Genomic DNA, 72,089 nt, shown 5'->3' on the forward strand with positions numbered 1-72,089 from the left:
CAATGTGATTCTGAGATACTGTTAAATTATATTATTTTTAGCCATAACCTGGAGACTTGATTTCTGTTCAGATCAAAATAAGAGTTAGAAATAGAAGAGCATGTTACCTGTCAAAAGATAATAGAATGGGATTATTTTGGAAAATTGTATTATACATACATCTGCCCCATTAACCCAGAATATTTTAAACCAGTTATCGTATGGTATTCTAGTACAAAATTGCCCTTTGACTTTTGAGAAATATGTAAGACTTAGCTTCCTTTCTTGAACATGCTTTCTATTATCATTTTCTTAATGTTGATCTTTCTTCTCACCCCTCATTATTTTTATTTTTGATGTTGTTGTTGTTTGTTTTGTTTTGTTTCCATTTCTTGGTGCTTTGACATCTGGCAGTACCAATCTTCCTTTCTTTACCACACTCATTGCTTCTAATTTTATGTTTTCTCATAACAATAAATGAATACCAGGGAAAATCATAAAGCCAAACTGGTAAGTAATATAAGGCTCTGATTTAGCAATACAAAATTCATATCCTTTTGTTCCCAAGTCATAAAGTGGCTCTATATTTTTACCTATAGTATAAAGCACAGTGATATGAGAGTCTAAGCAGGGAACACGTTCATGTACATCTAGGACAGGAACTATGACCCATATGGTTGAAGGAGAGTGCAGAAGTGAAGAAAGCACTAGAATTAAGGTCAAAGACCTTGATTTTCATTTTGAGTCTCATTTACCATCTATAAGCATCTTCTACAAGATGCTTAATGATATTGAAACTCATTTCTTCATTACATTAGGAATGATTATTTTCAGCTTACAAAGCTTTAGTGAGAATGTATTTATCCTCTGCAAAGGGAGGATAAGTTCATAGGCATTGGACTAGTGGTGGGAATAAGTTATTAAATGAAAGAACATATGTGAGTCTAAGGTCATGGAAGGCATTCAATACAATACAAAAGCAAAGTTTGTTGGAAAGCCAGAGGAAGGAGTGGTTAATTCCAGTTGAAGACACTTGGAAAGTCTTTAGGAAAAAGGTAATTATATAAGCATGACCTTGAAAGATGAGGTAGGACTTTGATTTCTAAAAGGAGTAGAATGGCACGTATTTATTCAAGGTTTATTTATTGAACAATTATTATGTTTCAGTATTCTAGGTGCCATGGATACAGTCATTAATGAAAAAGTGTAACCCCTGATGAAATTTACATTCTAATGGTAGAAATAGACTATAAAAAACTAAGTTTATGCATTGTCTTAGTCCATTTGAGCTGCTATAACAAAACACCACAGACTAGATAACTTATAAAGAACAGACATTTATTTCTCACAATTCTAGATGCCAGAAAGTCCAAAATCAAGGTGTTGGCAGATCTGGTGTCTTGTGAGAACTTGTTTCCTAGAAGATTCCTTGTAGCTGAAGCCTCATATAGCAGAAGAGATGGGCTAGTCCTCTTGAGTGTCTTTTATATGGACACCAATAACCATCATAAGGGCTCTGCTCTCATGACCCAGTTACCTCACAAAGGCCCACATCCTAATGCCATACCTTGGGCATTAATATTTCAGTATATGAATTTTAAGGGGATTCAAACCATAGATCTCACACACACACATATTTATATGTAGTATGTATATAATATACTAGTTAGTGATAAGTGGAACAGGGAAAAATACAGTAAAGCAGGGGATAGGGATTTTCATCACTTGGTTTTCAGGGAATAAAAAATTGAAATTATAAATACAGTAGCAGAGAGACCTCACTAAGAAAGTAATAGTTGATTAAAAATCTGGAAAAGTTAGGTGAGTCAGGCTGTAAACAATGGAAGTGGTGAGAAGTGTTCAGATATCTGATACATTCTGAAGTTAGAGCAGATAGGCAACTCTGATGAAATCAAAATGGGGTATCAACAGAAGAATCTTCAGAAAAAGATGGAGAGCTTATATTTAAACATATTTAATTTGAGATCAACTAAACATTAAGTGACTAGAACTTGAGTTCAAGAAAGAAGTGATGGCACCAACTTTGGAGTCATCGAGATATGGATAGAATTTAAAACCACTGCAGTGCATGAGATCCCCTCAGGAATGGGAGACAGATGAGGAGACCGTGGACTGACCCCTTGGAATCAACAAAGAAGATCAAGAAAGGACAGCCAGCAAGTAAGAAAGACAAATAGGAAAGGATTGGAAGCCAACGGGAGACAAGAGAAATCAAATGTGTCAAATGCCAGTGAAAAGTCTGGAAAGGATTATTTATTAATTTAACAAATAATAATTGAAGACCTACTACATACTAGTCACTGTCCTGAGACAAAAATATAACAACAAACAAAACAGATTAAGTACCTTGCCTTTAATGGAGTTTTCCTCCTAGTCAACAAAGATCTGACCACAAGATTCAGTATGTGGAGGCCATCAGTCCTTGATCATCCCCTGAGTAAGAGAATTCTTCCTGTCTGCCAGCCTTGAACTGGGATACTGTCTTTTCCTTCCTTGGAACTTAAACTGAAAGATTGTCTCTTCCTGGGCCTGGAGGCTGCTGGTCTTTGGAATAAAATCTATAGCATTGGTTCTCCTGGGTCTCTAGCTTACCAACTCATTCTGCAAATGTTGGTATTTTCAGCCTCCATAATCACATGAGCCAGTTCCTTTTAATAAATCCCACTCTATCTATCTATCTATCTATCATCTTACTAGTGGTTCTGTTTCTCTGGAGAATCCTGATATGCAAAGGTCAAGAGAGATTTATGTTTTGGGTTTGTTTATTAAAATCTGTAAAAAAAAAAAAATAACCACATGTTGAATTCTGATGAACAAGGAAGGACCTGTGGAAAGGAGAGAGAATAGATGATGTAGGATGAAAAGGAGAAGATTTGCCATGATATTCTTGGGAAAAAGGGAAGGGATTTGATCTCACATACAATTAGAGATACCAGCTGTATTGAGTTGAATTGCATCCCTCAAGAAATGCATGTTCAAGTCCTAACTCCCAGTACTTTTGAGTAACCTCACTCGGAAATAGGGTCTATTCAGATGTAATCAAGTTAAGATGTGATCCTACTAGATTAAGGTGGGCCCTAAAAACCCAGTGACTGGTGTTCTTTTAAGAAGGTCATGTGAAGACACAGAGACACAAAGGGGAGAATACCATGTGTCAATGAAGGCAAATATTGGAATGATGCATTTATAAACCAAGGAGTACCATTGATTCTCAGCAACCACCAGAAGGTAACAAGAGGCAAGGATGGATTCTTCTTAGAGGCTTCAGAGGGAGCACATCCTTGCCACCATTTGATCTCAGTCTTGAGGTCTTCAGACAAAAGAATAAGTGTCTGGGTTTTGTTTTGTTTTGTTTTTTTAAGACATCCAATTAGTGGTATTGTGTTTTGGCATACCTAGGAAACTAATAAATTTGCCATAGTGGCATCCATAGCCATTTTTTTAAAGATTTTATTTATTTATTTGCCAGAGAGAGATTACAAGTAGGCAGAGAGGCAGGCAGAGAGAGAGAGGAGGAAGCAGGCTCCTGCTGAGCAGAGAGCCCGATGTGGGACTCGATCCCAGGACCCTGAGATCATGACCTGAGCTGAAGGCAGCAGCTTAACCCACTGAGCCACCCAGGTGCCCCATAGCCATTTTGAGAAAGGGAGCAAGTTATTGGGAACATAAAATCCACATTGTGCTTAAGAATGGCAAGTTATTTTATGGGCTGGATGACAAAGCACAGTGATGGATATCTTAGAGGAGCTGTATGGGCTTCAAGGTACCAATCTTTTTACCATTCCTTCTCTCCAAGTTTTTGACCTATAAAGCCAATGTACATAAAAAGTTAGCAATAAGGGAGTAAGTATCAATTTTACATATTTTTGCAAGTTCTCTACAACTTCCCATTCAGTTGTTTCTGGTAAATGTTGCAACAGAGGCAAAAGGAAAGGTTTCTTCCTCCTGATACTTCTGAACTTTTGAGTCTGGATATGGCTGCATTATCATGCCTGTAGGGCCCATAAGGATGTCAGGATAGGCAGTCTGATCTGGAACACATACATGCTTCTGGAAGGCAGACCTAGAAGGCTCTCTCCAGGTGGTATAAGGAAGAAAGTGGAAATAGAGAAACCAGAAATGCCCCCCCCACACACACACACACATACACACAATTTCTCTGGAAGTTCCATTCTCTGTGAAAGCCTGGAGAGAGGAGTCAAGGACTTCTGGTCTAGTAGTAACAGGCCTTAAGTATCAGGCTAAGAGATTTTACTTCAACTCAGTAGCAAAGATTACTTCCAGCTATGGAAATTTGCATTTCCATAATGCTGTACAGCTCTTAATAGTACCCCAGTGGGCAAAGATAGTTATGGTGCTTCTTCAGTCTAATTACAATGAAGCCTAAGCCAAAAAGCTATATATGAAAAAGTGTTTGAATTCTAGCCAATGCAATATTTAATACAGCAAAATTCCAACAAAACAAAGAATGCAGACATTCCCATAATCCTTTTTTTTTATTTTTTTAAGATTTTATTTATTTATTTGACAGAAAGGGACCACAAGTAGGCAAAGAGACAGCCAGAGAGAGGGGAGGGGGTGAAGCAGGCTCCCTGCTGAGTAGAGAGCCAGATGCAGGGCTCAATCCCAGGACACTGGGATCATGACCTGAGTTGAAGGCAGACGCTTTAACCCACTGAGCCACCCAGGCACACCTCCCATAATCCTTTTTAGAACAAATTTTATTCTCCTAGAGAAATCACAGGTTTCAGCTTCAGAACAACTGCATTTACCTTCTGACTCTGTACTTACTAATCAGATGATCTTGAGGAATACATGTCACCTTCCTGACCCTCAGTTTCATCATCTGATAAAGAGGATTGATACTTGAACTAAATAGATCTCAGCCCATGTGTAATCCTAAATCCAGTGTGTCCAGGTCAATCCCAGACTGCTGTCTCATCTCAAACATTATGCCTTTTTACTCTCAGAAATGTCCCGATTTGTTCCACAGAAGTATATGATCATCCAATTTATATGTGACCCCATGAAAGCAACCTGAGAGTTGTTGTTTTTTTTTATTTCTTTTCAGCATAACAGAATTCATTGTTTTTGCACCACACCCAGTGCACCATGCAATACGTGCCCTCCGTAATACCCACCACTTGGCTCCCCCAACCTCCCACCCCCCACCCCTTCAAAATCCTCAGGTTGTTTTTCAGAATCCATAGTCTCTCATGGTTCACCTCCCCTTCCAATTTCCCTCAACTCCCTTCTCCTCTCCATCTCCCCATGTCCTCCATGTTATTTGTTATGCTCCACAAATAAGTGAAACCATATGATAAATGACTCTCTCTGCTTGACTTATTTCACTCAGCATAATCTCTTCCAGTCCTGTCCATGTTGCTACAAAAGTTGGGTATTCATCCTTTCTGATGGAGGCACAATACTCCATAGTGTATATGGACCACATCTTCCCTATCCATTCGTCCATTGAAGGTCATCTTGGTTCTTTCCACAGTTTGGCGACCGTGGCCAGTGCTGCCATAAACATTGGGGTACAGATGGCCCTTCTTTTCACTACATCTGTATCTTTGGGGTAAATACCCAGTAGTGCAATTGCAGGGTCATAGGGAAGCTCTATTTTTAATTTCTTAAGGAATCTCCACACTGTTCTCCAAAGTGGCTGCACCAACTTGCATTCCCACCAACAGTGTAAGAGGGTTCCCTTTCTCCACATCCTCTCTAACACACATTGTTTCCTGTCTTGCTAATTTTGGCCATTCTAAGTGGTGTAAGGTGATATCTCAATGTGGTTTTAATTTGAATCTCCCTGATGGCTAGTGAAGATGCAACCTGAGAGTTTTAAAATGATACACTAATGTAGATTGCAGTAATGAGAATGATAGTCCCTAAGCAGTTTCTGTAATGAAGGTTTTTGTTGTTGTTGTTGTTGTTGTTCACTTCCTGCCTGGGAATGTGTAGCATGAATTAGTTAAGGGCTGAAATGTATCAGTGAGTACATGAACTTGTGATTTGGAAGAGTGAGGAGACATTCTTGAAATCAAGCAAATCTTTTCAGTCACTAAACATACCACCAATGGATTTTTCTGCAGAAAAAACCAAGAGGGGGAAAGAAGGGGAGAGAGAAAGAGAGAGAAAAAACGAAGAGGCACATAAGTGCTAAGGTGGATAGAACAACAATATCTGAGGGTTTTGAAGGGGGGTGGGTAGGAGGTTGGGGGAACCAGGTGGTGGGTATTAGAGAGGGCACAGATTGCGAGCACGGGGTGTGGTGCAAAAAACAATGAATACTGTTACGCTGAAAAGAAATTTAAAAATATATATTTAATAAATAGATTACCCTAGATTAAAAAAAAAATCAACAATATGCCAGGTACCATCATTTGAGCCAGTTTGCTACTCATATCTATGTATAAATTCAAATATAATTAAATTCTACCACAACCTTTTGATGTAAGCATCAGGATGTCTGCTGGACAATTGTGAAAGCAGGTGTTGGTAACATTGATTAGACAGTTCTGGAGAGAGTTGAACAATTGATAAAATAACTTGTCCAACCTAGCAATTGAACCGGATTTTGGATCCATGTCTTCCCAAAGCTTTGCTTTTTCTCATACTTATTGATCCTTGATACAATCCATCATTTCAGTCAGAAAAATGCCTGAGAAAATAATGGGAGCCAAAAATAAAACTCAAATCCTAATCTCTACTCCATGGAGGCCATCAGATCTATGTCACTTCAGGGGGTAAGGAAAGAGTTCTTGATGATGTTATCAGAGAAAACCAAGCCCCAGAAGACTGCAGGGGAGCTGGATTGGGAAAATGAGCAACTGAAGCTCAACACAACTGGAATCCAGGAAAGGAGCAGCCTCCCAACAGACACCAAGTATACAAAAGATAGCATTTCAGGGCTGTCAGTGGCTCCAACTGGAGGACACAGGGTCCATGTTCAACAGTGCTAAGGAAATAGTAATCCTCATCTGCTCCCATTTAAATAACAAGTCCAGGAACTAGCATAAGACTTCTGCTCATGACAAGTGAAGATTTCAGGCTGTTTCCTTATAATTCCACACCCTCCCTTGCCCATCTCCTACTGAACTAAGGGTCTCTGCATTTCTGCTAAAGTCTCTCAAAAGAGAGAGGGTGATGAGGAATATTGCATTTCAACTTTTTACCTTCTCTGCCTCCCCCTCCCAGGTGCCTCCTATTGTGGATTCATATAGGAAAAGCAACAGGAAGGGAAAGCCCCACTAACTGTCACACTACATGATGGTGGAATTGTTCTCTTCCTTTTCGCAGTATCTGTCCTGTTTTTAATTTTTTAAGCAAGCTCTGCACCCAACATAGGGCTCAAACTCACAACCCTGAGACCAAGAGTCACATGCTCTACCAACTGAGCCAGCCAGGTGTCCCTCCTAGTATGTGTTCTGCAAGGCATTTAGCATAGCTCTGGTTATCAGCCAGCACATGACAGGTATTCTGGTTGAAAACTCACCCATGCTTTACCTAGTTGTCAAGCTTGTATAAATAATTGTGGAAAGTTAGCCATAATAAAAGAATCTCTGATTCTCCACAGATGGGGAAGGGAAGTGAAATTTTCTAAACTCATACCAACATCATTGAATATGACTCCTGGCTTCTTTTTATTTGCTTATCATTTACTAGTGTGTATATACATAGGTATGCATGTGTATATATGTATGTATGTATGTATATGCATGCATATATGTGTATGTGTGTATATACATATATATACATATGTTTGTGTGTATATACATATGAATATATGAATGTGTGTAAATATATATGTTTAAATATATATGTAATTGCTTTTCACAAGATCTAAGTAAATATTTTGTCTTTCAAGCTTTTATTTAAGAGCAATGATACATGATGGATTTTAGATCTTATTAAAAGCAATTATAAACAGGGGTACCTGGGTGGCTAAGTCGGTTGAGCCACTGCCTTCTGCTCAGGTCATGATCTCAGGGTCCTGGGATTGAGCCCTGCATTGGGCTCTCTGTTCAGCAGATAGTCTGCTTCTTCCTCTCCCTCTGCTCATTTCTTCTGCTCACTCTCTCTCTCTCTCAAATAGATTAAAAAGAAAATTAAAAATAAATTATAAATAATAAAATATTGTTATATATTCTATTATAAGGAATTAATGTTATCAATAAAATGCATGGATCTTAAAGTATAGAGTTTGATACATCTCCATAGATGCTTACACTCCTGTAAACCACAATGACAGTCCAGATACACAATAGTTCCATACTGCAACATTTCCATTGTCCCAGAGAGTCATGACTCTTTCCATTAAAACCCACCAGCCACCCAGCACCCTTTCCTCAGCCCAACTCCAGATCAATCACTTTCTTGATTTATATCACTGCAGATAATGTTCACCTGTTCTTGAACTTCATGAAGTGGTGGGGGAGTGGGGGCAGGTTGGGGTACCGGGTTGTGGGTATTATGGAGGGCAAGGATTGCATGGAGCACTGGGTGTGGTGAAAAAATAATGAATACTGTTTTTCTGAAAATAAATAAATTAATTTATTAAAAAAAACTGTTTAATGACAAAAGAAAAAACGAGACATATGGTATAACTCTTTTTTTGTCTGCCTTTCTTGCCATTCATCTACCTAGTATGCATTGCTATTTTAGACTTATCCATTCTTCTTCTAATGGTCATTTGGGTTCTTTCCAGTTTGTTTGCTTTTGCTTGTGTTCTGTTTTTACAAATAAAGCTGTAATCAATATTCTTGTATGTATCTCTTTTGTAGACATATGTTTTCATTTCTTTGGGGTGAATATCTATGGAAGGAATTTATGTTCATATTGTATATATTTAGCATTCTAGGAAATTGCTGCACAGTTTTTCAAAGGGTGCCATTTTACACTCCCTCTGGCAGTGGGTCGGAGTTGAAATTGCTCTGCATTTTGTCCAAAATTTGGAAATTATGATTATTATTGATGTTCCCCTGTCTTTGATGTATCACCCCCTCCAATGGCTGATTTCAGGAATTTTTCTTTATCTTGGCTTTCAGTCATTTGACAATGATAGGTATTAGTGTTGTTTTTTTATTTATATTGATTTCCTTGGGACTCACTGAGATTCTAGAGGATTTGCACCACTCCTGGCACTTATCCCTCTGGACCAAGATTATAAATTGTAGCTACAAGAGATAGAAATAATCAGGTACAAGAAGGGATGGTGTACCTAGTTGTGTTCATTGCCAAGTATCTGAGCAAGGATCCAGACCTCCTGTGACTGGGGTCACTATAATGACTCTCTGACCTAGAAAGCCATGTTATAGTTCTAGGCTCAAAGACCCTTACCACCACTTCTGTCCTCATTTCCATAAGAATCCCCTTTCATTGATCTATCTTAAATAGTCTTAAACCCTGCAACACAAAGAGTTAACATTTATCCATGATATTTGTTACTAGAGGCATGAAGCATAAAGTGTGTTAGCCCATCTCTCTTCCCTTCAGAGCATTCCGATTCTTGTTCTGCCCTGGGATCATGGTAATATCCCCACAGAGTACTCTTCCCCCTAGCAATACTTATCTATTCTACTTATCCCATCATATTTCTGAAGGATAAAAACATATATTTTTTTCTTTAATTTTTTAACTTAATTCCAAAGGAGCTGCTAGTTACTGGTACTGGTTTAGGACATTTGATCCCTAAGCCAGATGAAGCAGAAACTAATGAGCTGTCCGTATCCCCTTGATTCTTACCACTCAAGTCAATTCTATATCATTTCCAACTGTCAACATCTCCATTTCTTTACCTAAGGCTCCCTCTGTCCTCCAGAACCCATTCTGCCCATACACATAATGGTGTTAATGTGCCAGAAATGTATGTACCCCTCTTCCTCTGCAAGCAAAACTCAACAAAATGACTTAAAGGAATAGGTATATGACCATAGCACCTCCTAGGACAACACTGAGGTATGCATTCTGTTCTGGCTCCCAGAGTTTTCCAGAGGGATTAGGCTCCAACTGCCATATTGGTCGCTTGTTCAATAATGCGCTCTTCGATGCCACATTGGAATTCTTTCTGTCTTACCAGGGATCAATCCCAAATAACAACTTGCCCTTGAATCCTTGCCTCTGAAGGTGCTTCTAAGGGAAACCAGGTAGCGTAGTCACATGTTAAGAAAAGTCTTCAATGCCTCAATCCCAAAGACAGTCTTGCAAATGTCTGTGTTCTTTCCTGGACACTAGAATGCATGTGCACATTTATGCCTTAGAACAAGAAGAATTCGTATTTTCCCAGCCATCAGTTTGCATCTAAGTAACAGTAACTCTTGATTCCCTAGAGACAACTCACTACTGTCTCTTGATTTGCAGCCCACTGTGAAATGGCTCCTGATGCTCCTCACCATCTGGGTATGAATTTTTCACATCTGCAAGAAGTACTCCTGTGCCTTGGCTCTGGTGCCTATGCCTGCCCGCAGAGCACATCTGCAGAGGTAAAATGCTTCATGCTTGTGTTAGCCATGCATGTGGATCCTCAACCCAACCATACTGCTCATGGCACGTCATCTGGTTAAGCTGCCTTAAAGGTGGAAACAGGAATGAGCTGCTGGGATGGGTCCTCCTACCTGCCAGGCTAAATGTCTTGATTATTTCCTTTTGCAACACCCTAGTAGAAGTCCTCTGTTCAGAGTTAAACTGAGCCAGATCAGCCCAGATCAGACCACATGCTGGTCAGTCTTAAAAGGTGTTTGATAAATCCTTTGTGTTACTCCTTTGTACTGCCTCCCAGAGGAAAAAGGTGTTTTTCTTCTTTCTCTCTCCTTATAAAGAAGAAAAGACAGCTTCTCTCATGGAACACGCCCTGTAAGCCCTACTTCCTTCAATAATCTTCTTTTTCTCCTTCCCTCTCCCACCCCAGAAATCTCTTTTTTAAATTGGGTCACTTGATTTAAGTCTTTGGTCCCCTCATAATAATTTAACCATATGAAAATCAAAGAATCACGCACTCAGGATAGGAAGAGGCTACAGAAGTAGACACCTCTGTTCTAGGAATGAGGAGATAGACAAGAAGACTTCTGAGTAATTTTCCAGAAGTCAAAAAGAAAGTTAGCAGAAGCACAGGAAATAGAATCTAGGTTTCAACATCTGTCCAGTGCTCTTGATGGACAGCAAACAGAATTTTTGTATGAAAGTGGCTTGTAGTCTATGAAATATAATAAAAATATGATTAGAGAAGCTGAAGACATGTTACACATTCAAGTAATAAATATCATGTCCTAGGCACTGTTCTAGATGCAACAGGGAATGAAATGGAAAAATATCTCTGCTTTTGGGAACTTACATTTTAATGGGTGAGACAGATAATAAATAAGCCCATAAATAAATAAGGTACATAACGGGTTAGACGTTTTAAGCACCACAGTGAAAAACCATGCACAGAAAGGGAGTACAGAACCCAAGAAGAGGTAATGTGAATTAGAGTTTAAGATGGTTATTTGGGAAAATCCTCACTTATGCAGTAACATCTGAGCAACGGTGATTTGTTTCAGTCTGCTTTCCTTGCATGGAAGTTTCTCCCCTCATTATTCTCCTGACCAACTTGTACTCATTCTTGGGGACCCTCTCTCAAAGAGAACTTTTGTGAATCATCATCATTCCAAATAAGGTCTGCCAGGCTTGTATGTGTTTTGATCAAATATATGTATCATGCTTTGAAGCAGCACATATATTTGATTATTTGTTAGTGTCTCTGTCTCCACCACTAACCTATCATTCTTATAAGTTCCTGGGACAGAAATACTTGTCTTTTTGGCATTATATCGCCAGCACCCCAGGATTGTGATGGGCTCATACTAGGCTTAAAAACTTATTTAATGCACAGACAGTCAAGTGGGTAGATGGATGGATGAATGGATGGATAGAGTAGAAATCAGGAAAAAGAAACAGAATAGGCGTGGTTGTTAGCCTCCAAATACGATGCCATCAAATCCTCCCCTCTCTCTATATATATATGCATGCTGCCACTGACATAAAGGTAGGATACAATTCCCATCCTCTCTATTCTGGATGGGACAATATGACTTACTTAATCAATGTACCATGGCAGAAGTGACATTTGGGGATTTCTGAGGCTATGACTAAGGAAGTTTGCAACATCTTCCTGCATCTCTGGAAACACCCACTCTAGAAGCTGGCTGCCATGTTGGAAGTCTGACTCTGCTGAGACCTCCAGGTTGTGGGAAAGACTAAGGTAGGTACATGGAGATGGAATGTGACAGGAGAGAACCGAACAGCCTAGTTGCTATCTGTTTGTGACACCATAAGAAAATTCAAGCAAAATAGTTCAGCTGACCTCAGGGATCTATAGAACTATGGAGTATCATAATAAATTGTTGTTTTAAGCCACTGAATTTTGGAACATTTTGTCATACAGTAGTGGATAAATAGAACACCTAGAAAAATAACATATTGAGATGCTTAGAAAGCCATTTGAAACATCCAACAGCCATAAAAAACAGAAAAGGTAGGTATGAATGGACTCATTTTAGAGATGACAAAATATGAAGGGTACAGAAGTTAATTGACAGCTAGTAAGTGGCATACTGAGAATTCCTCTCTAGCATAAAAAGGGAGCCAGTAGATAGAAAGAAGAGGACATGTAAACAAAAGAGTTCCCGCCTCCAGAACATGTATAATCTTTCCCAAAACCTGAACTGACTTTAATTGAAGACAAAAATATATAATCCATGTTGTCTTCTTTACCCACCCATCATGAGTGGCTGACACATTAGTTAAAATTGAATAAAAAAAAAAACAAAAAAACGAAGTCTTTTTTTCCTGGAATAACAATAGTCTCTGCCCTCCCACTCTCCAGAGCACATACACCTGGAAAATATGTCCTCATACTCCTGGGTCCTTCTAGCTACTCCCAGACTTAATCCAATCATTTATTGACTACCAAGAAACCCAACAGAGCAAAAAGTTCAAAGCTACTTCCTGTTAATTAGCCCAGGCAGTTTGGAGGTTCCCAGCTGTGCAATTCATTTTCATGTGTGGTGTCCCCAATTAGGCCAACCCTGTCTGGAATTTCTGGAGCTGCAACTTGGTAATCAGTGGGGGATGCACCAAGTTAATATAAGGTCAAGGTAGATTTTCTTTAGAGGCTCCTCCAGGACAACACTTCAAAGTCACTTACCAGAGTAAAATCTGTATTTCATATACATTATGAAAAATAAATGCTCAGTCGCTAAAAGGAATATATCAATGTTAAAAACCTGGCCTTTCCCTTAATGCTATCATCCAAAGGAAAGGCCACTAGGTTCTTTCCTTCACTTGTCCAACCCTGTTCTTGTGTTTCAAAATACACTGTCCATTAATAACAAATTGTCCTTTCCTTTCCTTCTGGCCAAAAGATCTACATGTTGGATGACAGACCAAGGACTCCATTTAGCTCTAAGCACCTGCCATGTAAATGTTATTTTTTTTTCCATTTTTTTTCTTTTCTTTTCTTTTCTTTTCTTTTTTTTTTTTGTTCAGTTAGCCAACATGGAGTACATCATTTATTTTTGATCTAGTGTTCAATAATTCATTAGTTGTATATAACACCCAGTGTTCATCACAACACATGCCCTCTTTAATACCCATCACCCTGTTACCCCAACTCCCCCATGCCCCTCCCCTCTGTAACCCTCAGTTTCTTTCCCAGAGTCTCTCATGGTTTGTCTCTCTGATTTCCTCCCATTCAGTTTCCCCTATGGTCCTCTGTGCTACTCCTTATGTTCCACATATGAGTGAAACCATATGATAATTGTCTTTTTCTGCTTGACTTACTTCACTTAGCATAATCCCCTCCAGTTCTACCCATGTCAATGCAGAAGATAGGTCTTGAGAAAACGGGTCTTCTTTTCTTGCATAAACCGTATGGAAGATATATTGACCACAGTGCCTCCCATGCCAACAACTCCTTTGAAAAGAAATTGCCCACCCACAGGACCCACAGAAGTGGGCAGTGCCAAGAGACATGGCTGGCTGACCAGCACAGCCAATCCATGGCCCAAAGAGTGTCTCGTCATCATGCATTTAAGTGAAAATTCAGGCTGAGCCAATCAAATCTTTCCACTCTCTGCAATTCACACAATTCCTGAGCAAAAGTAACATCAGCAACAGAAGCAGCTGCTCACAACCATAGCAGAGGGAGAGGTTTGATGGGACACACAGAGCCTGGAGTGAGCCAGAGTGATGAGTAGTTGATGAAATCAGAAATGAATCAAGGATGTAAACAGTGGGCTGGCAGCAAGAGGAAATTGGAGCAGATGTGACATGTAGGGTCAACCTGAGAAGGTGAAAGAAACCATTCAGGTCCTTTGCACAGCATTGGCTTCCAAAGGCTCTCTGGCTTTTTAGATCCTGAGTGAGTCCTGGTTTGTGTGCATCTTCACACTTTCCTATTCACTTAAGCTGGAGTGAGCACATATCCTTCACCAGAATGTTGGCAATGCACTTTGGAGTAGAGGCTGCCCTGGATTTTGCCGTTAAGTGTTGGTAGGGAAGCTGCTGCATGGTCTTGAGTGACCTCCTGAGGGCTGCGATGAGCAATCATGCCCCTCCGAGGGGGCTGGTGTAAATGGTCCCCAGTAAGCCCATATCGCTGAAAAGATGGGTCCCTGGCCCATTCAATGTTCCCATCTGGAATACAAAAATTTTTTGTGAGAAAAATTAAGCTTAGACTATTGGCCCACAAAACACCGGGCCATCTTCCTGGCCTCTCTGAAACCCATTTTACATTTCAACTGGAAAACATTGACATGCTGATTACTGGGAGGCTTCTAAGGGTCCTGGGTGGTTTGTGGCATGTGTCCCTCCCTCCCCACATGCATTTGCCACCTCTGAATACCCTTTTATGACTCCATCTAACCAATGTCCTTCAGAATTGGATGTTTCTCCTCCTTATGCTCCTCCACAGGCCCATGGATGACGACTTTGTTGTTGTCTTTTATTTTTATCTACCAGTTCCTAAGACCAATTCAAATTCTTAATTTTTTTTTGCCCCAAATTAATAACAGCTTTGGTTTTACCTTACCATAAAAGCAATATATGTGTATTGTACGTAATCTGAAAAATACAAGAGAAATGACAGATGAAACAAAATTTCCAACCCAAAGGCAACTAAGAGTAGTATTTTGGAGTTCTTTTTGACTTATTTTTCCATGAATATATTTATTTGTAAATATGCAATCTGATGTTTTTGAATTATATATATTCTGATATTTTCTCTTAACATTGTTTCATGAATATTTTAGATTATCATTAAATATCTTCAAAAACATTCATTTAAATTCATTGCAAAATATCTTACCAGAAGAAAAGACAATATTTTACTCAACTGTTTCTCTAATCTTGTACATTTAGTTCAATACTTCAATGATCATGTTCTTAAAAAGCAGTTGGTATTATAACATTGGGTCTCATTATAGTACAGACAGCAGGTGCAACAGATGACATAGGGACTCACAGTGAGCACTGCAACTAGTGCACCTACATTTGCTTGTACATGACTTCAGGCAAGGTGTTTACAATCTTGCACTTCAGCTTCCTCCTCTCTGAAATGGGATCATGAAAGTCCTTTCCTCTTAGGGTTGTTGGGAGGAGTAAATGAGTTAACACCTGCAAATAGCTTTTGACTAAGCTGCTGTGAATACAGGAAGGAGTTTATCCCCACTCCTGATGTTGGCTCTGCAGTGGATGCATATCTGTGGTTAAAATGTGGCTTCCTTTATTCTCCCCCTCTCTCCAGAGGAAGAGGATGGACCTTCCTTGGTGGGAGTTTAGAAGAAGAGATTGGTATGTGCTGTATAATAGGTCGTATACTGGCACCTCAAAAAGATATGTCCAAGTCCTAATCCCAGAAACCTATGGGTGTTATCTTATTTAGCAAAAGGTCTTTTACTGAGGTAACCAAGACAAGACTCAAGAGATGAGATCATCCTGGATTGAAGGTGGTCCCCAAAGCCAATGACTGGTGTCCATTAAGAGAAAAGCACCCAGATATTTGACAGAGACACAAAGAAGAGGTGGTAGGAAGCCCCCTGGGAAGACAGAAGCAGAAATTGGGATGATGTGACCACAAGTCAAAAAATATCAGCAGCTACCTGAGGTAAGAAGGAGCACCTAGAGACACCTGCTGACACCTTAATTTTGGATTTCTGGCCTCCAGAATTGCGAGAGAATGGATTCTATTGTTTTAAGCCTCGCAGGTTGTTCTGGCAGCCAGAGGAGAACCGATACAGTTAGCCTAGTCCCGTTTGCTGGGTGGTAAAGAACCCACTGAGACCAGTGGAATTCTTCACATCTAGTGCATACATGGGCAGCATGCCACAGGCAGGGCTGGAGCACCTGTACTTCCTACACCAGGGTGGACAAATTTGTCCAACAAAAAGGAACAACAAGAAAGAAAGGCTGCTTGCTGATAGACACTTGTCTCTTTCTTCCATTTCAGCTTAATCAGAATTAAAATAAATCCTTTCATCTCTGGGTCTCCCTCCTTCTTGTCCCTTTCACAGTATTAGGAATCAGGAGGGTAGCTACAATCCAGCAGCTATAGTGAACTTTATTATTTTTATCTTTGAATTCATCTCTATCTGCCCTTAGGGTAAAAGTGAAATTCTTTTATACAAGGACCGCCTTTATACATACTTCATTTTGAGCCACTATGCATTTTTCACCTTATATGTGTATGATATCTCAAAGTGTCTGCCCTGTCTCAGGCCACTGTGATCTCAGCACTGAGTGTAGGATGCTCACCTGTGGCTGGTTTTTTGAATTAATTCTTTCTTAATCTCTTCATGCTAATCTAATACTGTGTTAGATTTGCTCAGAACTCTATGGACTTGAGCCAGCATCATCTCTCTGCATCTTGTGCCTCTGCATCATGCCCTTTTCATGCCAGGTTCCTCCTCCCCATCACTGGCTGAGAGCCTCATAATAGAGCATTAATAACCTGGTAATGGCCAGCAAAGTTGAAGTCCTTATATGGTTGCTCATCCCATAGAATCACAAACACATGAAAACATGCCATGATGTTTTCACTGGAACTTTATGCATAGTCATTTTTATGCTCTGCTTCTCCAATTTAATCCAATTTTTTTCCACGTACAAAATTTGGTCTTTCCTAAGTGACCCATGCCCACAACTCCACACTCGAAAAATCCAGAACTCCTACCACACATGTTTAGGAGTACAGAGGCAGGATTGATTTAAAAAAAAAAAAAAAAAAAGCTATTGTCCTTGCCACCACTTGTTAACTAAGTTATATGATAATTCATAATGATTCTACATTCCTTCTTTTTTCATTTTTTTATTCTTTTTTAAAATTTTTATTTATTTTTTTTAATTTATTTTCAGTGTTCCAGAATTCATTGTTTATGCACCACACCAGTGCTCTATGCAATATGTGCCCTCCGTAATACCCACCACCAGGCTCACCCACTCTCCTACCCCTCCCCTCCAAAACCCTCAGATTGTTTTTTCAGAGTCCACAGTCTCTCATGGTTCATCTCCTCCTCCAATTTCCCCCAACTCCCTTCTCCTCTCCATCTCCCCATGTCCTCCATGTTATTTCTTATGCTACACAAATAAGCGAAACCAAATGATAATGAACTCTCCCTGCTTGATTTATTTCACTCAGCATAATCTCTTCCAGTCCTGTCCATGTTGCTACAAAAGTTGGGTATTCATCCTTTCTGATGGAGGCATAATACTCCATAGTATATATGGACCATATCTTCCTTATTCATTCATCTATTGAAGGTCATCTTGGTTCTTTCCACAGTTTGGCAACTGTGGCCATTGATGCTATGAACATTGTGGTACAGATGGCCCTTCTTTTCACTACATCTGTATCTTTGGGATAAATACCCAGTAGTGCAGTTGCAGGGTCATAGGGAAGCTCTATTTTTAATTTCTTAAGGAATCTCCACACTGTTTTCCAAAGTGACTGCACCAACTTGCATTCCCACCAACAGTGTAAGAGGGTTCCCCTTTCTCCATATCCTCTCCAACATATGTTTACCGTCTTGTTAATTTTGGCCATTCTAACTGGTGTAAAGTGGTATCTCAATGTGGTTTTGATTTGAATCTCCCTGATGGCTAGTGATGATGAATGAACATTTTTTCATGTGTCTGTTAGCCATTTATATGTCTTCTTTGGAGAAATGTCTGTTCATGTCTTCTGCCCATTTTTTGACATGATTATCTGTTTTGTGTGCGTAGAGTTTAAGGAGTTCTTTATAGATCTTGAATATCAGCCCTTTGTCTGTATTGTCATTTGCGAATATCTTCTTCCATTCCGTGGGTTGCCTCTTTGTTTTGTTGACTGTTTCCTTTGCTGTGCAGAAGCTTTTGATCTCGATTAAGTTCCAAATATTCATTTTTGCTTTTGTTTCCTTTGCCTTTGGAGACATGTCTTGAAAGAAGTTGCTGTGGCCGATGTCGAAGAGGTTACTGCCTATGTTCTCCTTTGTGATTCTGATGGATTCCTGCGTCACGTTGAGGTCTTTTATCCATTTTGAGTTTATATTTCTGTATGGTGTAAGAGAATGGTCGGGTTTCATTCTTCTACACATAGCTGTCCAATTTTCCCAGCACCATTTATTGAAGAGACTATCTTTTTCCCACTGTATATTTTTTCATGCTTTGCCAGAGATTATTTGCCCATAGACTTGAGGGTCCATATCTGGGCTCTCTACTCTGTTCCACTGGTCTATGTGTCTGTTTTTATGCCAGTACCATGCTGTCTTGGTGATCACAGCTTTGCAGTAAAGCTTGAAATCAGACAACCTGATGCCCCCAGTTTTGTTTTTCTTTTTCAACATTTCCTTAGCAGTTTGGGGTTTCTTCAGATTCCACACAAATTTTAGGATTGTTTGCTCCAGCTTTTTGAAAAATGCTGGTGAAATTTTGATTGAAATGGCATTGAAAGTATAGATTGCTCTAGGCAGTATGGACATTTTAACAATGTTTATTCTTCTGATCCATGAGGATGGAATGGTCTTCCATCTTTTTGTTTCTTCTTCAATTTCTTTCACAAGTGTTCTGTAGTTCCCCAAGCACAGATCCTTTACCTTTTTGGTTTGGTTTATTCCTAGGTATCTTATGGTTCTTGGTGCTATAGTAAATGGAATTGATTCTATATTCCTAATTCTTATTTGTTCAATTGGATTATAAAAACCTTGTATGGTATGGTCCTCAAGCCTTAGTAGTGTTTAGAATAAGGGCTGCCCAGACCTCTATGCTTTAATGGATCCCTTAAATCACACACACACACATGATATTCAAGGAAATGGGAAATGTCTCTTTTCCTTTCAGTCAGGTGCTTCATGCTAACATAGAGAAGCCTTAAAAACAATAAACATCCTCTCAAGATTCACACTATTCAGACCCCAGGGAATGCTATCCATATCTCTTGCTCTATGTCAGACCCCAGGGAATGCTATCCATATCTCTTGCTCTATGTCCTTGAAGCAGAGATGACTGCATCCTAATGACTTGAAGGTTTGTAGGTTATACCATCTGCTGACTTTGAACATGGATGCTTCTTTAGAATCCAAGGAGGATTTGAGAGGAGGAAGTAGTAAGAAAAGATAGATTAATTAGTTTACCACATCTTCCCTTTCAGATGGCATGAATGCATTAAATTATTGCATAATAAGGAGAAGTTTTGTGGTAATGACAAGAGTCCATTTTGTTCTAATTCATGGTACTAGTGATATGAAAGAAATAGGTAAGAAATACATTTAAGTAGTGTGTATTTTGATTTATAACTTTAAAATATTTAAACTTGGTATGTGACACGTGAGCGTGCATTTATTCTTCTAGTGCGGACCCTGCAAATGAAAGGAGTGGGACTTTCTGGATGGAGGTACCATGACTAGTACTCCTAAACTTGCCCTCTATTTAGCTCAGGACTGCTCTACATTTAGGAAGTATCAGTGAATATTTGTCAGACATATCAAAGCTAAATAATGGGGGTTGAATCTTCTTGAGGGTATGAGAAAGCAACCTATTTTGAGATCCACATCTAAGGAAACTGAATAGGTTTATCAGGGGAGCCCCAGGCGGAAACCAATGTAACTCAGCTTGAGGGTAGGATTTGTAGAGTGCCTCTGCAAGCAGAGACAGGAAATGAGAGCAGGAAAAGTGCTTTTGAGAACTGAATGGAGTTTTGAAGATAGGACTTACCCCAAAAGGTGTCATTTTCTTTTCTCATAAATGAGGATGCAAAGAAGTTCCTCTCACAGAAAAAGGAAACAGAGACCATGGAAGTAATCACAGAAAGAAGACTGTGCAGGGAAATGGGCCACCTTGTGCAATTTCCACATGTTGGGATTTTCGCATGTCATGTAGGCACACCACCACACGAAGGCCATATTTTGGGCACCTGCACCTCATAGAAAAGCCCATGATCTTCAGGTCTGTGAAGATATAAGGAATGAAGTAACCAGTATTCCCAAGATGACTGTGTGGTTGGGATGACACAGAAACAGAACACTGGGGCCTGAGGAAGGAGAGAAGGAGAGTTTAGTGGTTGTATACATCTGTCACACCACAATTGCAGTAGAAATTACAAACTGGTTGAATTCATCATCTAGGTATGATTTTTCTCAACTAATCTTTTTTTACCTTTATGAAATTAAATCCTATGCTAAGAATTTGTTCAGGCATAACTAAGGAAGGGGTCATGCTATTGAGAATGTTAGCAAAAATTCCGGTGCCTAGAGAGAATAATCTAGAAAAAAAAAAAAATACTTCTTACTGAATGACAAAGGAAAAGAAGGTGAAATGAGAATAAGGCAAATGCATAATGCAAACTCTGTGCATTTAGAACCTTTACTATTCTCTATTATACAATCACAATCACACTAGATGAAAGCTGGTATGAACCCTGAGATATAAATGAGTATTGTAGGATGCATAGAATGTAATTAATATGTCCGAGACCATGGAGTCAGTGAATGGTCATGCCGGGATTCAAATTCAAGACATGCCACCTTGAAGTCCTGATTTATGGCATTTAGCACTCTGCTTCTGACCTCAGTACTAACACATATGATTGACTTAACACTGCAGGCAAGTGACATTTATCATTTGTGTTTTCATTTCCTATTGTTGCTATAGCAGATTACTGTGCATTGGATGGATTACACCAACACACACTTGCTATGTTCAAATCCAAAATGGGGCAACAAGACTGCACTGTTTCTGGAGTCTGTAAGGGAAAATATGTTTCATTGACTAATCCAGTTTTTAGAAGCCACTTTCACGCTTATGTCTCCTTCTTCCATTTTCAAAGCTTTCACTTTGCTGCTATTATCATATTTTTTTTTCCTGACTTTGACCCTCCCAATTCCCCTTCTAAGGACCCTTTTGACAATATTAAGTCAACCTGGACCATCCCCCCATTCAAATTTATTAACGTAATTGCATCTTACAAGGTCTTTTTCACTTTAAAGGTAATATATTCACAAGGTCCAGAGATTAGGAAATGGACATAATGGTGGGGGCCATTATTGAACCTACCAATTGTCCCTTATAGATTGATAATGACAGGAAGTTTTGCCTTTATTGAATGCTGATAGAGCTCAGAAGCCTCCTACAGACAATGAGGGGTCAGAGTGTCTCCCTGACCCACTGCCCATCTACATTACACAGAACCTGTAATTCTATGATTGCAGAACAAAATGTAGAGTGGTAACAGGGGAATCAACATAGGTGACAACAAGAGACAATGGTCTTTGGTTGATAGACTCCTACTTCTAGATAGTTGGAGGCCCTGTCCCAAAAACCCTGCCTTGGCAGAATCTAAACAGCCAAGTGTCCACAAGCTCCCTGGGATGGGGTTAGTCTGGAGAAAGCACTTGATCAAGAAGACAGGACATCCACCCTGGAAGAAAAGGTAAAATCATTTTGCTTCAAAATTATGCACAAAATTACATGATCCATAAAAACGAAAGGGCCAAAGAAGTTAAACTGAGCAAGTTCTCTTTCCTTTTCTCACTGTCAGGTACGCATCGTGCATCAGCTCTGGAGACTTCACCATCTTGGGTTTCAGTTTCCTCATTGGCAAAGTGGCAATGATAATGTCCTAGTAATGTTGGGAATGTTGGAAGGATAGACTGGATTACACTTTACACTGTAGATGGCTTACCTCAACACTTGGCATGTAACCCAGAATAACAGCTTTTCTTCACTGTGGTTCAATGTCATAACCAGTTTGCTTCTTAGACTGGTTGTGTAACCTTTGGCTCTGTTTCTATGATCGCTGCTTTTCCTCATTGAAGGGCAGAATAATAAATATTTACCTAAGAGGGTTACTAAAATAAGAAAATCTATCAGAGGTCACAATTCACATGCTGTGTACCATATTGCTGTCTTGTGACTCATGGTTTATATGACATTTTCAGAGTTCTGAGGCAAACAGATAAGAGGTATATTTTACAAGCCTGATATGTTTTGGTGTTAAGGATTGAGTGTATTCTAGCAAATTTATTCATCAGTGAGTGGCTATGCCAATGATGTTCATCTCTGTTCTGTTCTCTGCTTGTGAAGAATGTCTCCCCATTCTGTAATGTCTTCTTTTCTTCACAATATACTTCAAATCTCTCCTCCCCATGGGATATACCACTGATCCTTCCCTTGCTCTCTCATTTTTCTGTCTCTGTGTCCTCAATGCTGGGATTTTAGCTATCAGTTCATATTAGTGTGTGTTTTCTTGTGAACAAGTCATCTATGGTGTAATACATGTGCAAACATGACTCTCTTGTCTTCAGAGTTCCCCAAAACAGAGGCACTCATTTCTTTCTGGACTCAACATAGCCTTTCTAGAAGTGGACACTGGCCTTACATTAGGGTTTAGCACAGCAATCATCTTAGTTTGGGTTCACCCAGAACAAACTTGGAAACTAGGATACAGTTATAAATGGTAAAAAAACAAGTAGTGGAGCAGAGGAGTGAGCCCAGAAAGAAAGTAAGCCGTAAGGGTTTGTTGTTACCATGGGTTATTGGAGAATTCTAGAACCATGCAGGACATGGTTCTCAGAGTTAACTCCTCAGAGTTAGCTCACCTGAAGTGCTAATGAGTGGGTATTTCTACACAGACTTCTATAGTCTTTGAGGACTACTGGAGGGCTGCACACTGATTCCTCACTATTTCTAGCTGGTCACATCATAGGCAGAGTGAACTTAGGCCTGTGAGAAAAGAAATCAGGTGCCAGGTCTTAGATAGCCACCAGGGTGAGAGGATTTGGGAGGGCACTGATAGCCTCTGCCCTCGGAGTCAAAAAACATAACACTGCAGTCAATTAAAACTGGAATTTCAGGGAAAAGTTCTATTTAGTTTTTTACCAACTTTTCATTCAGCTTGGTTTTTATGGTTGTTGCTATGGAGTTGCTTGAGCTCTTTATATATTTTTGATATGAACCTCTTATCAGATATATGGTTTACAAATATTTTCTCCCATTCCATAAATTTTCTTTTCATTTTGTTGGTTGTTTCTGTTGCTGTGCAGAAACTTAAGTTTAATGTAGTCCTACTTATTAATTTTTGCTTTTATGATTTCTACTTTTGATGTTATATCAAATCATTTCCAAGACCAATGTCAAAGAGACTTTTCCATATGTTTTCTTTTAGGAATTTTACAGTTCCATTTATTAGGTTGAAGTCTTTAATTTGCTTGTTAATTTTTGTGAATGGTGAAAGATAGGGTTCCAGTACATTCTTCTACATATGGATATCCAGTATTCCCAATACCAGTTATTGAAGAGACCATCCTTCCCCATTGCATATTTTTGGCTCCCTTGTCAAATACCATTAGATAGTATATGTGTGGGTTTATTTCTGGGCTGTCTACTGTGTCCCACTGATCTATGTGCTTATTTTTATGCCAGTACCATACTGTTTTAAATACCTTCTGAGGTACAGTTTTAATAAGAAAGTATAATGCTTCTAGGTTTGTCCTTCTTTCTCAGAATTAAGATATTTTGAGATTCCATTCAAGTTTTAAGATTTTTTTTTTCTACTCCTGTTAAACGTAACATTGGGATTTGGGTGGGGATTGCACTGGATGTAGATCTGACTTTGTGTACTATGAACCTTTTAACAATATTAACTCTTCCAATCCATGAGCATGGAATCTTTCCAAGTGTTTGTGTCTTCTGTAATCTCATTCATCAATATCTTGTACTTTTCAGTGTACAGAAATTTCATCTCCTTGGTTAAGCATATTTGTAAGTATTTTATTGGTTTTAGTGCTCTTGTGAATGAGGTTATTTTACAAATGGCCTTTGGTTAGGGCATCTGGCTGGCTCAGTCAGTAAAGCATACAACTTTTGATCTCGGAGTCATGAGTTCAAGTCCCATACTGGGGGTAGAGCTTACTCTTTTTTTTTTCTTTTCTTTTTTTTAGAGCTTACTTATAAAAACAAAACAAACAAACAAAAAAACTGGCCAACAGGTACATTAAAAGGTGCTCGACATCACTCATCATCAGGAAAATGCAAATCAAAACCACAATGAGATACCACCTCACACCTATTAGAATCAATACCACCAAAGAGACAAGAGATAAGAAGTGTTGGAAAGGATTTGGAGAAAAGATAATTCTTTTGTGCTGTTGGTGAGGATGTAAAATGATGCAATTGCTATGGAAAACAGTATAGAGGTTCCTCAAAATATTAAAAATAAAATTACCTATGATCTTGCAATCCCACAACCCCACTTCTAGGTATATATCCAAAAGAAAGGGGACTTCAAATGTATGGTTTACAAATATTTATAAACACACACACACACACACACACACACACAATGGATAGACCTTGAGGATATTAAGCTAAGTGAAAGAAGTCAAGCAAAGAAAGAAAAACACTGTATGGTACCATTTATATGTGAAACCTAAAAAAGCCAAACTCATAGAAAGGGACAGTAGATGGTAGTTACCATGGACTGGGGAGTAGAAGAAATGGGGAGATGTTGGCCAAAGGGTACATGCTTCCGGTTAGAATATGAATAAGTTCTGAGGATATAATACACAGTATTGAATAATTAAAAGTGATGTATTGTGTACTTGAAAGTTGCTAAGAGAATATCTTAAATGTTCTTATCACAGAAAAGAAACGATAATTATGTGACATGATGGAGTTATTAGCTAACTCTATGGTGGTAATCCTATTGTAATATATGTGTATCAAATCCAAGTCCACACACTGTACACCTTAAACACAATGTTATATGTCAATTATATTACAACAAAATTGGGAAAAAAATGGATTCAAATTGCATGCAAAACCCTGTTTTCTATCAGATACTATACAATTTTAAATTAACTCTAATTCCCTTCTCTAAAACTCATTCCCAGCTTTAAAAATAAAAAAAAAAAAGATATTAGAATAATACCTACCTTTGGTATTGTAATAAGAATTAAATAAAATAATAAGAATGCAATAAAGTTTGGAATTTTGTGATAAAAAAAGAATTAAATAAAATAATAGAATTAGTATGCTGCCTAGTAAATTTAAATGATAGCAGTTATTATTATTGTGATGTCACTATTAGCATAACACAATAGTCTGCACACAAAAGTGCCTAATAAATATTTATTGAATCTAAATTTATTTATATCAAAAGTCTATAAAAGAAACTCCAAAAGACATTAACTTGAATTTTCCTTATTTATATTTTTTCCACCACACTACCCAGAATAACAGAAAATTACAGATGTTATTGAAAATAGTTCTTCAAATGTCAGGAACACATTTTAATGTATGTTAACAGAATGACTTTGCTTTCCAGCACTCTACAAAAAATAAACTAATTAGAAGGAAGAAAAGAACATAAAAAGAAAAATATTCTTCAAACAGGACATGAAGAGAGAACTATTCTTCAAATATTTATAGGGTTTTGGCCCCAGAGTCACCCATCTTTTCTTTCTAATTCAATAGTCTCAGGAAGATGGGGGAAGGTGAATGTATAATGAGGGGATTTACAGAGAATTAAAGGTTGAGAGACCAGATCAGGCTGGGAGGGTCTGCAAGTGTTCTCTGCCTCCTTTTTCTGGGTATTAGACAGTGAGTGGGAAAGGGAATTTAGAATTTGGAAGATGTAGAAGGAGCAAAGATTCTGAGAAAGGAAGAAAAGACTTTGGTTGTTGCAGTAGTTCTGGTTTTCATGTTGTAAGTTACAGAACTCACATGTCAGGGGAGGGTACTAGCAGGAATCAGTGGGTGCATTTTAGGTCCAAGATGTGGGAAGGGATCTCTAGACCTCAGTATAAGGGTGGATGGTAGATCCACAGTCTCCTGATCTTCAGGTGACATTCCCAGGAGACAGAGCAACCCAGCCAGGGACAGATGGCTCTACTCTGGGTGGGTCAACAGTGCTGAAAAACAGAGCCCCATGGCACAGAGGAAGTCAACCCCTAGCACTTAGTGCTGCTCTATGCTCTGTCTCCCCTGCTTTGTTCTTCTCCTTAGAGACTCCTGGAGAGTTAGAGTAGGGTGAGATAAGCGTTTCTTTAATGCAGAAGTGTCTTTGAATCAAGAATTTGAAAGTGCAGGATAGGACCCAGAAGACAGGTGTGAGTCATTTTAAGGCAGGAGATAAAGGGCTGAAATGCTGAATGTGTTTTCCAAATTGTCCAAACTAATCCACTTAGGATTGTGAGCTTGAGATTCAGGACAGACGTGAAGAAGAAAGGAGCTGAAATAAATTAAAGAATGAAAATACATTGGAAACACAAAAGGAAACTTTCATCTATGTCCTCCATATAAGGAGAAATGAGTATTCCCATCCTACACAAAAGGAAAGTGATGATGTAACTGGATATGATTTTCACACTAGTTCTGACACCCCAGCCCAGGCCCTGGCCACATGCTCTGCAATCTAATGAAAGTGGTCTCCATGAGGGCTTGTACCTTTACTTTTTCTTTTTTTTTAATTTTTATTTTTTATTACATTATGTTAGTCACCATACAGTAAATCATTAGTTTTTGGTTTAGTTTTCCATGATTCATTGTTTGTGTATAACACCCAGTGTGCCATGCAATCCATGCCCTCCTTAACACCCATCACTGGGCTAACCCCATCCCTCTATCCCCCTCCCCTCTAAAACCCTCACTTTGTTTACCAGAGTCCATAGTCTGTCATGGTTCATCTCCCACTCCAATATCCCCCCTTTCATTTTTCCCTTCTTTATCCTAATGTCCTCCATGCTATTCCTTATGTTCCACAATAATATTCCTTATGTTCCACAAATAAGTGAAATAAGTGAAAACATATGATAATTAACTTTCTCTGCTTGACTTATTTCATTTAGCATAATCTCCTCTAGTCCCATCCATGTTGATGCAAAAGTTCGGTATTCATCTTTTCTGATGGTTGGGTAATATTCCATTTTATATATGGAACATATCTTCTTTATCCATTTGTCTGTTGAAGGGCATCTCAGCTCTTTCCACAATTTGGCTATTGTGGACATTGCTGCCATGAACATTGGGGTGCATTTGGCCCTTCTTTTTACTACATCTTTATCTTTGGAGTAAATATCTAGTAGGGCAATTGCTGGGTCATAGGGTAGCACTATTTTTAATTTTCTGAGGAACCTCCACACTGTTTTCCAAAGTGGATTCACCAACTTGCATTCCCAACAGTGTAAGAGGGTTCCTCTTTCTCCATAACCTCTGCAACACTTGTTGTTTCTTACCTTGTCAATTTTTGCGATTCTAACTGGCGTAAGGTGGTATCTCAGTGTGGTTTTGATTTAAATTTCCCTGATGGCTAATGATGATAAACATTTTTTCATGTGTCTGTTAGCCATTTGTATATCTTCTTTTGAGAAGTGTCTGATTATGTCTTCTGCTCACTTTTTACTTAATTATTTGTTTTTTGGATGTTTAGTTTGAGAAGTCCTTTATAGAGCTTGGATATCAGCCTTTTGTCTGTAGTGTCATTTGCAAATATCTTCTCCCATTCTGTGGATAGCCTCTTTGTTTTGTTGACAATTTCCTTTGCTGTGCAGAAGCTTTTAATCTTGATGAAGACCTAAAAGTTCATTGTTTGCTTTTGTTTCCCTTGGCTTTGGAGACACATCTTGAAAGAAGTCGCTGTGGCCAATGTCGAGAGGTTACTGTCTATGTTTTCCTCTAAGAATTTGATGGATTGCTGTCTCACATTGAGGTCTTTTCATCCATTTTGAGTTTATCTTTGTGTATGGTGTAAGAGAATGGTTGAGTCTTACTCTTCTGTGTACACCTGTCCAATTTTCCCAGCACCATTTATTGGACACTGTCTTTTTTCCACCAGATATTTTTTCCTCCTTTATCAATTAGTTGACCATAGAATTGAGAGTCCATATCTGGGCTCTCTGTTCTCTTCCACTGGTCTTTGTGTCTGTTTTTGTGCCAATACCATGCTGTCTTGGTGAATACAGCTTTATAGTACAGCTTCAAAACAGGCAACATAATGTCCCCAGCTTTGTTTTCCTTTTTCAACAATTCCTTAGTAATTCAGTGTCTTTTCTATTTCCATACAAATTTTAGGGTTGTTTGTTCCAGCATTTTGAAAAATGCTGTTGGTATTTCAATTGGGATGGTGTTGAAAGTATAGATTGCTCTGGACAGCTAGACATTTTAACAATGTTTATTCTTCTGATTCATGAACATAGAATGTTTTTCCATCTTTTTGCATCTTCTTCAATTTCTCTCATGAATGTTTTGTAGTTCCTAGAGTATAGATTATTTACCTCTTTGGTTAGTTTTATTCCAAGGTATCTTATGGTTTTGAATGCTATCATAAATTGAATTGATCCTCTAATTTATCTTTCTACAGTCTCATTGTTAGTGTATAAGAAAGCAACTGATTTCCGTCCATTCATTTTGTATCCTGCCACATAACTGAATTGCTTTATAAGTTCTAGTAATTTGGGGGTGGATTCTTTTGGGTTTTCCACATAGAGTATCATGTCATCTGTGAAAAGAGAGAGTTTGACTTCTTCTTTGCCAGTTTGAATGCCATTTATTTCTTTTTGTTGTCTCACTGTTGTTGCTAGGATTTCTGGTACTATGTTGAACAATAGTGGCGAGGGTGGATATCCTTGTTGTGTTCCTCAACTTAAGGCTCTCAGCCCTTCCCCATTGAGAATGATATTCACTGTGGGTTTTTCATAGATGGATTTTTATGAAGTTGAGGAATGTTCCCTCTATCCCTATACTCTGAAGAGTTTGATGCTGTATTTTGTCAAATGCTTTTTCGGCATCAATTGAGAGGACCATGTGGTTCTTGTCTCTTCTCTTATTTATGTGTTCTATCACATTGATTTATTTGCAAATGTTGAACCACACTTGCATCCCAGAGATAAATTCCATCTGCTCTGGTCAGGATGGATAATCCTTTTAATGTACTGTTGGATCTTATTAGCTGGGATCTTGTTGAGAATTTTGGCATCCATATGCATGCATCAGGGATATTGGTCTGAAATTCTCCTTTTTTTTTTAATTTGTTTTATTTTTTTTCCAATTTATTTATTTTCAGAAAAACAGTATTCATTATTTTTTCACCACACCCAGTGCTCCATGCAAGCCGTGCCCTCTATAATACCCACCACCTGGAATTTGCTTTATTTTTTCAGTGCTCCAAGATTCATTGTTCATGCACCACACCCAGTGCTCCATGCACTATGTGCCCTCCTTAATACCCACCACCAGGCTCACCCACCACCCCACACCCTCCATCCCTTCCAAAACACAGTTTGTTTCTCAGAGTCCACAGTCTCTTTTTTTTATAAGGTCTTTGCCTGGTTTTGAGATCAAGGTAATGCTGGCCTCATAGAAAGAGTGTGGAAATCTTCCTTCTATTTCTATATTTTGAAACAGCTTCAGAAGAATAGGTATTATTTCTTCTTTGAATGTTTGGTAGAATTTCCCCCAGGGAATCCATCAGGCCCTGGAGTCTTGTTTTTTGAGAGGTTTTTAATCACTGCTTCAATCTTGTTACAGGTTATGGGTCTATTCAGGTTGTCAGTTTCTTCCTGTTTCAGTCTTGGTAGTTTATAGATTTCCAGAAATGCATCCATTTCTTCCAGGTTGCTTAATTTATTGTCATAGAGCTGTTGATAATAATATATGATAATTGTATTTATTTCCTTGGTGTTAGTCATGATCTTTCTCCTTTCATTCATAATTTTATTAATTTGGGTCCTTTCTCTTTTCTTTTGGGTAAGTCTGGCCAGAGGTTTATTGATCTTATTAATTCCTTTAAAGAACCAGCTTCTAGTTTCATTGATGCATTCTACTATATTTCTGGTTTCTAATTCATTGATCTCTGCTCTAATCTTAATTATGTCCCTTCTTGTGTGTGGGTTAAGTTTAATTTGTTGTTAATTCTCCAGATCTTTAAGGTGTAAAGATAGTTTGTGTATTTGAAGTCTTTCTTTCTTTCTTTTTTTTCTTTCTTTCTTCTTTTAAGTGAAGCTTGAATGACTATGTATTTCCCTCTTAGACCCAACTTTGCCATATCCCATAGGTTTTGGATCAATGTGTCTTCTTTCTCATGGGTTTCCATGATTTTAAGTTCTTCTTTGATTTCTTGATTGAGCCAAACATTCTCAAGCAGGATGATCTTTAGCTTCCAAGTGTTTGAATTTTTTCCAAACTTTTTCTTGTGATTGAGTTCCAGTTCAAAGAATTATGGTCTGAGAATATTCAGGGAATAATCTCAGTCTTTTAGTATCAGTTGAGACCTGATTTGTGACTCACTATGTGGTCTATTCTGGAGAAAGTTCCAAGTGTGCTTGAGAAGAAAGGGTATTCTGTTGTTTTGAGGTGGAATGTTCTGTATATATTAGGAGGTCCATCTGGTCCAGGGTGTCATTCAAAGCTCTTGTTTCTGTGTTGATTTTTATGCTTAGATAATTTGTCTGTTGCTGAGAGTGGAGTGTTGAAGTCTCCTACTACTAACATTATTATTATTATGTCTATTTGGTTAACAGTTGGCTTATGTAGTTGGCTGTTCCCATGTTGGAGGCATAGATATTTATAATTGTTACACTTCTTATTGGATAGACCCTTTAAGAATGATATAGTGTCCTTCTCAATCTCTAATTACAGTCTTTAATTTAAAATCTAATTTGTCTGATGTGAGAATTGCTACCCCACCTTCCTTTTGAGGTCTGTTGGTATGAAAGATGGTTATCCATCCCTTCATTTTCAATCTGTATGTAATTTTAGGTTCAAAATGTCTCTTGTAGACAGCATATGGATGGTTCCTATCTTTTTATCCAATCTGTAACCCTGAGCCATTTTATGGGAGCATTTAGGCCTTCATATTGAGCATGATTGTTGAAAGATAAGATTTTATTTTCATCATGTTGCCTGTGAAGTCCTTGTTTCTATAGATTGAATGTGTCTGTTCTATATCACTCTTGGGGTCTTTCTCCTTTTATAGAGCCACCTTAATATTTTTTGCAGCTCTGGCTTAGTGGTCATATATTATTTCAGTCTCTGCCAGTCCGAGAAGCTCATTATCATTCCATTCATTCTGAAAGACAACCTTGCCAGATAAAGAATTCTTGGCTGCATATTCTTCTCATTTAGTACCCTGAATATGTCTTGCAAGCCCTTTCTAGCTTGCCAGGTATCCGTAGACAGGTCTGACATTTTTCTGGTGTTCCTCCCTTTGTATATAAGGAATTTCTTTCCCTTAACTGCCCTTAAAAATGGTTTCCTTGGTTCTAAGATTTACAAGTTTTACTATTACATGCTGGGGCATTGGTCTTGATTTGGGGAAGGGTCCTCTATGCCTATAGGATATGAATGTGTATGCCATTCCCCAGATTAGGAAAGTTCTTGGTTATTATTTGCTCAAATATATCTTCTAGACCCCCCCCTTCTCTACCCCCTCAGGAATCCCAATAATTCTGACATGGGAATGTTTCATGGTGACATTTATTTCCCTAATTCTGTTTTCATGGATTTGAAGCTATTTGTTCAAGGCCTCCTCCTATTCCTTCTTTTCTGTCAGTTTGTCTTCTAGATCATTAATTCATTCTTCTGTCTAATTTACCCCGTTAGAGTAGATTAGATTGGATCTCACTGATAGCATTAAGTTCTGCCAGGTCTGCTCTTGTTTATGCCCTTAGAGAAGGTATATTGTCATTAATAGTTTTCCCCAGCCTGACTATTATCTTCATAATTGCTACCGTGAAGTCTATCCATATCCATTAGATCTGTAGGAGAAGCCATTGTTTCTGGGTCTTTTCTTTGCTGGGAGTTCCTCCTCCTAGTCCTTCTGTTGAGTTGTGGTTGAGGAAATATATAGCCAAAAATATCAACCATAGCCCAAGCAAAGTGCACTCTGGGAAGGTCCAAAGTAATTGGAAGTCACCACGAAAACAAACAAACAAACAAACAAAAACAAACAACAACAATGAAAAACAAAACAAAACAAAAAAGGAATCAAAAATAAATGGGGAAGGTGATGGGAAGGTGACTATAATCCCTCAATGTGGGTAAGGAAGGGTATTTCAGTTCTTCTTGGGTATATTTTCTTCTGTTAGAGAACTCTACTTCCCAGGGATACAGGGAAATTAAACCTGGAATATATATATGAAGGCAGTATTGAATAAGAAAAAAAGGACTACATTGAAGTTTTTATCTATATATATAAAAAAGAAAAAGAAAAAAATATATGAAAAAGTTCAGGTTAATAAGTTACTAAGGAAAATGTTGTATTAATCTAGTTAAAATGATAGGTAGGTTAACCAAAAAATAAAATAAAATAAGAAACATGAGAAAAAATTAAAAAAAAAAAAAAAGTGAGAGAGAGAGAGAGAAATGGTATCTAAGAAATACACAGGTCATGAGGCAACACCAGGAGTTTAATATACTGTTTTCCACTGGTGTTGGTGTTATACAGTTTCATGAGGACCCTGGGGTTGTTGTCCTCTTATTCTTTCAGCTTGACTTCTGGGGAAGGGACCTGCTGCATTGTTTCTTAGTCAGTCCTGCTATGGCAGAGTTGCCCTGCCCTCTGTCAAGGGGCTGTGCTCTGTGGAAACCAGTTTTGGGGAGGGTTTGTTCTCTGTCAGGTTTTCATGCCTATTCAGAGGGTCAGAGCAAAGTAAACTGTCCACACCTCAACCTCTGCCTCAGAGGGAAGCCATAGTCTAGTCATCTCTGAATCCTCCAGAACACACAGACTCTTCCTCTGCCAGCACCATTGAATACTGCAGCCTCCCACAGGGCGTCTATGCCCCCAGCCACCCTCCCAGTCATTGATCCAGGTCCCTGTTTGTCTCTGTATCCTCATGCCACCAAAATCACAAGCGATCCCAATCCAGATGAGTCCAGGCCCCAATGACTGGCATTCCTTGGTCAATGGGCTCCAGTCCAATCCTGGCATGGGTGGTGGCAGTAGCGTCAGCAGCCCCAGGGACTGTTGATTCAAGTGAGCACTGGATCCTCTCAGGAGCAGTGGGCAGTGGCTGTGGCTGTACAGGGACCATGGGCTTAGGTCCACACTGTGGCAACCTGATTCCAACATTTGTCCCTTTAAACTCCTTTGTTCTGCTTGAGTGCTGTTATCAGTCCCTTCCCATATCACAGCCACTGCTCTCCAAATTATTGCTGGTCCCCAAATGCAGGACATTTTTGGACCGGGATATTACTTTCCAATGGATAGCTTCTGGTAGCTCCCTTCCCCTTCTGTTTATCCTCTGATATCTGGCCACTCAATCCCAACTCCATCTTTTGTACCTCTTGACTGATGATTTTCTGCCCCCATAGAGATCCAGACGTGTATAATTTTACATCTCAGGCCAATTTCATGGGTGTTCAGAGTGGCTTGGTAGATTTCTAGCTAAACTCAGGGGACCAGTTGAAAAGGGGTCCCCCACTCCTCCATCATCTTGAGCCAATCTCCTATATTTATTTTTAATAATTTTAATTGAATTATAATTTACATCCAATAAGGTACACAGATTTTAATAGTATTGTTCGGTAAGTTTGTCTTCAAATCATCATCACCTCTCACCACATCACAAATTGTTTCTATTGCCCAGGATATTTGTCTCCTGCTTCTTACCAGCCATTCCCTCAGCAAACACCATCCTGGTTTCTATAAGTTCATGTGAATAGACACATCATTGTTTACTCTGGGGGCTGGCTTACTGTGTGTGTGTGTGTGTATGTATGTATGTATATATTTTTTTCAGTATATCAACCCTTGTTATTATACAGATCAACTATCCCTTTTTATGGTTGAGTAATATTCCAGTGTAAGAATATGCCATCTTTTTTCTTCTTCTTCCTCTTCCTCCTCCTCCCTCTCCATCTCCTCCTCCCCTGCTTCCTCTCCCTCCTTTCCCTATGCTACCTCCTCCTCCTGTCCCTCTGCAGCTGCCGCCTTCTTCTTCTTCTTCTTCTTCTTCTTCTTCTTCTTCTTCATTCATTCATTCACTTAATCATGGACATTTTTTTTTCCAGGCTGGAACTGTTAAGGACAAAGTTTCTAGAAACATTTGCATACAGAACATTCTGTGTACTATGTAGTCATTACTCTTGGATGAATAGCTAGGAGTGGATCTGTTAGATCATGGGATACATATGTATTTAACATAGGAGAAAATTGACAAATCATTTTTCTAAAAGTGTTTATATTTTGTGTTCCCACTAACAATGCAAGAAAATTCAAGTGACTTTGATATTGTCCATTTTAAAATTTTATCCATTTGGGGGAGTGTGAAATACTATTTTACTGTAGAGAGAAATATGAGGAATATGTTAGTGATGAGTAGCCTAAATAATAAGATAAAATATTGCACAGGAAGATTAAAAATCTTCATATCTTAATAAATAACCCAGCCATCAATAGACTTATGTGGTCATAATAGTTTAAATTCTAAGGACTGATTAAATTCTAAGGACTAAATTCTAAGGACAAAATTATGATATATTTGTAATAGGTAGAAAGAAGCCTGGAACATGAGCTAGTGGTAGATGTGAAGGAAGGAGATATAAAAGAAAGAAAAATCCTCATTTTTTAGGCTGAGAACACATTACCTAAAGCTTAAAACAGTGGAAACAATAAAAGATATTTAATTTATTATATAAACATGGAGATAAATGACACTGGAAGTGCTTGTCCTTGGTAAGAAGGAACAGGTTTAGAGAGTGGTGATGGACAATATTTTCCAGAACAACACTTGTGGAATGAATTTCCTTCTCATATTAAATGCATACATAATTGATAATTTAAAAAACAATAAAACTTAAAAATAAAGTGACCTGAATTTAAGAATCTAGAGGGCCCTGAGTTTAAAGAGAGACACCTCCATGAACTAGCAGTGTCTTAAGGTTCCTGTGAATCTCAGTTCCTTTTTCTGTAAATTGAAGATAATTATGCTTATTTTGCAGTTTTATAAAGATGTACTATGAACATCTCACTACTACAGAGATGAAGGCAGCAGGATCTTTATTTAATTCAGTGACCATCAAAATTGAAATCATTCAAGGCAGACTTTTAGGTACCATCCATAATCTGTAAATCCTAACATCTGGCCTTGAGACTCAAAGATTTGTACATTTGGGAAAGCTTTAATTGATTCTGATTCCTAGTGTAGCTTGCTGAGTATGGGCTGGGACATCAGACACACTTGGTTTCAATTCCTGTCTTGCATAGACTAGTATCCTAGGAAATTTCCTCAAACTGCCTTAGCCTCTATTTTCAAACTGTTTTTGATTATTTCTCCTGCATACAAAAAACCTTCAGCACTGGGCCTGCCATTGGCGGGCATTCAATAAATGTGAATTCCCTCACCCTCCATGAATCAGCTTTGTCTCTGATATAAAATTATCTTGGCACATTACAGAATCAGACAGTTATAATAAAAAACTCCAGACACTGAATTGAATCCAGCTTCAATTGTACAAACTACCAACAGCTGGTTATTGAGTGACTGCTATGTGCCCAGCATTCTGTTAGTTGCTGTGAGGACAATTAACATTTTAGGAACAGAAATTTATGTCATGGGAGGTCATCTTGACAGACAGCATCAATGCAAAGACATTTCAGAACCAGAAAATTGTTAAATCAGAAGACAACTTAAAAGATTTCTGTTTAAACACCTTCATTACATAGAGAAGAGGACAGGGGATCTGTGAAGTTGAGATTTCTTTCAAAGTATAAAGATAATGAAGGAGAAAAGCACCAGATTTAGGTGGAACAATTCCTAGGTCACTTTTCTTTAGTGCAATAATGATTTTCACAACTTTTTAAAAATAATTATCAGCTAAAATATTTCTTCTAACCAAATATGTCATGGAAGTTTAATGAATGAGAATAAGCCTTCTCTGCTTAACATGAGATTCAGATGTCCACAGTTAACACCCACTTGGACTCTTCAAGGAAATTATCAAAAACTGGCTATCCAAATAGCAGCACCATAGACCGACAATGAGAAAAAGGTGAGTTTATTCCTTACTGAAGTAAAGGAAACACCAAAACTTTGTAAAGTTTTGGCAGTGTCTCAACATGGGAATGGTAAGGTCAGAATTTACTGAGACTTGGAAGTTTGCCTTAAGGGAAATCTTTCAATGTGTGGACTCGATAAGGGTCGGATAGGAATTATGATGAAACATTTTGGGTTTGGTGGGAAGACAAGGACTTTTGTGTGAGGAATTCAAAGAATTTAAGAGTGCCAACTGTTGCTGATTTCCATTAAAGAGTCAATGGTTCTTTTAGGAAGTTCCTTAAATGAATAATCCAATTGTTTGTGTGGGCAGGATAATTCCAGAAAAATAATGTAATGAAGACAGAAGAATAGCAAAACCAAGTTAATGTAGATAATATAGTGCAGTTTATGTTCAGTGCTCAGGCTGAGAGTGGGGTAAGCAGTTTTGATTCTAAAACCATAGATGTTTTTTGGAGCACAGCTAGAAACCACCCCCATCATGGCCTGTACCTCCACCAGTCCAGCCTTACTCTTGCTGACATTCAGAGCAAGGGATCTTAGCTCTTCTTTTTAAAAATTATGAGGTCCCTTTTGTCACCTAACCTGTTTCACCTTCATACCTTCTCCTCAGCCTGCTCCTCCTCCACTCACGTCTAATGACCTGTGAATTTCCACCTTTGGACTCTACTATAAATAAGACCATGGAGCATTTCATAATGCTTCTGGCCATCCCAGTGACCCAAAAAATCTGGCCCAGCCCAAGTCCCTAGCCCCTATGTGGCTATTGATCTAGAATTTGGGGGGAGGTCTGGCTTTATCTCGCTGAGAAAGATCTTGAAACCCAGGCTGCCTGCCTAGATTTTTTGAGTGGTATTTTTTTTGTTGTTGTTGACACAAGGTTTGGAAAAGAACAAGTACTGGTAAATGTAATGAATTTTCAAAGGGTACAATTAGACAAAGAGTTCCAAAACATTGTTCCTTCTGCTGAAGAACATATCTCCTCTCTCCCCACCAAATTTATATTTTTTCTACTTGCTGATAAAGACAGGGAATGATAAAGATACTTTATCAGATGAATAAACATCTCTGGGGGATATGTTGAGATTAACATTGTCACAAACCATGCAGAGTGTGCAAAGTAGATTGTTTAATCCAAATATGGCAAGCTTGATTCAGAAAGCTAGCTCTTCCACTTACAAATTTTACAAACTTGAATGCATTATTTAATCACTCTCATCCTCCTTGTGTTTACCCTTATTCCAAAAATGAAAAGAGCAATTCTTTCTTTCTTTTTCTTTCTTCCTTTCTTCTTTCTCTCCTTCTTCCCCTATACTTGAGAACTGAGTATTTGATGTAGCCATTGCCTTAGAATCATCCCTTTGCTGTTGTGAATCCTTTAAAAGTTTTCAGGAGGTGGCAATTTTTATCTGTTAAAGTGATTGTCAGAATTAGAAGCTAAAATATAATGTACAAGGTGTATGGTATATAGTCCATTTATAGTAGTTATTGTGTTTACTTTCTTTGGTGGGAAATCTATCTCCTATGTCTACATATAAATACTTCCAAAGGTAGTTATTACTGTCATTCCTATAAAAATTCTATCAATGTATTTCACAAATGCAAAAGATGAAGAAAAAGAAGAGGAGAAAAGCAAAAGGAATAGGGGTGAGAAAAGGAGGAAAGAGAACTCGTGTCTTGTGAAGATTTACTATGTACCAGGTACCACAATAAGATGGTGCACATCTTGACTCATTTGTCAGATCCCATTGTTATCAATGTTACCCGCTTTGTAGTTGAGGAAAGTGAAGCACAGAAACCAGGAGGCCATTTATCCATGTGCCATAAAATAGGCTGGATTTATACATATTCTAAAAACTCTCCATGGTAAGGGGTTGTTTTTCCCATATTAATGCTGAGGAAACAAGTGTTCAAATTGATACAGAGAGCTCAAATTCACAGAGCTAGTCTGATGTATCCCAGGTACAGCTTAGATCTATCTACTCCTACTGTTCCCACAACTTTTGTAGCTCAAAGACTTAATACTGGGAAGATGTCCACTTATAGAACTTTATTTTCAATTTCACAATATTTTGTTGTTTCTTTGTTGCATGAAGTAAAAGAAAATACTCTATTTGAGTGAAGGTAAAATTCATTTTGAGAAAATACTTTCAGTGACCTCAAAAGCAATGACAATGTTTATTTTGAAAATTTGTGTTCCTAAGAAACAGAGCTCAGTTACATTCAGGGAGTCTACACAGAGGCAGACATTTGCACTTCTATTCATTTAACCAACCAGTATTTCAAGCACCCTATGTAATAAAAATCATGTTAGATATTTGATCATGGCTTTTAATAGTGATGACACTTTTTGATCCTGGTTAGATGTTGCTTTTGTTGAGAAGAGAGAGGACAGGTGGCCTGAGGACAAGGGGGACTAAGGAGTTAACACTGGTAATACTGGTCACCATTTTATTTCATATGTCCTCTGACCAGCACTCATGTCATCTTCACAGATATCAAACGAACACTGCCACTGTTCTCATAGATACTGGAACTATCGCTGAAAGTGGGTATGTCGTTTGCTCAAAGTTATACAAATTTTAGGTGGTAAGGATGATGGTTAACACCAAAGTTCTTAACCATTAAGTCTTCTGATGACAACACATAGTGTGATAGAGTGAATCAAATGATTGCCCATGTGTAGTGGTTGAAAGATAAGGCACCTTTGGCAGAAAGCCCAAGCTCATGGAATGAGCTAGAAAATAGTGCCATGATATGAAATCTAAACCATGAAAATTAGTCCATGTAAAGGTAGTATGGAGACCAAGTTAGATGCACGAATCCTCCATCCATAGCAATGAAACCAGAAAGCTATTATTTTCTTCACATTTGTACTTGTGCCTTACAAAAAGGCCATGTAAATTCTGTAAGCCATAATCTGTGGTACATAACATAACCATGAACACCTGAAAACAGGTAAGAGACTCTTTGAAACTTGAACAAATAGTGTTTATTTCTCATTCCAGGAGTCTTATAAAATAATTTGCAGATGAGCCAATCATTAATTCTCTTTGCATAAGGTACTATTGAGGTCAATAAATTTTTTTTAATTTTTTCAGTTAATTTATTTTCAGAAAAAAAATATTCATTATTTTTTCACCACACCCAGTGCTCCATGGTCAATAAAATTTTAAAGAAGAAAATATACCCTCCCAAAATATATCCCCACCTATAAGGAAAAGGCTTAACTAAAGTTAAGATTTATTCAGTCAATCAGTAAATTATTCTCAATAAAAGTTTTGTGAACACCTTCTCTGAGTCAAGTTCAGTTTAAGATATTAGAAGTACATTGAAAAAATAAAATCAGATTTTTAAAAAGTAAATTAAATTTAAAAAAAAAAAGATATTGGAAGTAGACTAAAATATAAGGATAACGAAATGCCTGGACTCATGCAGTGATATCTCAGTAGAAAGAAGGAGACACAAAACAAGCTAAAATTTAAGTATTTCTGACAATGTGAAGTACTATGAAGAAAATAAAAGAAGAGGGATATGATAAGAAGTGGCCAGAAGAGAAAAGCTGCTTCCCGTGAGCTGCTCAGAGGAGGTAGCACCAAGGGCCCTGAGAGCTGAATGACTGGAAGAAGTCAGCATGTAATCTGCCAGGTGAAGGGTGTGCTAGGAAAAGGGAATAGCAAGTCCAGAGCCTAGGATATGAGCTGAACTGGTCATACAAGATAAAAGGAAGGACATAACTGCTGGGTGGTAAGCAAGGGGAGTTTGAGATGAGTTTTAGAAAAAGTCATGGGAAGAAAGAAAAAAAAAAAAAAGGAAAGGAAGAAAGAAAAGGGCAGGGTAGAGGAGGGGAAGGAAGGAGGAAGGGAGGAAGAAGGGAAGGAAGGAAAGAAAGGAAGGAAGGGAAAAAAGGAAAAGAAAAGAAAAGAAAAGAAAGGAAAGGAAAGGAAAGAAAGGAAGGAGGATAGAAAGAGTCATAGGCTGAATCTTGTCATATTTTGAGGGCCATGATATATAGTTCAGATTTTATTCTGGGTACAATGGGAAACCATGGGAAGATTTTATATCAGAAATATAAAGTTTATAAGTTTATTTAATAAATCAATAAATGTATTCATAGATTTATTTATACAATTTATATTTATAAACACATTTAATTTATTTTTTATTATATTAAGGAGGGCACATGATGTGATGAGAACTGGGTATTATATTGAACTGATAAGTCATTGAACATTATATCAAAACCAATGATGTATTACACCTTGGCTAATTGAACTTAAGTTGAATTTAAATATAATTTATAAATATAAATTTCATATTGGATTTTATACAGAAATTGAAGGATTTTTAATTGGAGCAGAAGAGGTTGATATAATCTGGTATGTATTTTTAAAATATCTCCATAATTTCAGATTGTAGGGGGGGAATTAAAGTTATTTTATTACTCCAAACAAAAGATAGTGGTGTTATACAGTAGTCTAGGTTAGTGGAGATGGAGAAACACAGGTCGATTCAGGGCAAATCATATAGGAAGACATGCCAATGCACTGGCTGAGATGTTGGAGGGAAATGTAATCAAGAACAACTTCACATCTCCTGCTTGAGCCATCAGGTAGGGTGGTGTCACATACTCAGAGTAACGTAGCAAGGGACAGATCTGGGGATGCAAAATAGAAGGACTTCTGTTTTGATGTTGTTAAATTTGAAATCCCTTTATATATACACGTGGAAGAGTCAAATAAGTCATTAGAAAAATTCTCCAACTCATGGGGTGCCTAGGTGCCTCAGTCGGTTAAGACCTAAAATCTGCTTTAGGCTAAGGCCATGATCCCAGGGAAGGCCACTGCTCCCTCTCCCATTCATCCTGCTTGTGCTCTCTTTTCCTCTCTATCAATCTCTCTCCATTGAAAAAAAAAAAAATAAGATTCTCCTGCTCAAGACAGTTTTGAAGATTCAAGATATAAAGCAGGAAGTCATCAACTTGTTGATGTTATTTAAAGCTATGTACACAAATGAAATAACCTAGGCAAGAGGAAGTAAGAGAGGAAATGGGAACATTCCCTAGATACTCTGAGAGCTGCAGAGAAGAGTGGAATATTTCCCACTAGTGCTGCACCAACAATATTAGGAGGTTCATTGAATTTGAGGAGAAAATTTTGCCCTTAAAAATTAACACTGCCCTACCATTCAAGGAAGTGCTCAGACTAAGTCCAAGATGCAGGAGAGAGCTATAGCTGGAGAAACCACACAGAGTCTAGAGAAAGTTCAGTCCCTTAGGGGAGATGTCTCACTGTTTTCCTCACCCTGTTTTATTTTCACTTTTTAAAAAAAATTTTATCTTACTTCATTTCATTTCAAACATTATAAGAAATAAAGAGGAAGGAGAGGTACTCTCTATCTCATCTCTCTCTCTCTCATACACACACACACACACACAAACACACACACAGCTGAAACCAAATGTGAAAACAGCAAAGAACTTTATAACTGGGTGCTATCAAAGATCTCACAGAATATTTGGAGCGTCTATTTAAGAGTCCTAACATCAAAGGAACAGTTATGACCAAGATGACAATATCATTCCATTCCAGGGCCAAGAGTTTTCTTTATTTTTGGTTCATTATGAGAAAAATGTGGGTTAATTACTCAGAAAGAGATAAACAATATTCAAGATAACTTGAAAAAAATCAGAATAGATGGAGGATTTGTAACTGATGAGGATAAAGGACTAAGTACTCTACTCATGTTATGTAGAACATACATTCTCATGGAAAACAAATGATGTTATCCACGAACATGACCACCAGAATAGAGTGATTGCAAACACAGACACTACAGGATGTGCAATGAATGTGATCTGAAAGTTGTTAGATGTAAAGAGTGCTTTATACTTAAAAAATGGATGTTGATACATGTTATAATACTATAAAATATTTCTATATTTTTCTTCTTCCTCCATTAATTCCTTTTCTTTTTACCCACATGGATTCATAATATCTTCATAATTTCTGGACAACGCACATTCCAAGGAATGCCAGGTTTCTCTCTGTGTTCTGCGAAGTGAGGAGAATGCAACAAAAGAGGAAAGCTGACCTTTTCTCCATGCTCACCATAAGAAGACATTTTTGGATTTTATATAAATATAAATGTGTGTGTGTATGTATGCACACACCTGTGTGTATATATACAAGTATACACATATTTATTTATTTACTTACTTACTTACATATTTATTTGCATATTTATTCATTTACATACATGTATATATTGCATATATTTACATATGTATTTATTTACATATTTTTTATTCTTTACATCCCATAATAGAAGCTCAATCAGACAAATATGTGATTGTGTTTGGGACAGGGCAGGCCATCTTTATGTTTGTAGAATACTTTTGCCATGCTTATGTGCATATGAATCATCTAAGGGTCTTAATAAAATACAGGTTTTGATTCAGTAAATTTGGAGTGAAGCCCAAAATTCTGCAACTCTAATAACCTCCCAAGAGATGTTGGTGCTGCTGGTCCAAGAACACACTTTGAAGAGGGGGTCCCAGTAGTCTTTACATTGCCATGTTTCAGAGTTCAGCTCTGAGCCCTGGAGATTAAAAAAAAATGATTTATGTTAGCACCTTGATTAAAAATTCTTCTTTCAATATGTGACTCACATTAACCCATTTCATGAGTGTTGTGCATATAAGCAGAGAGGTAAGAAAATGGGCTATAATGAGAAACAAGAATCATAAGATGCTTAAATCCATAGGGCCAGCCATTATCACTCTTGGGCTGACTTACAGACAACGTTAAATAGTAATTAAGATATAGATTGGAAAACATGGAATCAGAACAAATATACTTGAATGAATTGAATAGCACATATCTCACAATTTCTTATGTGTCCTCAAATTCACTGGACTCTCTGCTCAGCGGGGAGCCTGTTTCCCAGCGGGGAGCCTGTTTCCCCTCTCTCTCTCTCTGCCTGCCTCTCTGCCTACTTGTGATCTTTCTCTCTCTGTCAAATAAATAAATAAAATCTTTAAAAAATATGTATTTATGTAAAATAAATAGCGGGTTTTCATCCAGTTAAAATGTATGAGCTATAGCTATCTATATCAACATGGACTAACTCAGAAACATAACAAGAATACATACAACATTAGAATATGTATATTATGATTCCACATATATAAAGCTAAGATGAAAATATCTAAAACTTGGAAACAAGTGAAAAGAAGCCCTTTCAACGTTATTCTAGAGTCTTACCTACCAAACCCACCTAAGGGTAATATGACTTCTGTTTAACTTACTATTTACTATTGACCAGGGGCCCAGGTCTAGAAAGTAGATGTTAATTTTTGAAGGTTGATAAGTTGCAAATAATTTTTATCCAGTAGAAAAGATAGCTCCAAAATTTATGGGCTTATCGATCTACAGGACACTAGAGTTTTTATCTAACTTAGCAATCATATTTCAACATGTTTTCATTCATTAGTTTTGTACTCTAGTCTCACGCTCCTTTGAAATACTTCTACCAGCTTTGAAATACTTCTACTCAACCTGGGTTTGGGGCACATAGCTATTTTCTATATTATTAGTATGATGAAAAAAATATACTCATATATGATTTTTTATAGGTATGATTTTTATATATAAGCTTAACATATATATCAAAACATTGTATTTACTGTGACTATATTATGGAAACAAATTAGAAAAATGTAAGTGTATATCATGTTGTGCTTATTGAAATTTCTGACTTTTTTCTGAGCATATATTGTCATAACTGTAGCTTTACATTTTAAAATAATTCCTACTCCCCCCCCCGATAAAGAAATAAAATATAGAGAAAGCTTTGATAGTCCTTGCTCTCACCTTCAGGACTTTGCTATTGTCGTCCGTCCATCCATCCACCCATCCATCCATCCTTCCATCCATTTGTCCATTTATTCATCAATCTACCCATCCATCTACAAATCCATTCATCCATCTGCCCATCTGTGCATCTAACATAGATTCATCCATTAATCTTTCAGTACTTACAAAGTCCCTGCTTTTAGAAAAATATATATTTTCACAAGAAAGATATATATTTATAAGTTATTAAATTGTGATATATGTTAAGAAAGGGAAATATTGTAGAAAACCAGAATATAAAATGAAAGACATTAACAGTTTGGGGAATCAGAGAAAGCAGGTAACATCTAATTCTTAAATCTTTACCGTAATATTTTATTTGATTAATTGACTTCACTTGCTTTAGGAAGACTTTCCTTACTCCCATGCCTTAAAAGATGCAACTGTGGAGGTCGAGAAAATTATGGCCATCCCACTTCAAGTTTAGCTGATGTGGGAAACAGAGGCAGAAGAAAATCATTAAAATTCCTTACCTACTAACAAGCCCTTGAAACAGGCAGAGTGGCTCTCTCCTGGGGACTCGACTGCCCTCACCTTGAGGTTTTGCTCATGACAATCCTAGCCTGACTGACCCCCTATGCCGACAGGTCCGACCAGGATCCTGTAAGTCTACTTTAGGAAACTTTATCTCTAAACCTCCAAGATAGTGTCGTGAATCATTCCCAAGCATATGGCCCACTGATATACATCTAAAGGGTCTCACAAGAAGATTTTTAGTACTGGCAATAAGTAACCTTTCTCCCAACAATAGCTAGCCCCTCAAGGTCCTGGAGACCTTGCTTCCAAAATTCCTTAGAGACTTACACCATCCCTAATCCCCTTTGTCCTCACCTACCACGGAGTCCACCCCTACTCTGCCTTTAAAAACTCTGACTGTAATCTGGTTCAGGGTCCAAGTCCCTACTCCGCTGTGCCAGGTATACTTGGGCCCAAGCTTAAGCTTGTTAAATAAACCCTCATGTGACTGCATCTGTGCTTGGCTCCTTGGTGGTCTCTCAGATGCAAAACACCTGAGGCACAACACAACATTCCTAAAATTACACAATCACAATGCAACAGAATTTTGCACAGCAGATCTGGATCTGGAACCCACCCTCCCTCCACATGCCATTTTATAAGCTTTGTATTTGTGTTACAAAGACCCTTGAGTGTTTGGAAGAATAGAAATGTTCAGCAGAATTTTATTGAGATTATCAAACAATTTGTAGAACTAAATATTAAAATATCTGTATCATGTAAAAGGTCAATCAAAAACATGTATCATGATCCTACTGTGCATACAAATACTTGCTATGGAGTATTTAAAATAGAGTTTTAAGAAAAATGTGGTCATGATTCTTGAAAGACTCCTTTGTTTAAGCCACTTTGAATTAGATTTGTGTATCTTCTGATCAGAAAAAGGAAATTCATTGACACATATAATGGAACATTTCAAGAGGGTAAATGATGAGGGAGTAGGAGACTGGCTGAGGACAAAGCAAAAGCTGGCGCCTTGCACCCCCTCTCCACCTGCCCCCCTTCATATGTGTAGCATTTCTCAGACACCCCTGACTGCCATAAAACAATAAATAGTTAACTTGCAGGGATTGCAATCCTGCAGAACAGGAATCTCCCTTACTCTACAGATGTCCTAGAGACCAAAACAGGGAGGTTACCTTATCAATAGCACAAATTTCCAGAGGCAAATAACTCTCAGTTTCTGAAGCCCTAATGTCTCCCTCCCCACCATAAACTGGAGGAGGCTGAGGTAGAAGGGAATGTAAATGACAGCAGGATCATAATACCCCACCAAGAACCTCCCAACTATCTTGATGTTAATGCCTGACCTAAAGACGACATTGATCAAGCCATAAGGGCAAGGCCTCCCCCCGGCACCTTGTAGGCCCTCCTTAACATGTGAAAACTCTGTTGAAACCTCCCATCCCTTCCCCTCACCTTCCCCCAACCGCAAGGTATATAACATGCCTACCCTCACAACCCTGGGCAGCAGCTCTTCCTGCCCACGGGTCCTGTCCCCGTGCTTTAATAAACCACCATTTTGCACCAAAGATGTCTCAAGAATTCTTTCTAGGTCATCGGCTCCGGACCTCAGCCCACCAAACCTCACCTAGGTTCTAGAACTTCATCAGTAAAGACCCAATCAGGGTCAGGCCCTCAGTTAATATCATGGTGGCAGCAGGTCACCATGAGAACCCTCATCCTGTAAAGATAGGCAGGGCAGACACACATGAAGAACTGTTTGTCAACATTTAAAAAATAATAATATTTAAGGGGCACATGGGTGACTTTGGCTCAGGTCATGATTCCAGGGTCCTGGGATTGAGCTGGGCATCAGGCTCTCAGCTCAGAGAAGACTACTTCCCCTCTCCCACTCCCCCTGCTTGTGTTCCTGCTCTCGATGTGTCTCTATGTCAAATAAATAAATAAAATCTTTAAAAAAGATTTAAAAATCATATCTGAGAGTTGGTTTGTAAATCACTGAGCTAATAACAGAAAGTTGGAACTTTGCACATCTCTCAACTGGTTACAGCGAGAGATGCTGAGGAATTTAGATGTAAAAATCTTATTACTTTTCAGGCATCAGGGTGGGGACTCTGATAAGATGTCTCCCAGTGTCCTCAAAAAGAATGTTAATCACTGGGGAGGCAGATAAGAGAAAAGCTCTGTAAAGGAGCTAAAGAAGTGAGAAAGATTGTTTTTAAAAGAATCTCTTGTCTTGCATAAAAGGTGACAGACTATACCAGAAGGACTCATTTGCATCACAAAACACTAGCAGAAATGAACTACTGAGCAAAGGTGTTGTGGGGCTCACAGTGAGCAGAGGGGTTCACACATTTTAATAAGTTCCAGGTTTGAGGCTGTGTATGAATATATTGGAATCAGCATGAATGTGGGAATCAGAGAGAACTTACTCTGCCACAAAATCTTCTGCAGTGGGATTCCTGAGCGTCTTGAGTCTCAGACCCTTTCCTGTATGGTGGGTGTAACTATGAGTTAGGTGACCAAACAAGGCAGACTGTCTTTCTGTTTTTCCAGACTCCTTTTGGTGAAACTGGGGTGACAATACTATCTCCAGGTTCTTACGACAATTAAGCACAATGATGTATGCAAAGGGTCAACTAGATCATGGGTTCTTAAGGTGAGCCTCCCTGTCCCTTCCCAGTATTAAAAATTAAAAAGTCATTTTAACATTGTAACATTCAGAGTGGACTCCTTAAGGATTATGAATTCTATTAATATTTGTCTCTCAAATAAAAGAACAATTGGGGGGAAAATTGCATCCAGCCAAATCCATTTGAAATGGATGGAAGTTGAGCAGTAAATAATGAAGAAGAATGTAGACAGATACAGAAAAGGACTCGGACCATTTTGCCACTAATAGGTGCCACAGACAGTTCATTACTGATAAATGTAGAATAATGATGTCCTTAATGAGTCTTTTCACGCACAAATTCATCATAAAACAAGAGGATGAGGTAAAACAAAAAGTCTTTGAATAGCATTCATGCAGCATGGAAAATGAGGATAATTTCATGTCCCAAAAAGAGTTACAGATTTAATAAAGCCTTCCGAGATTTTCTTCATTGTGTTTAAAGGCAGCTTCCCAACTTAATAGTTTTGCTTTTAATATCTCAGGGGTAAATTTTAACATGTCATACAGTTTGGGGCACCTGAAAGGGCCCAGAAGAGGTGACTTTACAGCCCTGTGCTTAAATGGCTCTGTGTCCCCTTATATATTTGATTTTGAGCCATTTCTGTCTGTGCCCCCAACTTTTTCACTAGTAGTAGGAAGATAGTATAACACCTTTGCTCCATGTCGCATATTTGGTTGGTGTTAGGGGTTGAAATATGTCCTCACCAAAATTCATCTGTTAAAGCCTTAACACTAAATAACTCAGAATGTCACTATATTTAAAAATGAGGTCTTTAAAGCTGTCATCTGGGTGGGTCCTGATCAAATCTGACTGTGTCCTTAAAAAAGGAGGAGATCTGGATAGACACACTCAGAGGAACAACCATGTGAAGACACAGAAGAAGGATGCCGTTTCCACACCAAGGTTAGAGACCTCAGAGGAAACAAACCTTGCCCACACCTGGATCTGGGAATTCTAGCTGCCAGGACTGTGAAAAAATACATTTCTCTTGTTTAATCTGCTTAGTCTGTGGTGGTTTTCTATGGTAACCCTAGGAAACTAGTATAGTTGAAATGCTTAAAAAAAAAATAGGTGATAATTCTGGGGTACCTACTCCTTAAGTGGCACTTCACTGAGAATTTTTGGCAGCATCAGATAAGGTATCAGGTTCAGATGGTATATGGAAGTGCTCTTAAATTCATTGTGCAAAACCTAACAAACACTGGGGAAGTCATGAAAACACTTTCTCATGTTTACCAGGTGCATTTCATGGAAGTCCTTCTGTGAGATGCTCCAGATAGTGGACTCTAAAAGAGGTGGAACCAAATCAAGCTGACCTAATTGCAATCAACACAATTTAATACATGTGGTGGGAAGAATCCTAAGGCGGCCCCGGAAACTCTGAGCCCCTGGTGCATATGCCCTGCATAATATCCTCCCCTGGAGAGTGGGATTCGTTTTTCTTTAGCTCCCCCTGTTCTTAGTCTTGCCACTTCTGAGAATGAAGAGGTAGACCAAACAAAAATTGGTGGGCAGGAAAGCAAAGTTTATTGAGTGATAATACAAGCTTCCAAAGAGGAAGGGAGCCCAAGATGTTTGCCTATGGAGTTTCTAGGTCTAGGTTTGTTGTTGTTGTTGTTTTGTTTTTTTGAGTTTGTCCGCAGGCCTTTTAATCTGATTAACCCTCCATGTGCCTGCCATCCAATCAGGTTTTGTCCATGCACTCATCTACCCATCAGGTAATTGTTTATGTGGGAAAGGGTAGAGGGCTGCTTTCAGGATGGTGTAGAGTAACGGGATGGGGTCTTCTCGCTTTTAAGGATGGTTTCATCTTAGGATGGGAGGTCCTTGCCCCTGCCTGCTCTTCTTCCAGCTCTCCTCCATTTTACTGTCATATGATGTTGTAAGTTATAGGCTTGATTATGTTACATTCTATGGGAATAGTGGTGGAATAGTCCTTCCCAAGATATTACATAGTATGTAAGACTACTTGGCAGATGAATGGGGAGAGCTTCTTTTACCAGCCATGAAGAAGAAAATTGCCATGTAGAGGAGAAAGGGCCATACAACCAGAACCTGAGGTTAGCCACAGCAATCAAGAGCCATTCCGGGTCCTTGGAAGAAAACCTAAAGGGTCAGGGAAGTTCACAGCTGTGGTAACATCCTGATTTCAGCCTAATGGAGCCCGAGGCTCTGCAGTAAGGGTCCTGCTCTCCAGACCCATACTCCCCCCCACCCCCAGGCAACTTTGAGATAACAAATGCATGTTCAAAGCTGCTAATCAATGGGAATCTGTTATGGAAGAGACAAGAAACTTTTACAAAACCCAAATGCTGATCCTCTCCACAGCTTTACCCCATAGACATATGCAGACACTGTTTTTAGAAATTGTGTCTTAATTAACATCTAGCCATCTCTCACCACAGGTTTTTTTTTCTTTGATAGATAATCAGAAAACTTGATGAAAGAAAAGAATATTCTCTCTGTATGCCTCTAACCATGAAGAAAAGAAAAATGTCATACCCATATTTCCAGCCTGGGGAATGCTTAAGTAACTGGACAGGCTGGATTATAGAATGTTCTCAAGCAGAGGGATATTTATCACCAGCAGGTGTTTCAGATCAAGTGATCAGATGCCAGCCAGGCAGTCCAGAGGAAACTTGTCTTTCTAAGTAAAAAAGAATAAAGATAAATGTGAATCCTAGCTCTGCCATTTGCCATTGAAGCATGGCAAAAGTCTGATCCATACTTTCTTATCTGTAAAATGGGGACAATAATGACCAATTTGTAAGATTTTCTCTTTTTGTTGAGACATAAGATTCAGAATTTTAAAGTTTACAATTCAGTGGCTTTACATGTAATCATAAAGTTGTACAACAATCATCACCATCTAATCGCAGGGTCGGGCCTGGTTAGTACTTGGATGGGAGAACATTTTTATAACCCCAAAATAATCTCTCTACCCCTTAGAACATTTTTATAACCCCAAAATAATCTCTCTACCCCTTAGCAATCATTCTCTGTCCCCCTATCCCCAGCCCCTGGAAACCACTAATCTACCTTCAGCCTCTATGGATTTGCCTATTCTTGACATTTTATATAAATAGAATCATACAATGTGCAAACTTCTGTCGCTGGCATTTTCACTTAGCATAATGTTTCCAAGGTTCATCCATGTCATAACCTCATGAGATTTTTGTGATTAAAAAAAAGTCTCAATCTAGAGCTTGGCCCACTGTGAGGTATCAGTAAATGTCAGTTATTGTTCTTAACAAGATAAATAGTAGGCACCTCCTCTTACAACATTGTTGGCTGAATATCCTTTAATCATTTCTTGAAAATCTCTAGGCACAAGGAACTCAAGATTGAGAAAGGAAGACCTTCATCATCTATAAAATTGTGGCTATAAAATTTTTACTGTTGAAAATTTGATCCTTAAAATGAAGCAAAATCTGCCTCCTAGGCAACCCACGAAGTGGGAGAAGATATTTGCAAATGACAGTACAGACAAAAGGTTGATATCCAGGATCTATAAAGAACTCCTCAAACTCAACATGCACAAAACATATAATCATATCAAAAAATGGGCAGAAGATATGAACAGACACTTCTCCAATGAAGACATACAAATGGCTATCAGATACCTGAAAAAATGTTCACCATCACTAGCCATCAGGGAGATTCAAATTAAAACCACATTGAGATACCACCTAACACCAGTTAGAATGGCCAAAATTAGCAAGACACGAAAAAACTTGTGTTGGAGGGGATGTGGAGAAAGGGGAACCCTCTTCCACTGTTGGTGGGAATGCAAGTTGGTGCAGCCACTTTGGAGAACAGTGTGGAGATTCCTCAAGAAATTAAAAATAGAGCTTCCCTATGATCCTGAAATTGCATTACTGGGTATTTACCCAAAGATACAGATGTCGTGAAAAGAAGGGCCATCTGTTCCCCAATGCTTATAGCAGCAATGGCCACAGTCGCCAAACTGTGGAAAGAACTAAGATGCCCTTCAACGGACGAATGGATAAGGAAGATGTGGTCCATATACACGATGGAGTATTATGCTTCTGTCAGAAAGAATGAATACCCAACTTTTGTAGCAACATGGACGGGACTGGAAGAGATTATGCTGAGTGAAAAAAGTCAAGCAGAGAGAGTCAATTATCATATGGTTTCACTTATTTGTGGAGCGTAACAAATAGCATGATGGACAAGGGGAGTTAGAGAGGAGAAGGGAGTTGGGGGAAATTGGAAGGGGAAGTGAACCATGAGAGATTATGGACTCTGAAAAACAATCTGAGGGGATTGAAGTGGCGGGGGTGGGAGGTTGGGGGAACCAGGTGGTGGGTATTAGAGAGGGCACAGCTTGCATGGAGCACTGGGTGTGGTGCAAAAACAAGGAATATTGTTATGCTGAAAATAAAAATAAAAATAAAAATCTGCCTCCTATTAACTCCTACCAGTTAGTCCTTGTTATAGGTTGAATTGTGTCCCCCTCAGAAAAGATATGTTGAAATCCCTAGCCCCAGTGTTTAGAATGTGAGCTTCTCTGGAAATGGCTTGTGCAGATGTCATTAAGATGAGGATTAGGGTGGGCCATAATCCAATATAACTGATGTCCTTAAAAAAAGGAAAATCTGAAGACAAATACCCACAGAAATGGTGCCATGTGAAGATGAAGGTTAGCATGAGGTTTCTACAAGACAAGAACACCAAAGATTGTCATCAAGCCACCAGAAGCTATGAGGAAGACTTGGAACAGCTCTGTCTCACAGTGCTTAGAAGGAACCAACTCACCAACACCTCAATTTCTGATTTCCTGTCTCAAGAACTGTGTTTCTGTTGTTTAAACCACAGAATTGTGTTACTGTTAGTGGACCCAGAAAACTAATAAAATCTTATTTTTCATTCAGGTACCAACAGGTTGCCCCTTTACTCACAAGATGATCTTTCAAATATTTGGCATCAACTTCCTGTTCCATTACAAAGCTCTTCTTCTCCAGTGTGATGGTCATGTTCTTCCTGTATATAACCTCCAGTATACTCTTTGGGTCTTCTGCTCTTCTCTAGATATGCAATGGCTTTTAAATAAATGCTAATATTCTGAGCATTTATTAAGTTCTAGATAGTAAGTGTTCATAATATGCCAAATACTCCACTTTGCTATTTTGCAATCATTAGTGTCTACACTCTGCATAGGAAGGATTCATTTTACTCCACACCTGCTAGAATTTGAGAAAACTCAATTAGTAAGGTTGGCATAGGCAAGGTGGGGCTCCCTGGAGTGGAACTTCCTCTAAAAATACCCAGATACTGTTCTTAGTTCCTTTTGCTTTCATCCTTTTCAAGGTACCATTATTCCACACATGGACTTCTGCACAAGCTCCAAACTCTTCTTCCTAACCCAATTCTTGTCCAGCTTACAGTCCATCCTCCACCCTATAGCCAGAGGGATATTGGCAAAGCACAAATTAGTTTAGGAATTAAGATATGTGAGTGTGTTTTTTCATTGCAATTAGACTAAAATGCTTACCTTAATCTACAGTGTCCTATAGGGGACAGTCCCTTCAATCCTCTCCAATCTCATCTCCTGCCATTCTCCCCCATACTCCAGCACACCTCCTCTGTTTCTGAACAAACTAGGTCATCCCCACCTCTGGATACTTATCTTTGATCATCCCTCTTCTTGGAACACCTCCTTCCCTCTCCATCTTTGTGTCCTTATGGCTGGCCATCTCATCATTGGAGTCGCAACTGACCCCAAGAGGGGCCTCCTGGGCCATGCTAACTAAACTAGTGACCCCTTCCCATCTCACTCTACCCCAGAACCATGAGAGATGTGTGTGCATGTGCCTAGAATTTCCCATTTTCCAAAATTATCTGATGTATGTATAAGTTTAGTATCCATTTTATTCACAAATCAGTTCCCAGCATTAGAATAGTGCTTGGTAAATAATTGTTGCTCATTAAATACTTGTGGAAAGAAAGAATTGATATATGAATAAGTGAGATTTTTTTAGGAAAAGGAATTGGGAGATGAGGTCAACCTTGGAGCAGAAATACCTCTGAGTCATACATGAAATGTTGTGCCAAGGTAGCGTGGCAAATGTTCTTGGAGTGATGTTGCAGTTGGAAATGGCTCAACAAGGTGAACACTTCTGTAATGTGCCATAATATCCTTGTCTCCATCCTTTCAAGTTTTCATGAGGTTAAGAGTAAAGAATCTGGTATAGAACAAGTAAGTTCAGACATTTCAGGAGACCAAATCCACAAACACAAGACCTGAGGTAGAGCACCTCCTTTACTCTGAACATCCTTCCAGGACCCAGGTGGGATCTTAAACATGTCACATTAGAGTAGATGAGAAACCTAGTTTTTGCTTCCTAGCACTTCTCTGTCCGTGAGATTTCCAAGAATTGCTGAAGATTTGGCAGTTTTGTTCCCTAGCCACTGACAAAATGCCTGAGCCTCTTTGGCAGATAGCAGCCTGATAGGGAGTGTTTGTTCAAACAAGCACAGACAACGCCCAAACAGAGAGCCAGGGGTCTAGCCTAGGGGCAGCCCAGCCTCAAACAAATCAGCTCCCAATAAGACCTGCCTGAGTGGGAAATGGCTCATTGCAAGCCACCTTCTGCTCCATACCATCTGGCTCCCCACACGCCCTTCCTTGCTGAGTTTTAATTTCCGAACCAGACGCACTGCCACAATTATGCTTTACTTCCTTTTATGCATCCTGCTGTGGGAACACAGAAGCTTCTGGTAATTAAATGTCTACTTTGTGAATGGTGAGGAAGTTTCTTCTGCACTTAACCATTACTCTGTTTGCTGAAGTTACAGAAGGGAAAGCCAAACATTTCAGCACCTTGGATAGATCCCAGGTCACCAGGACTCTCATCATAGACTTTAAAACCAAACCTATGGACTCTGAAAAACAGTCTGAGGGGTTTGAAGTGGCGGGGGGGTGGGAGGTTGGGGTACCAGGTGGTGGGTATTATAGAGGGCACGGCTTGCATGGAGCACTGGGTGTGGTGAAAAAATAATGAATACTGTTTTTCTGAAAATAAATAAATTGGGAAAAAAAAAAAAAACCAAACCTATAACAACAGAAAGGGAACATTTGCAGTTTGAAGTCCCCATTTGCCCTCTTACCAGCTATCTGCCTGTGAGCCACTCTTTCCATTGTAGCCACCAGTCTCTCTGTGTTTTCCTAGCCATGGAAGGTGAAAGCCAGGTAAGACAGGTAAGTTTCAATAAGGTAAGAGATGCAAATGTGCTTTGGGACATGCTTTCCAAGCCATAACCTTTGTTTCCCCAAAGGTATATAGCCAGCCAACCCTGCTGGTCCTAAGAGGCTTAGAGATGAATTCTATCTGGTATGCACATCCTTAACAAAAACAATGCAGAGAACACATTTTTTTTTTAAGATTTTATTTATTTATTTGACAGAGAGAAAACACAAGTAGACAGAGAGGCAGGCAGAGAGAGAGAGGGAAGCAGGCTCCCTGCTGAGCAGAGAGCCCGAGGCGGAACTTGATCCCAGGACTCTGAGATCATGACCTGAGCCGAAGGCAGCGGCTTAACCCACTGAGCCACCCAGGTGCCCCGAGAACACATTTTTTACTTAGCAATAATCAGCTGAGGCTGAGGAACACCTTTAGCAAGAGAGCCTATGGACCGGTAGTTTCTCAAAATATTAAGTGTATATTTGTCACCTAGGCATCTTGTCTAAATGCAGATTATTCTTCAGTAGATCTGGAATGGGATCTCAGATTCTATAATTCCTAAAAATGGTCCAAGTTGTGATGCAGTGGGGAGTAAGCCATTTTGAGTACAGAGGTCTGGAATTGCATGGGAGCACAACAGCCTTCCCTTTATCTCCCTTCCCTGTCATCTTCCAACCCAGATGCTAAACAACAGGTTCCATTTATCATTACACTTGTGCTATTGTCTTTTTTATATTAGACGTGTATTTTTCAACATTTGGCCAGCTTCACTCATTTGTCATCTGCCAACCTAAGAATACATTTGAATATTTAACCCAATTTTAAAGGGTGTTTGGTAACCCTAACCTGGTTGAATCAGTCAAAGTCCCACCAGGAGGAAAGGTATCATCAACTATATTTACAGAGAGAATTTAGTTTGCACAGGTAAGAAAGAAACTGAATGTGAGTTAATCTGGCATTAGTAACAGCAGGTACTATTGAGCCCTGGGGTGGCAAGGTCAAATGAGGGAAGCAGAGTCACCAGAGATACAGGGTTCTCTGACAGACACTGAGATCTTGATTAGATGGTCTAGCAGAATATGGAGCCATGGAGAAGAGGCAGCCAAGTTCAAGAGTTGGTCACTCCACCAACTGAGCCACCTAGGCTCCACTTAAGTAAACAATACAGTATTGTTAATCATAGGCCCCATGTTGTATGGTAGATTGCCAGAACTTATTTATCTTGCCTAACTAAAACTTTTCCCCCTGTGACCATCATCTTCTCATCTTCCCCTCCCCACAGTCCCTTGCAAGCACCATTTTACTCCCTGCTTCTATGAGTTTGACAATTTCCACATTGGTTAAACTAAATTCCATTTATAAGTGAAACTATGCAGTATTTGCCTTTCTGTGTATAGCTTCTTCTGCTGACCATAATGTCCTCCATGTCTATCTTTCATCTATATTTTTGCAAATGGAAGCATTTTTAAGGTTGAATAATATTCCATAGTATGCATAGACCACATTTTCTTTAACCATTCATCCATCAGTGGACATTTACATTGTTTCCATGTTTCAGCTATTATGAATAATCCTGCAATGAGCATGAGGGTGCAGATACCTCTTTCAGATCCATATTTCAATTGCTTTGGATAGTATTGGGAAGTGGATTGGTCAGATGGTAAAGAATTGTCATCTAATTATTAAGTGACCATAATAAACCACTCTGATTAATTTGGCTTCTGTATATTTATGTCAAATGTTACTAATGATGATTGTTTTTTCACCTTACTATAAGGGAATTCTATAGGATAAAAATCATATTAAAAAGCATGCATTTATTCATTCAATGAGCAATTAATCAATTCTAAGCACTACAGTTTCTACTGGCTGGGGGGTGCTCTGTAATAAGATTTTGTGTAACCTCATCCCCCACTAGACATTATGTTAAAGATCTTAACCCACTTTTTTTTTGGTAAGATTTTATTTATTTATTTGACAGAGAGAAATCACAAGTAGATGGAGAGGCAGGCAGATAGAGAGAGAGAGGGAAGCAGGCTCCCTGCTGAGCAGAGAGCCCGATGCGATACTCGATCCCAGGACCCTGAGATCATGACCTGAGCCGAAGGCAGCAGCTTAACCCACTGAGCCACCTAGGCACCCCAATGTTAAAGGTCTTATATGTGCTTCCAAAGCCCCTGGGTTTTTCCATGGTAATGGTCGGGGTCGAGTTATAAGACAGAAGCAACACCAGTAAGTGGACAGAGGAAATCCAATGTGAAGAGCTAAAAAATTTGAAACAGAGGATTAACGACTAAAGGACGCATATCACGGTATGTGTATCACATACAGTATTGAGTGTTCATCTCCCCTATCAGACTAGAAGTTCCTTTAGAGCAGGAACTGTGATTCTAATTTATCATTTTAACCCTAGAACTTCAGGGTTATTTAGACCTAAGTACAATATCTGACACCCAGTGACTCTTAATGATTGTTGAGGAAATGAATAAATGGAAACCTAAGGTGTATGGGGACTTAGAGGTTCAAACCATTTCATTTGAAAACTACCTTATTTTAATCGGCTCCAGAAAAAGACCATCGAGAGAATGCTCAAGTGTTGGGAAGGAACATCATACAGACAACATCAACAATGAGAGAGATAAGAAAGCAAGACATATTCTGGAATTTTTTGGTTACCCATCTTTTCCAAAGCATGGGTTTTGAGGGGTAGCAGAACAGGAAATTGGAGAAAGAAGGCAGGAGATACATGATGAGGAGTTTACCTCTTGTCTAATGTAAAGGGAGCCACTGAAGAGTTTGGTCAGGGGCCCCAGTAGGATAGGATATGTGGGGGCATTGTTCACCTTGGCACTCTGTGATTAGCAGTGGTTAGCTGGTAAGAGCTATACTTTGAGGATGTAAAATGTATTGTGTTTAATGTATATGGACACAAGTAATTTTTAAAAAATCAGTTAAAGGTAAGAGGTAAAATAATTGTAATTTCTTGCTACTAGTAATCCTACTTGGTTAATTCAAATGTGATAAACAGTGTCAAAATTATCTCTGTATTTTTGTTTAAAAACGGTATGGCCAAAGGAAATATAACTATTGACTCAAACACTAACAGCACACTTTTGAACTCTTTTCAAAGAAATGACCACCAAGTGATGTTGGCCTGGAATTCAAACTGGCCAAAAGATGGTGTATTTCAAGTGATTTTTGTCAGTGGGGACTTTATTAATAGCTTTGAAATAAAAGCTCAAGTTCCCTAACGGCCAGTTCCCAAATAAGTCACATGAAATAGAACTTTTTTCTTTCATTCCCTTCATGTCTTCTCCATAAGTTCACATTTAACACATCAAATGAACCAGAAGCAATATTATTTTACATAAAATTTCTTTAAGCCCCCAAAGTTAGCAAGTTGGCAATTCACTGAACTCTACTAACCCTTAGTTTTCTCATCTATAAAAAGTGCTCAGTTTTTCTCTTTTCATGGATTCTATAATATTCCTATAAAAAGCATGTTTACACTTTTTAAATATCTTATTTATTTGTTTGTTTGTTTTACAGAGAAAGAGAGAGAGCGAGCAAGCATAAGCAGGGGGAGCAGGCAGACAGAGGGAGAGGGAGAAACAGACTCCCTGCTGAGCGAGGAGCCCAATATGGAGCTTGATCCCAGGATCCTGAGGTCATGACCTGAGCCAAAGGCAGACTTAACTGACTGAGCCACACAGGCACCCCAAAAAAGCATTTTGAAGAAATGTTTTGATTTTGTGAAGAAGGGTTTATAAAAAAATCACTATATTTTTACCTTGTATATATTCTTAATTCCTTCCTAGTGGATCATAATTTAATGGAAAATTAAGGAAGTATCCCGAGCTATGGATTGAAATGGTAGAGATTTCCATATGCCAATTGTTGTATACCTAAGTAGCCAATAATAAATAGGACTTGCCCATATACCAAGAACCATTTACTACAGAAGAAAAAATTTAGTTTCTTGAGTATGCATGTAGAGAAAAACAAAATCACTCTATCTTTGGGAACAAGTCATTTATTTAGCTCTGCCTAATTAAAACTAAGTTTTTAATTCTAGCATGCCTCATAAATTTTACCATGTAATGAGCATATATTTTTATTTATTGTTTAATTAAATTTGCTATAATTTGATATTTGCATTCATATCAATCATCCTTTGAAGTGTATTGTGTTTCAGTTGATAGCCAGAGTTCATCTAAGTGGTCAGCAGTTGCTTGATCAGTAGGAACAGTAGAAATTGGGACATTTAATTCAGATGGCTGGTGTGAGGATTGAGATCACGATTGTGAAATGTTTGTGGTGAGCCTGGCATATGATATTTGAAAAATAGACAGTGGCTGCTAATATTGTTTTTAATTATGTTTTGTTGTTGGAATTGTTGGAAGCTCTTAGAACATTGTAGAACACAAAAGTAATTGATCGATAACTTTAAATTACCATATCTTACTCTAAATCATGCTTGATAAATGATTAACGGGTTGAAGATAGAGAAGAGGATATTAAGATATTATATTCTGTACCTGATATACCCCTACCAATAAAAGTGGTTATATTGACATGACTTACCTAAAAAAATTATATGCATCACCAAGTTATGTATATATATGGAGAAATTCAAACCACATAGGAAATTTCAAATAGTCCCCTCCTCCTCTAATATACTTGTTGAAGTTGTTGCTGGTGTTCAATAAGAGAAAGTTTTATTTAAAGGTTGCCAGTAAAATTTCTGCTTTTAATAAACAGACTGTCAGTTTCAGTAGATTATGTTCATTCAGGAAGAACACCAGGGTGACTTTCTCTTTGTGATATGAGGTAGATAGGCACCTATTCTTACAGAGAAGTACTAACATCATTTTTTTTTTCCTTTTTTTTTTCTCCCTGATAAAGTATCCCTTTATACAGCTTATAGGATGCCAGAGATAAGGATTTAAAACAATTTCCCTAGAGTCTAAAGACCTCTTGAAAGTAAGAGGAAAGAGATGGAATGCCTGTTGTCCCATAAGAGCTCATAAGTACCTGTGGAATAAACAAATGATTGAATCCTGATCTTTTCTCTTTTTTAAGCTTCAAAATTACTACTTATAGACAATGTTATTGTGCTTTGGAGAAATAGTTAATGTTAAACTTTTGGCAAGAATGAAATTGGTACAGTGTTTAGGAAAACTGGTTTGCAATTTAGAGCAGGTGCTTTCTAAATGCCTTCAACCCATTATGCTCAGGTGAACTAGTTTTGTGGGGATGGACATTCCCACGTGGAAAAAGAAAAGTGTAAATTTGGAAAAATTTTTTTAAAAATTTATCTGAAAACTTTAGAGAGCTATTAAAGCAACAAATTCTTGGCCCAGACCCTCCACAGGTGACCACAATATTTGGCACTACTTTCACCTCAACTGATTCTCCAGTTCTCAAGAAGAGCTGACCAGCTAACAAGCAGAGGAGAGCTTCCAGCCTCCTCATGGAGCTATGAGAGTAGAGTCCAAGAACACATCTCAAGTTTAAAAAAAAAAAGACAGTCATGTGGAATTGCAAATGGCCACACCCTAGGAGAGGCAACAAGACTTCAAAAACACTGAATCCCAATCTCCAAGAGGAAGCTAAGGAGACATTAAAAAATAAATGCAATGTGGTGTCCTGGGTGAGCTACTGGACTAGAAAAACACAGTAGGTAAAGATTGAAGAACCTGCATTAATTACAAATTTTAGTTTACAATAATGTATCAAAACTGATTTATTAATTGTATAAATAACCATACTAATGTAAGAATGTAAGATGCTACTAATAGAGGGAAAAGAGTGTAGGGTGTTTAGAAATTCTATACTATCCTCTCAATTCTTCTCAATCTACTATTGTTTCTAAAATAGCAATAAAAACAAACTAATTTTAAAAGCTCCTGCACAATGAAGGAAACAACAAAAGTAAAAGACAACCTACTGAACGGCAGAAGATATCTGCAAATAGCATGTTTGATAGAAGTTAGAATCCAAAATATATAAAAAACTTATAAAACTCAACATGTAAAAAATAACTAGTCCAATTAAAATGGGCGGAAGACATGAAGACATTTCTCCAAAGAAGACATACAGATGGCCACCAGACACATGAAAATATGCTCAACATCAGTAATCATCAAGGAAACCCAAATCAAAACTACAATGAGATATTACCTCACACCTGTCAGAATGATTAAAATTAACAGGAAACATCAGGTGTTGGTGAGAGTCTGGGGAAAGGGAACCCTCTTGCACTGTTGGTGAGAATGCAAACTGGTACAGCCACTTTGGAAAACAGTATGGAGTTCCCTCAAAAAGTTAAAATTAGAACTATCCTTTGATCCACCAATTGCACTAGGAGGTATTTTGCAAAGAATGCGAAATACTAATTCATAAGGATACACATATTCTAATGCTTGTAGCAGCATTAGCTCTAATAGCCAAATTATGAGAACAGCCCAAATGGCCATCAACTGATGAATGGATAAAGAAGAAGTGATATATACTCAATGAAATATTACTCAGCCATAAAAAGGAATGAGATCTTGCATTTGCAACATGGGTGGAGCTAGAGCATTATGTTGAGTGAAATAAATCAGTCCGAGAAAGACAAATCCTATATGATTTCACTCATATGTGGAATTTAAGAAATAAAACAAATGACCAAAGGGAAAAAAGAGAGAGAGGCAGACCAAGAAACAGACTCTTAACTATAGAGAACAAACTGGAAGTTACCAGAGAGGAGTGGGTGGGAGATGGGTGAAATAAGTGATGGGGATCAAGGAGAGCACTTGTGATGAACACCAGGTGTTACATGGTAGTGCTGAATCACTATATTGCATACCTGAAACTAATTAGTACACTGTATGTTAGCTAACTAGAATTCAAATAAGAACTTAAAAATCACTAAAAAACAAAAACACTACATTACATACAAATAGATTAAATAATTAAGAACAGAAATTGCCATATTGCATGAAAAAATTAAAAAACAAACAACCCCCCCAAACTTTGTGTAGCTTAAAAGACACACTAAAATACAAGGATATAAAGAAGTTGGAAATAAATTAATGTAAAGAGACATGTCATGGAAACACCAAAAGAAGGCTGACAATCATCAATATCAGAACAGTAAAATTAATTTTTTTTGTTTTAACTATCAAAAAAGATATCAAAAAAATACAGAGGATATGGAGAGATGGAGAAGGAGTTGGGGGAATGGAGGGGGAGATGAACCATGAGAGACTGTGGACTCTGAGGAACTAACTGAGGGTTTTGTAAGGGCAGAGGGATGGGAGGTTGGGTGAGCCTGGTGGTATTGTGGAGGACACATATTTCATGGAGCACTGGGTGTGGTGCATAAACAATGAATTCTGGAACACTGAAAAGAAATTCAAAAAATAAATAAAAATGTTTAAAAAATAACACAATGGAAAAGTTTTAAGAAAGAAACAGGGATATTTCATTATTTAAAAAGTATCAATCCATTATGATTATATGAAACTTTTAATTAATTTTTTGTTCTAATAATATAGCTCCAAAATGTATAGAGCAAATAATGACAAATTTAAAAGAAAGAGACAAATGTTCAGAGACTGTGGAAATTTGTCATATCCCTTCTTACTCATGGGTAGAACAAGGCATTGTTAAAAATCAGAGAAGAAACTTTTTTTTTATTATTTGGTAGGGACACTGGGGGCATCTTGGAGACTCAGTGGGTTAAGCTTTTTCCTTCAGCTCAGGTCATGATCTCAGGGTCTTGGGATCAAGCTCCACATTAGGCTCTCTGCTCAGCAGGGAGCCTGCTTCCCCCCCCCCATGCCTGCCTCTCTGCTTCCTAGCAATCTCTCTCTCTCTCTCTCTCTCTCTCAAATAAATAAATAAATATTAAAAAAAAAAAGAAAAGAAAAAGAAAGGAAGAAAGAAAGAAAGGAAGGAAGAAAGAAACTTGGTAGGGACATTGAAGATTAAAAACAAGCAACATCTTCCTAGGAACATCGCCAAAGGCAAAGGAAGCAAGGGCAAAAGTGAACTATTGGGATTTTATCAAGATCAGAAGCTTTTGCACAGCAAAGGGAACAGTTAACAAAACCAAAAGACAACTGAAAAAATGGGAGAAGATATTTGCAAACGACATATCAGATAAAGGGCTAGTGTCCAAAATCTATAAAGAATTTAGCAAACTCAACACCCAAAGAACAAATAATCCAATCAAGAAATAGGCAGAAGACATGAACAGACATTTCTGCAAAGAAGACATCCAGATGGCCAACAGACACATGAAAAAGTGCTCCATATCACTCGGCATCAGGGAAATACAAATTATTATGCCTCCATCAGAAAGGATGAATACCCAACTTTTGTAGCAACATGGACAGGACTGAAAGAGATTATGCTGAGTGAAATAAGTCAAGCAGAGAGAGTCAATTATCATATGGTTTCACTTATTTGTGGAGCATAACAAATAGCATGGAGGACAAGGGGCGTTAGAGAGGAGTAGGGAATTTGGGTAAATTGGAAGGGGAAGTGAACCATGAGAGACTATGGACTCTGAGGGGTTTGAAGTGGCGGGGGGTGGTGGTGGGAGGTGGGGGTACCAGGTGGTGGGTATTATAGAGGGCACAGCTTGCATGGAGCACTGGGTGTGGTGAAAAAATAATGAATAATGTTTTTCTGAAAATAAATAAATTGAAAAAAAAATTTTTTTAAAAAATAAATAAATAAAAATAAAAGTGTAGAAGAAAAAAAAAAAAAAACACAATGAGATATCACCTCACACCAGTCAGAATGGCTAAAATCAACAAGTCAGGAAATGACAGATGCTGGCGAGGATGCGGAGAAAGGGGAACCTTCCTACACTGTTGGTGGGAATGCAAGCTGGTGCAACCACTCTGGAAAACAGCATGGAGGTTCCTCAAAATGTTGAAAATAGAACTACCCTAGGACCCAGCAATTGCACTACTGGGTATTTACCCTAAAGATACAAACATAGTGATCCGAAGGGGCACATGCACCCGAATGTTTATAGCAGCGATGTCTACAATAGCCAAACTATGGAAAGAACCTAGATGTCCATCAACAGATGAATGGATCAAGAAGATGTGGTATATATATACAATGGAATACTATGCAGCCATCAAAAGAAATGAAATCTTGCCATTTGCAACGATGTGGATGGAACTAGAGGGTATCATGTTTAGTGAAATAAGTCAATCGGAGAAAGACAACTATCATATGATCTCCCTGATATGAGGAAGTGGAGATGCAACATGGGGGTTAAGGGGGTAGGAGAAGAATAAATGAAACAAGATGGGATTGGGAGGGAGACAAACCATAAGTGACTCTTAATCTCACAAAACAAACTGAGGGTTGCTGGGGGGAGGGAGGTTGGGAGAAGAGGGGTGGGGTTATGGACATTGGGGAGGGTATGTGCTATGGTGAGTGCTGTGAAGTGTGTAAACCTGGCAATTCACAGACCTGTAACCCTGGAGATAAAAATATATTATATGTTTATAAAATTAAAAAAAAGAAAGATTAAAAACAACTTTAAAATCCTGACCAGTTTGACATTATAGAACACTACACCTGATAAGTACAGAATAAAATTCCCATGCAACTGAAATTATACAAATTATATTATAATCATATAGAATTAAGTTTGAGGTACACCTGGGTGGATCAGTGGGTTAAGCCTCTGCCTTTGGCTCAGGTCATGACCTCAGAGACCTGGGATCCAGCCTTACATTGGGCTCTCTGCTCAGCAGGGAGCCTGCTTCCCCCTCTCTCTCTGCCTGCCTTTCTGCCTACTTGTGAGCTCTCTCTCCATCTGTCAAATAAATAGATAAATAAAATCTTTTATAAAAAGGAACTAAGTTTGAAGTGAACAACAAGAAAATAACTAAAATTTGTTTTTGAATTTTGAAAGTTAAAAAAACACTTCTAAATTAACAATGGATCTGTGAAGAAATCACAGTGAAAGAAAGATATTTTGAACTGAAAAAAAATATAAATAAAATTTGTCAAAGTTTGTGGGATGAAGTAGTTAGAAGAAAATTTCTGGCTTAAATATATGCATTGTTTTAAAAGATTAAAAATAGATGGGATATGGGGCTCCTGGGTGGCTCAGTAGATAAGCGGCTGCCTTCAGCTCACGTCATAGTTCTGGGGTCCTGGGATCGCGACCCACATCAGTTTGCCTGTTCAGCCTGCTTTTCCCTCTCCCACTTCCTCTGCTTCTGTTCCCTCTCTCACTGTGTTTCTCTCTGCCAAATAAATAAATAAAATCTTTTTAAAAAATAGATGGGATAGATATGCCTCTTGAAATATTAAAAAACGTCAAATTAACCCAACTAAAATGGAAGAAAATAATAAAATAAGCAGAAGTAAATAAAATAAATAAATAAAAGGAAAATAATATACAAGGCACAGAATCGACAGAGTCAGAAGTCAGTAGGTTGAAACATTGATAATTCCATAAACTGATAATTCCACAGCTTGGCCAATCAAGATAAGAAGAGGAAAAGCACAAGCCCTAAGAGATTATTAACTCTAGGGAACACTGAGGGTTGCAGAAGGCAACGTAGGTAGGGGGATGGTGTAAGTGGGACATGGGCATTAAGGAGAGTACTTGAAGTCATGAGCACAGGTTGTTATATGCAACTGATGAACCATTAAATTCTACCTGTGAAACTAATAAAATAGTATATGTTAACTAAATTAAATTTAAATAAAAAATTATAATTAAAAGAAACACAAGTATGTGTATATATATAAAATTATAGATGTACTATATCTCTAACTATATATACAATTATATAATGTATGTATATTTTATATACATATATATTATATAAACCATTATATATACCATTATATATATACCATTTTATCTATATATACCATTTTATCTATATATACCATTTTATATCTATCTAAATATACCATTTTATATGTGTATGTGTTATCCCATAATCTCTACAAAGAAATTACAGATCTAAATAAACTGAGGACTAGGGGTAACTGGGTGGCTCAGTCCTTTAAATGACTGATGTTTGATTTCACCTCAGGTCATGATCTCAGGGTTGTGAGATTAAGCCCCAAATCAGATTCTGTACTAGGTGTGGAGCCTGCTTCTCTCTCTCTTCCTCTGCCCCACCTCCGTTACTTGGGTGCAAGCATATGTACTCTGTCTCTATCTCATAAATAAATTTAATTAATTCATTAATTCATTAATTAAGGGCTATTACATGTATAGATTCTCCTCAAATTGAGCTGGAGTTTCAATACAATTTCTACTAGATGGGAGCATGTGTGTGTGTGTCCGTGTGTGTGTGTTTGTGTGTGTGTGAATTGATAACATGTAAGTGTTACATGTTATCTTTACTAACATACAAGTGGAAATGAAGAGTCATAAGCAAAAAAACAAAAACAAAAAACAACAACAAAAGAAACTTCAGAAAAGATTTTATGGGCAACAGACATAATTTTTAAAATATAGGGTTTATTATTTATTTCTAAAAATCTACAGGAAATGAGAAAAGCATTCACCAATGAGAACCCAGGTGTCCACCTCACCTCAATCCCTAACTCATTAATTTTATAGGTTCATTTTCATAATTGAGCAAAACTGAAGATACCTCCCTATCCACTTTTTAAGGTATAGTTTTGGGATCTACAAAGGAGCGAGGTTTTTTTGTTTTGTTTTGTTTCAAATATTTTATTTATTTATTTGACAGAGAGAGATCACAAGTAGGCAGAGAGGCAGGCAGAGAGAGAGGAGGGAAGCAGGCTCCCCACTGAGCAGGGAGCCCCAATGCGGGGCTCGATCCCAGGACCCTGAGACCATGACCTGAGCCGAAGGCAGAGGTTTAATCCACAGAGCCACCCAGGTGCCCCAGGAGTGAGGTTCTTACACCTATTAGTAAATAAATTTCAGAAGACTTATAATATATATTTAAATAACAATTCAAGTACATTTTTTATTATGTTCAGTTAGCCAGCATATAGTACATCATAAGTTTTTGTTGCAGTGTTCAATGATGCATTAGTTGCATATCACACTCAGGGCTCATCCCAACTTGTGCCCTCAATACCATCATATGGTTACCCCATCCCTTCACCCCTTCACCCCTGTCCCTTCTGTAACCTTCAGTTTGTTTTCCAGAGTCCAGAGTGTCTCATGGTTTGTCTCCATCTCTGACTTCTTCCATTCAGTTTTCCCTCCTTTCCCCTGTGGTCCTCCCCTCTATTCCTTCTGTTCCATATATGAGTGAAACCATATGATAATTGTCTTTCTCTGCTTGACTTATTTCACTTAGCATAATCCCCTCCAGTTTAAAAAGAGGCAGTGGGGGAAGGATATCAAAGAGATTAAAATATTTGATTTGATGATATTCTTAAGGATACGATTTGAAAACAAAAGAAATTATGAGGACAACGTTATACATCTGAAGGGAAATGCAGATACATGTTTGAAAAGAAAGGAAGTCACATAGTCATTTATGACACTGAATGATTTTTAAGAGTAGACATTCATGGTAAATAAGGTGACAGCTTAGGAATCTTAAAAAGAGTGATTCTTCAGTTCACCCCAACAGTCCTAGAGGTATTTTTTCTGCCCCCACAGTTTTTTAGGACCCATTTGTGGTCCTCACTCAGTCCATTGTAGATACCATTGGGTAATTCTCATTCTCTCTGCTAGGCTAAAATTGTTCCAATGAGGTAAAAAGGTCTAGATTTCTTGGACTTTGTGTGATATCTGCTATTTGCAGAAGAGTCAGGCTCATTTGCCTTTGGCAGCAGTTTTGATCCTCTGGCTTGTTGGTGGCTTTTTGCATTGCAATGAGTACTGTGTTGCAGTGAATTCTTTGTATCCCAAAGAGTCATTAAGCATATACACAAGGCAAAGCCTATCCTGAGAGAGAAGCAGTTTTTGTTTGTTTGTTTTTCTCCGAAATTCCTTTACATAGACTCGGTGTCCCAGCTGGATTGCCACAGAGTCCCACATTGGCCTGGCAGCTCATGTTTAGACTTAGAAGGGCTTTGGAATAGAACTGAGCCTTTGAGAAGACAGCAATGTGTAGAGAGAGATGCTATAAGGAACTGCAGAGAAAGCTCTGAAGTCATCAAGATGTAAATTCGGATGTTTACCCTGTATTACAGACCCTTATTAGGACAACCTCAGGCTACTTAAGACTTTTTTTTTTTAATTAATAACAATAGCTACTAGGATATATTTTAATCTGGAAGCTGTTATATGGTTCTTTTGTCAAATTCTTTAATTTCAAGAGGAAAGTGCTTCCTTCTCTGAATTCAAGTTAAGCTGATTATCTTAATTATCCACTCTATGAAGAAAAAGCTACAGCTTACCCCAACCCCTGAGTGAACAAACTCATTCTCAGAAGTGCATTTGTGTGTGTGTGTGTGTGTGTGTGTGTGTTTCATTCTAGATACTTAAACTCCCTGGAAAATATAAAAATGCTTAGAAAATACTTAGAATTATTTATGATTAGGGACACCTGGGTGGCTCTCTTGGTGAAGTGTCTGACTCTTGGTTTTGGCTCAGGTCATGGTCTCAAGGTCATGAGAATGAGACTGGTGTCAGGCTCCATGCTTGGCTCAGAGTCTGCTTGCAATCCCCTCTCTCCTCCCTCTGCCCCACCTCCTGCTCATGTTCTCTCTCTTTATAAATAAATATAAATAAATAAATAATGTTTTAAAAAAAGAATTATTTCCAATTGGATTTTGGGTATTTTATGTGTCATGATCTGATTGGAGGCCACAATTTATAGACTCTTTCCATTGACGCGCCCAATGAGTCAGGAAAATGTTTTCTAGGTGATGGATTTATATTCACTAATTTCTTTATTTTTCATTAACAAATACATGAGTCAATAATACCAACATGTTTTGAATAGCAAGACCAAAAAAATTACATTTGTCTACTATTCACCTTCATTTACAGAAATGGACATTAGTGTTTTCTCCTTATGTATATCATTATGGACTCGTGACTTTTCAGATTTACTGTGTATAAATCAACCCTCCTGTCAATGTTTTTTGATTCCCAATTTCCTCAACTTTACCAATAGAAGCTACCTCACTTTGGACAAATGAATCCCTGTGCTTTGTGAAAACTCATCTTGCTTTGTGGAACAACAGATGTTATAGGCTCACATTTTACCTTTCAGTCCACAAGTGGGATCAGCTACTTCTGCAGGGCTCCCTGGTTTCTCATAGTGGGAAATAGCATTGGAGATAAGCATCTAAGTGCTGTTGTGAATAATGGAAGACAGGAGGGAAGAATTTCTCCTGGGCTATTTCTTTGGGCAGAGCTATAAAAGATATGTTTTGAGTTTCTTTTTTAAGGTTATGATTTTATTTTGATATTTCCAATTCAATTCTAATAGTAGAGTGCCCTACTTACATTTTTGATTGAAAAATTATACTTTATTTTCTTCTATAGAGAACATCTTGCTTCCAAATGGAATAAACATCATTACCTTTATACTTTACTGAGAATATAAGAAAACCATTCCAAAATAACATTTCAGTATTAATGCAAAAGTATGATTACTGAATAAGCTCAATTTGGGGGGTAGCTATTTTTGTTTATATTGCATTTTATTATAGATTTGCAGTCAGATTATTTTGCTCTAGAATAATGGTTCTCAAACTTTATTGTGTATCAGAATTACAGGAAGATTTGCCGAAAGAAACAACAAATACAGCAGACAGCTGGGCCTCACCCCTTGAATTTCTAATTCCAGTAAGTTTAGGGCAGGGCCAAAAATTTGCAGTTCTAATACATTTTCTGATGCTGCTGCTACCACTGGTCCAGGGACCACCCTTTGAAAATCACTGTTATAGAATCAGTTATGATTTCTCACTATGTGGTTGTAAGTACTTATCTGACCTATGGTTTTACGTCAGGGTTTTCTACTGGTGGCATTGCATGTGTGCTCCTGGTAAATTCACAGAATGAAGGCTGCTTGGATTGTAAAACACTACAAAAGATAAATCTGACATAACTTGGGATGGTTTAAAAAAAAATTGCCAACTCTGTATTCAAAATTCTGTACCTGATTTTCATCATCCTCTTATCCCCTTGCAGTGACTTGGTGCATAGTTGTAATTACAAGATATCTGTATTTGCTTGAATAAACTGATTGAATAAATCAATTTTGGTTCCTATGATTTAATTTCTGATACTATCAGAACATACTTATTTTCACCTGTCACAATCCCTACTCATTTTAATGTATCAGATTATGTACTGTTGCAATGTGATTATCCCAATTAGCAGTTTCTTGACACAGTAGCAGCTGGCTTTCAGTTTTCCACAAAAGATCAAGAAGATCCCTAGTACCTTAGAATCCCATATGATTAGCAAAGAGAAATAAAATAAATACAAACTCTTGAGGTTTGCCCTGAAACTCTCATATATATTTCATGTCTCCTCATTTTATTTGGAAATAAACCTAGTTTAGGACACTAGTTTCTCAGAGGCATTACCTTAATTCTCTACAAATTCTGATTCATAAAGCCAATCAAATATTTTATTAAAAAATAACCAGCATATGTAAACTAAAATACAATTTAATTTTAATATGTTAGCAATTGGAAATAAGTCAGATATTACTACCTTAAGCCATAATTCCAAATTTCAAGTGAAAACTTTTTTACAGATTCATATAATCTCCAGATTGTCTGGATCCTGGTATTCCTAGAACCATTTCATAAAACAAGGACATTTATAGTTATAACACATCTTAACTGCAACATTTCATTTCAAGTAAAGTCCCCTATTTCAAATCCTTTTCAAAAAAACTTTAGCTATTTAGTTTTAATGCAAAAGCTCAAATTCTTTTTTTTTCTCCAATTTATTTATTTTCAGAAAAACAGTATTCATTATTTTTTTCACCACACCCAGTGCTCCATGCAAGCCGTGCCCTCTATAATACCCACCACCTGGAAAAGCTCAAATTCTTAAATGAAATCAAATATAGTATGTTCCAGAAACCCTGATTTCTATTTCTCTGTTAGCTGCACTTAATACTACAAAATAACACACAGCATATGTTTGTTTGTTTGTTTGTTTGTTTGTTTTCTATCAAGGAAAGTTGATTAATGCACTTATGTCATCAAATTAATTTCATCTTTATCATATTTAATTTAACTCAAAATCCCCAAGTTTTGAAAAAGGAGGCCTTTGAAAAGAAAAAAGAAGGTACTACCCTTTCTGTGAAGAAGAATTTTAAGGTGTGAGGCCTTAGGACTGAACATTTCATCAGTTCCTTGGCCTGTGGTTTATCAACCCCAAATTAAAACCCCTCTCGGGGAAAAAAAAAAGGCTATTTGTTTAAAAATGTTTAATTCTTATAATTTTTAATTTCCAATATTTAGTGTCATCTCATGGATTTTGCTAAAAATCGATAGTCCTCCACATAAAAAGAAAATACAATTACCAGATACAATTTTTTAAATTATTTTCTATACATGTCATTATGTACATCCATAGTTTTTTGTTTTGTTTTGGAGAGCACTCTTCCAATGAAACATGTTTCAAGGCCAAGATATTTCTTAATTTTGTTTTAATTACAACACATTTGCAGTATATTTTTAAAACTCTAACCATTCCTTTATGCTAGTGACACATTCCTTTATATGAAAAAGAATCTATAGTTCTCAAATATGATTACAAAAATTTGGCACCCTCCCATGAAACGGTGAGATGAATATCCGCTAGATGAAAGTGACGTGATAGCAGTTTCTGGACCCAGGGTCTTAAGGGTTGGGTTTCTGGGCTCCACTCCTCCTCCTAAAATCCTGCTGCCATGCTGTGAGGAAGCCCAAGCCACTCCAGGGAGGAGCCAGCACATGCTATCCAGGTGACTCAGAATCTGGAAAGTGAATCCTCCAGCTCCATTTGAGCTACCTCAGCTAATGCAGTGTGGAGCAAAGATGAGCTGACCCCATTATCTAAATTGAAGATTTATGAGCAAGACACTACATTTTGGGGTGATTAGTTAATGCAGTGATAGATAACCATAACCCTGCTATTTACAGCTATATACTATACAAGTGGAACAGAATTCTTAGAGTCATGTATATTTACAGGCTAGCATCTTCTAAATGCTTCCTGATAAAGCAAGACATTTTTAAATATAATACTTTAAATATTAATGTTTTAAAACATTTAAAATATCATAATTCTTCCCCCATTAGACCTTTATAATAGATTAGTGCAGGCCAGGAAAGTTACTGAAAATTCATCTATTTCTAACTGTGGTTTCCAAAACT

This window comes from Neovison vison, chromosome 11 (genome assembly GCF_020171115.1).
Source record: "Neovison vison isolate M4711 chromosome 11, ASM_NN_V1, whole genome shotgun sequence".
Lineage (NCBI taxonomy): Eukaryota > Metazoa > Chordata > Mammalia > Carnivora > Mustelidae > Neogale > Neogale vison.